General features: G+C 43.2%; 2 protein-coding genes across 2 annotated transcripts in view; both read left to right on the top strand.

Annotated features, from left to right (window-relative positions):
• Positions 1-23,113: 23,113 nt before the first annotated feature.
• On the top strand, positions 23,114-49,333 carry LOC134068997 (organic cation/carnitine transporter 2-like). Its single transcript, XM_062524841.1, has 10 exons — positions 23,114-23,473; positions 32,024-32,127; positions 32,312-32,466; positions 41,322-41,493; positions 41,603-41,744; positions 41,832-41,929; positions 42,278-42,492; positions 48,191-48,373; positions 48,719-48,854; positions 49,081-49,333. Exons 1-10 carry the CDS (start codon positions 23,114-23,116, stop codon positions 49,157-49,159), a joined length of 1,644 nt encoding a protein of 547 aa, XP_062380825.1. The 3' UTR covers positions 49,160-49,333.
• A 13,262-nt stretch (positions 49,334-62,595) lies between these two features.
• LOC134068711 (solute carrier family 22 member 4-like) overlaps positions 62,596-72,089 on the top strand; it is an 11,680-nt gene continuing 2,186 nt past the window's right edge. Inside the window, exons 1-8 of the mRNA XM_062524439.1 lie at positions 62,596-63,107; positions 63,817-63,920; positions 64,742-64,896; positions 65,764-65,935; positions 66,292-66,427; positions 66,719-66,813; positions 67,185-67,399; positions 68,640-68,822. Coding sequence (XP_062380423.1) covers positions 62,739-63,107; positions 63,817-63,920; positions 64,742-64,896; positions 65,764-65,935; positions 66,292-66,427; positions 66,719-66,813; positions 67,185-67,399; positions 68,640-68,822 — 1,429 coding nt within the window. The 5' untranslated portion in view covers positions 62,596-62,738. The remainder of the gene's footprint in view (positions 63,108-63,816; positions 63,921-64,741; positions 64,897-65,763; positions 65,936-66,291; positions 66,428-66,718; positions 66,814-67,184; positions 67,400-68,639; positions 68,823-72,089) is intronic.

Here is a 72,089-nt window from a genome sequence, read left to right as displayed (position 1 = left end):
AAGTGTGGTATCATACCAACTGAAGTCAAGTGGCTTTCCATGCTTCTACACAACAGAGCACAGTACAACATTCAAGCCCAAGTCAACTTTTACACCAATATGTAATCCAATCTTTCCAATCTTTGACCACCTTTTTTTTAACAAAGTTACGACGGAAGTTTATAAACTGTTTACATGGGTAGTTGACATTTGGCCAAGAAAAAGTGTTTTTTTTTTATTTTTTAAACATCACTTTTTAAGAAAAATACAAATATTTATTTGGAAACTGTAATTTCAGAAAATAATAGTGGTCACTCATTTTGTCAGTGACCTCACATATTTTTGCATTGTGAATGTGTCCTATGGTGTGACATTTAAAAAGTAGCCTACTAAGAAATGATATTGAATAACATTAAAAAAATACATGAAACAGAATTGTCATTTTTTTCTGCCAACCTTACAAAACTGTTTGAAATTGTACCTATCTAAGAGGAGATATTATCGGAGCTCCCCATATGCCAAACCTGGCTTTTTAAACAATGTATTTTAAAATTAAGGATGTTTTTATGTAGTTTTACGTTTGTCACACCATAGGACAAAATGTCACACAGAAGGACAAAGATAGTTATTGCAGGAAGTGAGTCAGCATATACAGCATGTAGTGTTTATTGTAACAGTGATAAAGGAGGACATTTGTTGGACAAGTGTTGCTTTTTTCAGGCTGTTTGATGATATCCCATTGTCAGTCAATAGTAATAGTATTTAACTGTGTTAAACTAATTTGTCGACTATGAAACCATAGTGAAGTTTCACTTTGTCTATGAGTTCAATTAATAGGTGAGTGCAGATGCATGTAGACTATACTATATGCTAGTCACAAAGGTTTTAGTAGAGCAAGGTTTAGTGGAATCCCTGTTCCATAATCTTGCGTGCACGCAGATTCCCTCAAATGTGCTGCTGTTTGAAGTTGCATTGCTTGCTGTTAAAGGGAATGAAAGATATTATTCTCATTGGTTTAAAGGATGTTACGCCCAAAACACACCCATGACTGATTAAGAGACATAAGAACAACCCTTTTGTGTCCAGCATCTAATCACAAAATCACACCATTAAATTAGTGAATGTGGACAGCCATGCCTTTAATGTCTATAAACGTTGTGCTTCTGACCATCTGTTTTTGATCGCCAAAAGAGGGACCATAATCCACAACAGGGAAATTCCATTTTAAAACATTGCATAACATTCATGTAGTCCATCTAAAACATCCCTACTGAAAAAAATAGCAAGAAACCAATTTATGTTGGTAGCTGGTTGTAGCTGGTTGTAGCTGGTTTTCTGCCAGCTATTGCTGGTCTTGCTGGTATAACTGGTTAGGCCACCAGGTGGACATGCTGGCGTGACCAGCCTGTCGTGTGGGATACAGCTGGTGTGAGATGGTCATGCTGGTGATCAGCCTGCCAAGCTTGACATTGTAGGTGTAAGATGGCCATGCTGGTTTGTAGGCAATGTAGACCAGCGGCGCCAGCTAAAATGACCAGCGTGAGATGGTGCGACAAGCTTAACCAGAATTACCATTGTAAGCTGCAGGTATGTTTTTGCAAGAGTTTTGCTGGTCTAGCTGGTTAACCATCATAGGTCAAACAAGCTGGTTAATAAGCTGGTCAACCAGCAAACCACCTTAAGCTGGTCAAGGTGTTTTTTCAGTTTCAGTTTTTAATCATACTTAACAAAATCATCTACAATGAAATGGTGGCAACCTGTTATGCTGATTGTTTCCCTTTGTTTTGTTACAGCACCCACACATTGATACAGCCAAGAGACGAGTCAACAACTTGCCTCATTGACTTTAATACATACACCCATCTGTGGTGATCTTGGCTGAACCCTGTCTGTGTCCTCCTCCTTCCAACCCAACTCTCCTACCATCTGACCGTGGTTTGCCTGTTCCCTGCCTCTCTCCAAAGTGTCCGAGTCGCCTATCCTATTGCGAGTAACCCTAACTCGTTCACACATCAAAAAAGAAAACTGATTATAACTTGTCAAAAGAAGAAATAAAAGGATTAAACTGGCTTTCGGAGTGTCCCGGAGGAGCTTCAAGCTCTACTCAAAGATAGAGACTTCCCAAGAAACAGTCGACTTATCTCCCTATCCCCTGAGCTGGACCCTGCATTGAATGTGATCCAGGTAGGCAGAAGACTGCGCCGGGCTGAGTTGGAGCCTGATGTCCTGCATCCGATTGTCCTTGATGGTGACCATCCCCTGTCCAGACTCCTTATCAAGAGTTACAACGAACAGCTTCTGCACCCTGGACCGGAGCGGGTTCATGGAGAGATACGGCGGAAGTACTGGGTACTGAGGGGACGGAGTGCCATAAAGTGACACCAGAACACCTACCAGGAGTGCCGCAAATGGAGGGCAAGGCTGGACATTCCAAAAATGTCAGAATTACCAGCCTTGGCCTGCTCAAGCCTCCCCTCTGGTCGACAGGGGTTGATTGTTTTGGACCATTCCAGGTCAAGGTGGGCCGCCAGTGTGAAAAGCGCTGGGGGATACTCTTCAACTGCCTCACCACCCGATGTGTCCATTTGGATCTTCTTGAGAATATGGATACAAAGCATTCCTTATGGCCCTCCGTCGTTTCATATCACGTAGAGGGAAGCCATTCGAGATCTTGGCTGACAGGGGAACCAACTTCAGGGGGGGTGAGGCATTACTCCGCAAAGCGTTCCAAGCGATGGAGAGGGAGATCAAATCAGTCAAGACTTCTCTCAGGGTTGTCTTTGGCAGTCAGCCTCTTCCAGAGACTGTTCTCCGCACAGTTCTTATAGAGGTGGAAGGCATCTTGAATGCTAAGCCTCTGGGGTACATATCAGTCGACCCTTCGGATCCTGATCCGATCACCCCTAACATGCTCCTTATGGGCCGTTGTGACTCCTCACTTCCTCAAGCCACCTTCGCATCGACCAGCTTTGTCGGGACCCGAGGGTGGCGTCACAGTCAGCTTCTTGCCGACCACTTCTGGTCAAGATTCATTCGAGATTACTTACCAACCTTGCAGCCACGGGGGAAATGGAGGAGGGATACCAGCGACATGACCGTCGGACAGCCCGTCCTAATAATCGATCGTCAGTTCCCTCGTGCTCTATGGCCAGTTGGGCGAGTCACCCAAGTCATCTCGGGAGTAGACGGAAGAGTCCGGACAGTGGAGGTGAGAGTCGGGGAGAAGAGTTACGTCAGATCTGTTGCAAGACACATCCCCCTACCAGAGTTGAAGGATGTAGACGGCGAGAAGGAGGAAGGCAGAAACTCGTAATTCTTTTTTTTACGGTATGGAATTACCCCGCGTACACACTGTCTCCGTCCGTCAACGGATCACGGAGGTTGGATCTGCCGTATGTGTATTTGCATACACGTGATCTGATTGGCTGACGGATCCGTCGCTGCCTGAAAAGTTGAACATTTCTCAACTTTCTTGACGGAGGCAACGGAGCTGAAGCGACAGACGGACCCACAATGCATTTCGAGTCCGCCCCATGCAAAGTGAATGAGATCCGTTGACGGACGGAGACAGTGTGAATGCGGGGTGAGTGATGAATTCCTGGGGCGGCTGTACAAAAGCCTCCCTCATTTGCACCATTCCCATGATTGGCTACCTGATTTCCTGCAGCTGGGATTGGCTCACCTGTTGCAGGAGCACACCTGTTGCCGCTAATCGGTCAGAGGATAAGTTACCTGGGGGGTATTTCACAAAACCAAGATAGGGGATTTAGACAGGCTTACTGGGTTATCCTGGATGAACATAGCCTTGACTTGGTTTCACAGAAGAGATCACATATAAGTTACCATGGGAATTTATACTTGGAAGCTAGCCTGCTCCCGACCAGGCTAACAGCCAAGCTAAGTTAATTCTAATGGTAATTACATTATCTGATTGGTTCTGCTAGCTGTCAGTCAAATTAGACCTCCATGCGATTTTTTCAAAGAGCTGTATTCCATTTATAAATATATTATTTGCTACTTGTATTTACTCGCAAAACACAGCAGAATGGCTGCCTATACCATATGGGTGTCATTTAAATTATGGTGGCCTTATAATTAATAACATACTTGTTGTTTGCTTCTTTTTTGACGGACGTTTGATGAATAGCCTACTGTAGTAGTTGGTTGGAAGTGGAGGGGACATTTTTCGAAGGTGTTTTCAACTAATTCGGCTTTTAAGACAAACTAGAATGCATTTCCCGGTGGGAAAGTGCGAAGTGTGCTTGCTCCGACGCGCCGCGACCGCTCGCCCTCAGGTCAAAACGCTAAAGTTTGGCCAAGACGCAAAGCTGCTTCGAGTTTGGCGGCGTTACCCTCGATTGCCAAATTCTTACACTGACGTGACGGGTTGCCTAGGTTCATCAGTGGTATGTCCCAGAGCACCTCCAATGTAAAAATGTGGATGTCATCCCAAAGATGTAAAGAGATATGAGACAAAATGCATTTTTGCTAATTGCGACGCCCCCTAGTGGCCAAATTACACCAAATTTACTAAGGCTACTTTGGATTGTGTCCAAAATCGTCCCACCAAATATGGTCTTGACACCTCAAAGCGTTTCCGAGATTTGACCTCACTTCCTGTTTGGAGGCTTCGCCATCGAATTTGATTGGCTGCCATGGGCGAATGCTTTGATGTATGGAAATGAAATGTACACCTCTAAGGTCTGTAGACCTTGTGTTGAATTATGTATGAGTTGTTCACGTGTAGCCAGCATGAAACACGTAACCAGTGAAAGAAGGAAGGAGCCTAAGGAACTAGGCATGTATAATACGAGTAATGTTAGGAGTAATGTTAGGAGTATTGCGGGAACATCTGCTGTTTACTCACTGTTGAGTAAGTTGCAATGTGTTATAGCAGCGTTTCTCAAACTGTGGGGCGCGCCCCACTAGTGGGGCGCTGAGACATGCCAGGTGGGGCGCGAGCTGACGTGAAAAACCGGATACTTCTTTTTAATCTGTAGCCTGTGCCCTCCTTTATTGATAATTACGAGAATGCACCTCCATCTCACAAAACAAACACAAACAAGGTAATCTAGACTCTTGTAGGCTTATCATTGACCAAATGAAAATGTTAGTCTGTCCTGGAATCATAGTCCGAAAAAAATGATTGAAGTCGTAATTTTAATTGCAGCGGAAACGAAAAAAAAAACATTCATTTTATAGACGAGCGCAGTGAAATTGAAGGATATCTTGGCTATCTGTCCGACGACATAATTGCTGTTCTGCGATCTCGAAGAACAACTGCTTGACAAACGCAAACACTCATGTTTTGCCTTGCAAGTGGACAAGGCCACTGACAGTTACAAAGGTGGTTTAGGTATCATGTCCGCTTTGTTAACTTGACAGCGGCCGAAGATATTCTGCGAGTATGCCAAAAGTAGGGCCACTTCAGATGAACTATTCAACATTGATCTCAACAATTAGTCTACCTGGCAGAACAGGACATCAAATGGGAAAACTGTGAGGGACTTTGCTCGGTTGGGGCCCAGATAATAGCAGGTAAAAGAAATGCAATCTTCGTGATAAAGACGGTAGTGCCCGATGCGCAACAGACGGATTGTTTCATTCAGGGAAGCGCTCGCGTCAAGGCTTGACCTGAATAAGATAGTAAGAGTGTGGAAAACTCCCTGCTGGACGAGGGCATACGTCACGCAGTTGATTCACCTATTCGCGCACATGCGCAATTACGTCCTTTTTCTAGGAGCTTAGTTCACTGCCGACACGAGTCCAGCAGCTGTAGAGTTGTTAATATTTCCCGTTCTGTTTTACTTTCATATTGTGTTGCTGTGTGCGTTACCGACCATGTAAGTACACCAACGGGACAATTGACATATAGTAAGACCTTAATTTGTTGTAATTTGTGAACTACAGTCCGAATAATAATCCATCCGTTGCTGTTGCTAACCTAATTAGACACGTTTCGTGGTTTCATTCGCGCCACTAGTCTATCACGTGATTACTAGATACTAATGCTAGTGACATGTTTCATTTGTGGTCTTAGAGCGCCATCTAGTGGGCAATGTTGGTATAACATGGTGTAACTGCTGATTTCCTTTGTATTGAATTCTATTGTTACTCATTGTTACTCAGTATTGTGCTATGCTTGTTGCACAGTAATTACTTAAACTTCAGAGCTATTATTGTTACATGCTCTTGGCCTGTACTGCATGCATACATATTTATATATTCATGTATATTTATGTTATATTATTTATGTATGTATGTACAGTACAATTCATATTGATATTCTGTATTTCCTTTATTTACAGAAAACCACACACACTCATACTCAAACACAAACATATACATCTACACTCCAGTACATTCACACACATGTTATTGAAACAACAATCCTCTGTTGGACCTGAAACCAATAAATCTGTCAAACTAAACCAAGTTGCAGCGACTCTCTTGCCGGAGTGCATAGCCAGTTTGGGTGGCGCCAGCGTAGTAACGTACACAGACTTCACAAGTGGTCCTTCGAGCCGGATTCGCCCCCCACTGCGCTATGGCAACTTCCAAGGATTATGACAGAGAGCTAGATGTCCGAGCTCGTCCCAGCAGACTCAGGCAGTTCCCAGGGTACCTTGCGGACTTCGAGCTTGGCTATCCAGCCAAACAGCCTCATCCATTCAAGGGACCCCTCCAGCAGGTTACTGCGAGCCTTTTGAGTGGTGACCAAGCCCAGGCCGACCTCGCCACACCTGACCACAGTCCACGTAGGATTAGCGAAGATGAACGATGGCAGCGCCTTGAAGCCCGCTATAAGGACATGAGTAAACAGCTGGAGGAACTGCAGATTACGATGGACAGTGCTAAACACATGCCTTACCCTCAAAGCTGCCCATCTTATCCTCCACATTACCCTCAGTACCCTCAACAGTACTCCAGCTTGCCTCGGCTAGAGTTAGGCAGCCCTGTTGGTAGTCCAGTTCACAGCCCCCTGCGGAACACGACCTCAGGCGTCCAAGAGCCCCTTCAGCAGTCAGAACCCCTGCTGGGTCTCCTGTCACAGCAGCCTGACCATGTTCCAGCACAGGTGGGAGAACAGCACGGACAAGGCCAATCCACTTATACTCTGCCAGCCTTTACGGCCAGGCCACGGGTAGCTGTTGATCATGCTGCACCTGCTCCCCACACCTCTCTGCATTCGTTTCATCCTGTCCAGGATCCTACTCTGCATCCACGGTCTGTGCCACAGCCTGCTCTACATCAGGCTCCGCTTGCCCAGCCCGACATGCTTCGGCCTCATCTCCAGGCTCCTAGTCCTCCCCCTCAGCATCATCAGTATCCTCTTCCTCCGCCGCTACAGTACCAACCCTACTCTGTCTATCCTCCTTATCCAGCTGGGTTGTATTATCCACCGTATGTGCCACCTCCGCCAGGGCAACCACTGCCGATGCAGCCAGCTGCGCCTTATGCGCCAGTCATGCCACCAGCAGGTCCTACAGTCCCAGGCATCCTGGAAATGGCCATCGCCTCTTCATATGGCATTCCAAAGCCTAAACTGACCCCATTCAGTACTGGTAAGGAGAGCGACTTCATAATGCTGAAGAAAGGATTAGACAGTGTTCTTGGACCACACAAGCATTTATCAGAAGATTATAAGTACCAGGTGCTACTTGATCTCCTCAAACTGCCAAATGCCTATCAGGTGGCGAAGAGGTATGTGAACGATCCAACCCCATACACTAGCGCCATGCAAGCCCTAGAACAGCGATATGGCCAGCCACGCCAGCTTGTTCAGGGAGAGCTGAAGGCCATTCTCAACTCTCCTCCTATCAAGCCAAGTGATGCACAAGCCTTTGAGGATTTCTCATCAGCTGTTAATACCTTGGTGGGCCTGCTGGGCACTATGGATGGTCCCTCCAGAGCCGAGCTAAGATGTGGCTCTCACGTAGACACTCTGCTGAGCAAGCTGCCTGCCAACTACAGGGACCGCTTCGCTGAGTACTGCATATCTCAGGGGATCATCCGAAGTGGCACTGATCGTACATACACACTTCCCGACTTTGCTGTGTGGTTGGAGAGAAAGGCACAAGCTATACAGGTAGCGAGGAGAGCTACTGAATCAGCCAGGACGGAATCTGCTCAGGTGGAGCGCAAGGACAAAGCAACAAGGCCGCAGAAGTCTAAGTCTGCCAGTGTCTACATCACCAACAGACCGGAGACTTCTGAGCCTCTTTCAAGCCCTGACACCTCCACAGCCAATCCCAAGCCAGGCCAGTTCTCTACAAAGAAGCGAGAGCGCTTTAAGCCATACTGTCCCTACTGCTCCAATCAGGAACACTACCTCAGTGCCTGTGCTGAATTTGCCAAGCTCAACACAGCTGAGAAGGCTAACTGGATAAAGGAGAAGGACAAATGCTGGAGATGTGGCCGTGGACACAAACCAGAGACATGTACCCTAAAAAAGCCATGCTCCACCTGTAACGAGCAACACCTCATTGTCCTACATGAGGTTGCACTCAAAGCCAATCAGAGCGTCCTCACAGTTAGCACCTCCTCCAGCATGGTGTACGTAGGCCAAGCTAGCCAGTCCAGTCGTGTACTGCTGAAAGTCGTTCCCGTTCAGCTACACAATGGAGGCAAGACCCTGGATACACACGCCGTACTGGATGACGGCTCTGAACGAACCATTATCCTGCCAGCTGCTGCCAAACATCTTGGTCTCTACAGGGAGGAGGAAGTACTGCCTCTGAGGACCATCAGACAGGATGTTGTGAAGCTGAAAGGTGCCTCTGTATCGTTTGAGGTGTCGTCTCAGGCCAACCCACTGGTGAAATATCACATCCACCATGCCTTCACTGCAGATGAGCTGAGTCTTGCTGACCAGTCATGTCCAGTGGAGTCCCTCAAGAAGAGGTACGACCATCTGAGTGGAGTACCCATTCATGGATTCAATAGAGTACAACCCATGCTCCTCATTGGTTCCGACCATCCTCATTTGATCACTCCAGTGTGCCCTGTGCAGATGGGACCACCAGGTGGCCCAGTGGCCATATCCACACTGTTAGGCTGGGCCATTCAGGGACCTACCAACTTCCTCCAGAACCCCACAAGAGCGGCCTCTTGCCTGCACACAGCATTCCTGTCTCCTGCTAACGACCTGTATCAGCACGTCGAAAGGCTGTGGCAAATCGACACCCTGCCATACAGATCTGAAAAGGGGGCTACGCGTTCCAAGCAGGACCAGGTAGCCATCAACACCCTGGAGAAGCAAACCATTCGGGTCACAGTAGACGGAGTAGATCGCTACGCTACACCTCTTCTACGCAAAGCTGCAGCACCCAGGCTACATGCTCCTCCAGCTGCAGTGATGCCTCTCCTAAGAGCTACCGAGCGGCGCTTGGCCAGCAGGCCAGATCTAGCCAGGGTCTACAATGAGGAGATACACAAGTTGTTGAAGGCTGGGTACGTTGTGAAGATCAGTAGTGAAGAGTCAAACCAATCTGACGAATCGTGGTATATTCCTCACCACATCGTTCACCACAACGGAAAGGCCAGAGTGGTATTTAATTGCTCATTTAAATACCAGCAACTTGCCCTCAATGACATCCTGCTTCCTGGGCCTAACCTCGGTTCTTTATTACTGGGTGTGCTCCTCAGGTTCAGGGAGTCTCCAGTCGCCATAAGCGGGGACATCCGTGGGATGTTCCATCAGATCAGGCTCCTCCCTGAGGATCAACCACTTCTCCGCTTCCTCTGGCGGGACATGGAGAGAGAGCGTAGCCCTGATATCTACGAATGGCGTGTGCTACCCTTTGGCACTGCCTGCAGTCCATGCTGTGCTATATACGCACTGCAACGGCATGCCAAGGATAACAGCTCTGACAACCAAGAGGTACTGGACTCCGTCATCAACGCCTTTTACGTAGATAACTGCCTGCAGTCTCTTCGTTCCCCATCACAGGCAAAACAGCTTATTGACAGGATGAGAGTCCTGCTCGCTGCTGGTGGATTTGATATGAGACAGTGGGCGAGCAACCAACCAGAGGTTATCGCTCATCTCCCCCCAGAGGCAAGGTCAGAGGGCTGCGAGCTGTGGCTGACCGCAGACAGAGCTGATCCCCAGGAGTCAACTCTAGGCCTCCGTTGGCACTGCCCATCTGACACCCTCGGCTACAAGCATCGCCAATCAGTAGCCATGGAGTCCACACTGAGGAATGTATACAGAGTGCTGGCATCTCAATACGACCCACTCGGATACATTATCCCCTACACCACGCGGGCTAAGGTCTTGATCCAGGCTCTTTGGAGGAACGAGCAAGGCTGGGATGAGCCTATCACAGGCGAACTCCTCTCCGTATGGCAAGCATGGGAGAACGAGCTATCTCACCTCCATCACATTAACATGCCACGGTGTTACATGCCAGCTGGTGTCAATCCCGATCACTCTCCTGTGGACCTGCATGTCTTCTGTGACGCCTCGGAGAAGGCGTACGGATCTGTAGCCTATCTGCATGTTGAAGACAATGAAGGACACGGTCATGTGTCATTCGTTATGTCCAGATCTCGCGTTGCTCCACGGAGACAGCTCTCCATGCCTCGCTTGGAGCTCAGTGCTGCACTGACTGGAGCTCAATTGGTCAAACTGCTACAGACCGAGCTCACCATATCTATAAGGCAGACAACAATGTGGTCAGATTCTACGACCGTACTCAGTTGGATCCAGTCTGATTCGTCTCAGTATAAGGTGTTTGTTGGGACGCGTATAGGCGAAATACAGGAGCTCACGGATACTGCTAGCTGGAGGTACGTCCCTTCTGAGCAGAACCCGGCAGATGACATCACGCGAGGGAAGTCACTACAGCAGCTGACTCAACCTACTCGCTGGAAGAACGGACCTGATTTCCTGTCTGACAATCCTCCTCAATGGCCAGCTACTCACATAGTAACCTCAGAAGACGCAGATGAGCGCAGGAAATCTACATTCTGTGGTCAGCTCACCTTCCCCGATGCATCTGCTCCTGATCCAACACAGTACAACACCTGGTCTGACCTATTACAGGCTACTCACCAGTCCCTTCATGGGGCGGCAGCGCTCCCTATGTCTGCTTCCGACCGACTAGACACAGAGGTAGTCCTTCTCAGGCGAGCACAGAGCGAGAGCTTCCCAGAAGAACTCAACGCCCTGCAGCATTCTCACCCTGTTCGGCCTACCAGCCGTCTCAGTCCACTCTCGCCAGAGTACGACCAGACTCTGGGCCTTATCCGAGTTGGGGGTCGTCTCCGAAAAGCTGAAGATCTGCCTGAGGATACTGTTCATCCTATTGTTCTTGCACCTGATCACACCATAACACAGCTGTTGGCGAAAGACTATGACGATCGTCTGCTTCATCCAGGTCCTGAGCGAGTCTTCGCAGAGATCAGAAGGACCTATTGGATCCTCAGAGGCCGCCAAGCCATCAAGAAACACCAGCGGCAGTGTGTGGAGTGTCGCAAGTGGCGCAGCAAACCGGTGATCCCTAAAATGGCAGACCTCCCAGCTGCTCGACTCCGACTCAACAAGCCCCCTTTCTGGTCGACTGGCGTGGACTGTTTCGGCCCTTATATGGTCAAGATAGGACGGCGTCAGGAGAAACGATGGGGCATTGTGTTTAAGTGTCTCACTACCAGGTGTGTTCATCTTGACCTACTGCCTAGTATGGACACGGATTCATTTCTCTTGTCTCTCCGTCGCTTCATCTCGCGAAGAGGGAAACCCTTCGAGATCTTATGCGACAGAGGCACCAACTTCCGCGGTGGGGACAAGGAGCTTCAGGAGGCGTTTGAGGCACTTGAACCATCGCTACAGGAACAGCTAGCAACACAGTGCATCACCTTCAGATTTAACCCCCCTCTGGCTCCACACTTTGGTGGAACGTGGGAGAGGGAAATTAAATCTGTCAAGGCATCTCTCCAAACCATCCTGAAAGACCAGTCCCTCCCCGAGGAGGTCCTACTGACCGTCCTCATTGAAATTGAGGGAATTCTCAATTCCAAGCCGTTAGGCTATGCGTCATCGGATCTTGCAGATCCTGATCCCGTGACGCCTAACCTTCTGCTCATGGGGCGGCGGGATGCTTCGCTGCCTCAAGCTGTGTACGGCTCCAGTGACCTGCTAGGACGCCGTCGCTGGAGACACAGTCAGGTACTTGCTGACCATTTCTGGGGTCAGTTCACCCGCAAGTACCTCCCTGGTCTCCAACCACGCCAGAAGTGGCGGAACCCAACATCAGACTTAGCCGTGGACGCCGTCGTCCTGGTGGTTGACCCACAGCTCCCGAGAGCGCTGTGGCCTGTCGGACGCATCACCCGGATCATCCACAGCGACGATGGCAAGGTCCGCACTGCAGAGATCGACATCAAGGGCAAATCCTACACACGACCCGTGGCCAAACTGATAGAGCTCCCGAGGATGCCCGACGACGGAGATATCAGCGCTCCCTAGCCCAGCAGCGACCTTCCTGTGACTGCGCATTCGTCCTACGAATCCGGGGGCGGCTGTGGAAAACTCCCTGCTGGACGAGGGCATACGTCACGCAGTTGATTCACCTATTCGCGCACATGCGCAATTACGTCCTTTTTCTAGGAGCTTAGTTCACTGCCGACACGAGTCCAGCAGCTGTAGAGTTGTTAATATTTCCCGTTCTGTTTTACTTTCATATTGTGTTGCTGTGTGCGTTACCGACCATGTAAGTACACCAACGGGACAATTGACATATAGTAAGACCTTAATTTGTTGTAATTTGTGAACTACAGTCCGAATAATAATCCATCCGTTGCTGTTGCTAACCTAATTAGACACGTTTCGTGGTTTCATTCGCGCCACTAGTCTATCACGTGATTACTAGATACTAATGCTAGTGACATGTTTCATTTGTGGTCTTAGAGCGCCATCTAGTGGGCAATGTTGGTATAACATGGTGTAACTGCTGATTTCCTTTGTATTGAATTCTATTGTTACTCATTGTTACTCAGTATTGTGCTATGCTTGTTGCACAGTAATTACTTAAACTTCAGAGCTATTATTGTTACATGCTCTTGGCCTGTACTGCATGCATACATATTTATATATTCATGTATATTTATGTTATATTATTTATGTATGTATGTACAGTACAATTCATATTGATATTCTGTATTTCCTTTATTTACAGAAAACCACACACACTCATACTCAAACACAAACATATACATCTACACTCCAGTACATTCACACACATGTTATTGAAACAACAATCCTCTGTTGGACCTGAAACCAATAAATCTGTCAAACTAAACCAAGTTGCAGCGACTCTCTTGCCGGAGTGCATAGCCAGTTTGGGTGGCGCCAGCGTAGTAACGTACACAGACTTCACAAAGAGTGTTGAACTTAATTTATAACAAAATGGTAGCATATAGTTGGTCCTTTTGCTGTATTTTTGGAAATCAGCTTTTTTTGAAGCAAGGATTGACACCTTGTCAATGACAAAAAACTGATGTTATTGGTCATTGATTTAGATTTTTATTTTTTCTCTATTTTTGAACTGATATTTATCTGTAGTAGCCTAACTGTTATTTGTTACTGATGTATATTTAGCAAGTGACGTTATAAATGTGACAATTTTGAGCTTGACCTATACTTTCTTAGAGCGATGATGGACAGGTGGGGCTCGAGAAAGCCCCCTTGATCAAAGTGGGGAATGAAAGAAACGTTTGAGAACCACTGTGTTATAGCCTCAAATTGATGGTAGAATAAATAGGACGACTCACCTGTTCAAATGGTGTAATAGGATCAAATTTGGTGTTGATATGTCAAAGCAACCAGGCTGTTACTGGTTAACGTGTCTGAATATGAAATAGGGATGGCGAAAACTACAAATTTTCTTGACCGACCACCGAGGCTCATTAGCCGGTTGAAACCGGTTAACCGGTTCGTTTAAAATAAATTATGCTATTTGAAATAACAGCCACGCAATTTCCCAACTCTCATCTCTCTGTCCCCCGCTCATAGGCTACACACAGCCCCGGCGCCGCCCTTTCACTCACATCACTTTTTTAAATCCCCTACAGCGCCAGTTTAGTTTGAGGAAGTGCTAACAATAATAACGAAAGATGATCATTACCTTATCTGTTACCATTGATGACCCTTCCTGAAATGTAGATGTAATGTCTTTCCAAATCTAAGCCCATCTTATGCGGAAAGTTGCCTAGACTGCAACACGATAAAACCAATGGATAAAACAGCGCACTTCCAGATTGCAAAAGACGCACCGGCCACCGCTGTGACCTCGTGCCAAATGTTTTTATTGGTTTATTACGTAGCCTAGCCTACAAGCAGGCGAGTTATGAAAAATTGAGTGTGAGGGATAATTTGTTAACTTCACGAAAAAAAGATCTTCTTGGAATGAGATGGCTAGCTGTAGTAACGTTTAGTCCACTGTCTTTAGGCTAATTTAAAGATGCCTCTCTTTTTTTTTTGTTAACCGACTAGCGACAACTTTGGTCGGTTAACGTGGATACGGTCAACCATCGGTCAAACAGTCACCGGTTAACATCCCTAATATGAAATCGATTTTGGATTGGTTGCATGTGATAAAAGCTATGCCATTTCCTGTCCATATTCAGATTCAGAAATACTGTACACCGGCAACAAGGCACACACACACACACACACACACACACACACACACAGACACACACACACATATACATATATATATATGTATATACTGTATGAGCAATTCCATGCAAAACTGTCAAGTCCATAACCCCACATAGCGTCAAACTATGATGTGGATGATGATTTCTTAAAAGTTTACCATTTCGCTCTTCTTGTTTGTACAACATATTCAATGACATTGTTAACTTAATCATTTGCATTATATAAATGTAACCTATTTTTCCACCCTTATGTCTCAACATATAGGCTACTATACACATAGTCACATTCATAAACATAAACAGGATCCTAGGTTCTCAATTTGCTGGACTCACTGTCTACCATAAAGTTAAAGAATAGTAATAACAGAAGAAAAGGTAAGAAGATGTTGATAGTGTGATTAACTGTGTGGTGCCTCCACTGAAGAATGTCTTTACCACTGCCCTGGTGGAAATATGCAAATCCTCAGAAATGTCAAGTGACTACTGTTACTTCTAACTGCTTTGATATAGCGTATCCTAAATGAAATACTATGCAATGCAAGCATCACAAAACATTTATTTTATCCTTTGTTTTTAACTCTTAGAATTCAGTTCAGTAGGCTATGACATAATAAAATGAAAGTACAAAAACAGTTTTTAAAACCCCTTTTTAAAAGTTCAACCTATCACTTTCAATGAAATCTCAATTAAGGATTACGTAGTTTTAGATAGTAACTGTGTGGTAATAATTCACCTATACCACCCATAGCCTAAATTAATTAAATGTTTACTATGAACAATAGTTAAATAAAACACACAGTAATACTTTCTATAACACTTTGTGTTGGATGTAATTCATTGAACCTATTGTTAACTGCTATACAATAAGTGGGCCAAACTTCACAGTTTAAGTCTCCACACATAAGCTTGCCTACTGAGTCTAAAAACATAGCTCCCACTTTCCTTAGCTGGAGGGGAATTCTGAGATTTCTCCCTAAAGCAGAAACTATTATTTTTACCTAATTATTATTACTATTATTATTGGGAAGGTTATAGGTTTGCACTGATTCAGGTAGGGTAGTGGCACTATACTGGATGGTATATCGGTTAGAATATAGGACGGAGAAGAGATGGGGTTTAACTTTGTATTGTTCCAGCAGAGACATTCAGGATTCCATACTGTACATACAGAGAAATATAGGTAGATGGCTATTTATATAGATAATATATCTGCAGCATACAGATATGCATTGAATACTAAGCTCATTAAACTGAATTGTAAGCCAGGACACACATAGGCTACAGCAACGGCAACGCTAACCCCTTCAAGAAAGAAAAGAAACCTTTTTGTTCGTGACTACAGTTATTATGTGGTCAATAACGCCATGTAGCGGCGTAAACGGTACTGTGTAATAGCGTTAACTCGCACAGCACAGGTACAAACTTCCTCCAGTCGGAGATTGTTAATGAGGGCTATCTTTTACTGTCTATGGGGCTAAAGGACTGTATGGATTGATTGATTGTGTTGCTTGGGTGGCGTCAGTTAGAACCAAAGATCATACAGCGCTAGAATCTTTGGTTAGAATACTGGTTGTGAAGCAGTAGTTTCTCCTTAGTTTCTTTATTGAGTTTTCTTCCACCATACAACAGCATGAATAAACTTATAATGTATAGTGGTCTGTAAAGAACCAAATACACTGTCATTAATATGGTCACTAAATAAACTGTATCGCTATCTCTCATTCTATAAGCTCAACTTCTCACACAAGTAACACAGGCTTCCTTCATTTCAAACCCTTAATGCTAATGCTCCGTTTAGCATGCTAAGTCCTTGCATATCAACGTGAAAGATACATCCCACTCCCAATACACATGACCGAAGGTTACGGTCACTTACTTTTGTTGTCATACACGCACACAACTTCAACTTAAGGTAATTGGCAGTAAACTCACTCAAAACTAACGTCATGAACTTCACCAACACTGTGGTGTACTACTAGATAACGTCTCTAATGAACTAGCATGAGGCTGCACGAGAGGGCGTCACTAGGCAACAACACCTCAACAGAAGAAGAGTACAGAGATGCAAGACTAGTTCTAGTCTACGTCCTTACAGTAGAAACGCTAAACAGTAGATTCTTAAGCTAAACACATGAAGTATTATAATTTCAGAGAACACTTACAGTATATTACTTCATGGAAATCATGTCAAGAGCAAGTTTAAGTGTATTAGCAAACCTCTTGCATACCAGTGTGAATTAACGATGTATGTATCAAACTTACTTTTTGTCAATGATCGCATCTCTGAATGTAAAGGGCTGGATTACTCAGGATAACTGCAGGAATTGTCTAAGGGTAAATTAATTATCTATGTTTTTTGTGCACAGCCGTCTGCTCATCATCACAACAGAAAACGAAACTTAAAATCCTCAGACAGGGCGACCGCTCTACTTCCGGTATTTCGCCGAATTTGGGAGTGAAGTTCACCCAGAATGCTCAGGTCAATACAAATCATCCAAAACACACCGTCAGTATGAAACATCGTGTGATTGTCGAGTATATATACCAAATGAACACTCGCAATGTTTAACAGCGTGTAAGTCCGTACTTGCCCCTCGGGGCCATGGCATTGCTTAGATCTACCAGTCTCAGGATGAGACATCCCTATGCGGACCTTCCTAGAATCACACCTTCATTGTACCGTTGCGGACAATCCATGTCATCCAATGACTAATTGAATAGTGGAAGGGCATTATCATCCCATAATGAAGGCCTGAAAATACAGGGTGTGACTCCATAGTGCTGTGAGAATTACAGCAGTATGTTTTACAAGAATGGCCTCGATTTGATTTTTTTTTTAAAATATCAACATTGTATCTTAAATCACTCTGAAATGTCATTTCTGCATGACCTAAGCAATTTAAGATGAGCTATTCTGCTTAATAGTATACATTCGCCAACACACACGTTTTTGCTAATTATAGAGCCATCGACAGACCGAATAACACCAAATTTATTGAGGGTGCTTTGGATGGGGTCTCAAGTCATCCCACCAAATATGGCTTTCATACGTCACAGTATTTCCAAGATAGGCACACTTCCTGTTTGGCGGCTTCGCTCGCTGAATTTAATTGGTTGTCACAGGCGAACGCTTGGACGTATGAAGGCGAAATCAAGGCGGTTGATCCGCCTTGGTCTGTAGATCACGCGTGCCAAGTTTCATGACGATCGGAGGAACTATGCGGCCAGAGTTGCTTTACTTTGACTTTGGACAAAATTCAAAATGGTGGAAAATCCATCATGGCGGAAAATGACGTCACATAGTGCGTTGGAATCAGCTGAGTCAGAGGATTCCAATGGTATAAGTTTTATAAAAATCGGCCATACGGATCAAAAGTTACGGGCATGAACGTGTTTTCAATCTTTGACCAGTTGGTGGCGCTAGAGCGTGAGAGTGGCGAGCATGAAACCTGGTGGTGTCAATCAGGGTAGTCTCCTCTATCAGCATACCAAATTTCATGATTTTATGTCTTACGGTTTGGGCTACAGGTGGAAAAATGTGTGGGCATCAGCGCTCAAAAATCGCTTTTCCATTCATTCCTATGGGAAAAAATCGACCGGAAAAACTGGAATAACGGGAGAACGACATGCCGTATCAAAAAGCTGTATACAAGCCACCATCCTCGCATCAGGACCCACGCGTGAGAAGTGGAACGGCGTCTCTAGCTCTAAATCCCTAGGACAAGATAGGGAGACAAAAGTTGGACTTGAGATAAATAAGTATATGAAACGCACGGATAACAATAGTGTGCTTTTGCAAGCACACTAATTAAGATAATATAGGACATACTTTGTGCATCTTTGCGGTGGCAAAGAGCTTTCTTAATGACGTTGCGTGCTGAGACAAGGAAGCTCTCACACGTGGGTGTACGCAAATTTGCATTCAGTTGATCTGCCACACCTACTCCCGCTATGTAACAGAAATACTCATGATTCCCATCCAAAAAAGTACAACTTTACCTCGTTGTTAGTTTATATCAAAAGCGGTTGTTCACTTTGTGTGCAAGACGCTATTTTTCGCGTCTTTTGTATTCCCACCGTGAGTTATTTGGGGGAGAAACGAAAACGCGCACACATACCGAATAACTTACACCTGTCTTGACCTAGCCCCCTCAACTCATCTGCGCTCAGCATTAGTGAAACGTATTTAGCATGTTTACTTTGACCAGGCTTGGTCAACCGCGTGTGTCGTCACTTATCTTGGATCTACTTACTCTGGTTTTGTGAAATAGGCCCCTGGTTGAGCAGTGCTCTTGAACTAGCATCTCCTGTCTCCTGAGCTCCTGCTGACCGCTTGATTGTCCTGTGTGCGTCTTCCAAACGTGAGTTTCACCTTCCCTCTTGCTACTACTTTGAATGGTTGACCTGATTGTGGTTGCGGCGGTGCCACGTTTGCCACACTGATAAGTGTCCCAGTCCCTCGTTCACACATCAAAAAAGAAAACTAGCCTAATAATAACTTGTCAAAAGAAGAAATAGAAGGATTAAACTGGCTTTCAAAAAATGATGGTCAAAGGAGGAGCAGTTGTCATGTAGGGCAGAGACCAATCATGGAAGCTAGTGGCAACTGGACAATTGTGAGTACTACCTCTGTCATCTAACCCAATAGAACTAATAAAAACTGAATTTAAAGAAATGCTATCACATGCTAAGACTGAAGAATGGGTCTCACAAAAGGAATAAGACTTTTTGCTACCTAAATATCCGAGAATTCCGTTTTTATATGCTTCCCAAAATTCACAAGAATTTGACTAATCCACTAGGAAGACCTATTAGTGGCAATGAATCCGTAACAGAACCTACTTTTAAATTAGTTGACTTCTTCATTAAGCCATATACTTGATCTACCTTCTTTCATTCAAGATAGCACGTCCGTTCTGAATAAGATTATGAATGCAGACTGCATGGTGCTTGATTAACCCACCTGTGGAAAGGGACCTGATGAAACCCATGAATAGAACATATTGCATAATCAATTAGAGGGGGAGATATTCTGAAAACTTTTTACAGAGAGAATCGTTTTGGACCTATACAACATATACCCAGGACTGAATCTTGAACTTGATTTCTCTCCTTTTCTCTTGGTCATTTCAACATCCTAGTTTACAGTATGTGTACTCTATATCTGTAGGAAATGTGATAGAGATGAGTCTTTCTGCTGTCTAGTTCTAAATGATAAGATAAAATATGACATGAAAATGTATTTTGATAAATAGTGTTTCGTGAAATGTTACGTATTGATACCAATTATATTTCTTGTTTTCTTTTCTTTCCACTTTTAACATGTGTTGTCATGATTTATCAAGCAGGTTATCCCTGTTAGGCATGTGTGACCTACATAGCCTACTTGATTGATCTGCTTAGAAAGAGTGGCAAACACACAGCCATTTTAGAACTGCTGATGAAGGCCAGCTTGGCCAAAACGCGTAAGCATGTTTAAGTAGCCAAATAAACGTTTTTATATGCATCATTTTTGAGTGCCTCGGATCTCTTCTTTTTCTAAATTCGGAATGCCTGCACCGAAGAGCACCAAAAAGGATTTAGGCCTACACCCTGCAGCACTCCAAACAGACCTGCTTTTCTGACTAATAGAGATTGAGAACGTGACGTAAAACGCAACGCATTTTGGGAATAGGTGGCCCAAAACTTAAGTTGTTTTACAGACGTGCAGGAATAACGAAGTGCAGTTGTTGAAATGCATTTACCTGCTGTGTTATAAAATTCAATAGAGTAACATGAAGCTTATCTTTTATCATTTTCCAGCGTGGAAAAATAATAGTACACGCCATGTTTCAGAGGTGACAAAAAGGCGAGGAATGGCATAGATAGCAGCAGTAAGGAAGCGCAAGATTATGTTCTGTTTTTCACACAATTTTTTCACGCTTAGTTTTCATTATTATCATGCCAGATCAGACCAGAACACTACATGGCATCAGGTGAGCCAAACCTACCCATAATTCTTTGTGTTTTGATGACATTGGTCACATGTCTTAACGATCTCTATTGTTGAACCACATTCCTCAAATGAGGACACACAGGCATCTTAAAAGATGTACAGTATGTGGGTGTAGCAGAGTTGGTTATGCTTCTCTGAATTGCCCCACTTTCCCTGCATATTCTGCGCAGGTTTGCAGTTTCCCACGCCTCTGGGTAGAGCAGGTAGCAGGGGTGTGTGGCATGGGTGTGGCAGAAGTTGGTTCCCGCGCTGGAGACCCCTTAAAGGTTCCATGTAGCCCCGTCCTCCTGAGATATGTGTCTTATTGAAATGTGCTTTGTCTTCTGTTTCATGATTTTTTTGTCATGCATGACAAATAGTGTGATAACTAGCATAATGTCTTGTGCATTATACATGAGACACGAGATGACATGCAATTTAATGTGTTCTGACTGTGCACACTTTAGATGTGTTAGCGGGCTGCAGGTGTGTAGGCTGGTTAGCGTGGTGCTAGCTGAGACATGTGGTCAGAGCCATAGAAAGAGAGAGTTGCGACACTCTTTGATGTTGCCGCCACGATCAAAAGTTCCAAAAAAACCTGTGCTGAATGGCTGAATTGCAGGAGGGTGGGATGTACTTCTGATGCTGGAAGGTGTAATCAATTAACTCATTGACTACTGACCAAGAGATTGGCTGTAAACAGTTCCAAAAGCCCCATAACGAGGAAATAGCCTGGAAAAAGTGCTGCCATTTTTTCCTATGGAAGTCTATGGGAGTGTCGCCACTCTGTTTTATCTACCGCTCTGCATGTGGTATGTTAATGAGTGGTTTGGTTTACCTGATCTGTTTGGCAGGAGCTGTGATGCGCCTGGCTCGCTCCATGCCTGATTCTTTTCTATCTTTTTCTAATATCTCAGGTATGCCATGTATTGTGTAATTGTAGAAAATATATTTTTATGTAACCTGTGCGACTAATCGTTTGTCGTGCGTGTGTGCCTCTATTGCAACTGTCCTGAGGCAGAGGAGCTGTGATGCGCCTGGCTTGCTCCATGCCTGATTCTTTTCTATCTTTTTCTAATATCTCAGCAATAAAGCAACATAAATTGCCGTCGGTTGTGGCGTCCGTCATTCCAAAACACAATGCAGAGTGATCGAGGGAGGGGAGAGACGACCTCTGTTACATGGGTTACTTGAATAGACTAAACTAAACATTAGACTGTGTGGACCTTTACCCTATGTATTACCTTAAAGGGACACTTCACCGATTAGCATTAAGCTTTGTATCTTTAGAAAACCAGTCATGGTTTTGAATGGTAATGCATCATTCCCTCAGTTTGCCTTGAGATGGGAGAAATACAGATTTCAATGTTGGACTTCCTGCTTTCAATGATGTAAAAATCATAATTTTACATCATTGAAAGCAGGAAGTCCTATTCATGGGTTTCATTGAAATCCGTATTTCTCCCATCTCAAGGCAAACTGAGGGAATGGTGCACGCCCATTCAAAAACATGACTGGTTTTCTAAAGATACAAAGCTTAATGCTAATCGGTGAAGTGTCCCTTAAGCGTATGTACGGTCTCCATATCCAAAGATGTTCTCAGCACCTCCATGTGGTAGGGCCTGCTTCTAATATAAGTATATATCCTTTTTTGATCCTGTGAGGGAAATTCGTTCTCTGCATTTAACCCAATTTAACCGAATTGGTGAACACACACAGCATACAGTGAACACACAATGAGGTGAATCAAACACTAACCCAGAGCAGTGAGCTGCCTGCCTGCCCAACCAGCTGCGCTCGGGGAGCAGTGAGGGGTTGTTGTCTTGCTCAAGGGCACTTCAGACGTGGACTGGTTGGACTGGTCGGGGATCGAACTGACAACCTCCGGTTACAAGCTCGAAGCCCTAACCAGTAGTTATGATACTGCGTTCATGCAGCTCGGAACCTCGGAGGACCTGCCTTTAAAAAGTCCCGACCTCCGAAAAAATTGTGTTCATGAGATCAGTTCGGATAATAAATACAGGAAATGCATAGGAAATACGTTATTACAACTGCTTAGTATGGTTGAGCAAGAAGGAAATTGTCTTGGGCGAGTGTTTCTGTCTGTGTTGTTAATTTAGTGACAAATTACCTTGCCTATTCGTAATGACAGTGAAATTCACCTCTTGTGTTGTTGCAAGGGAGGCCGTCGTGGTTGGAGAATATGATAGTGACGTCAAGTCGGACACCTCGGGGCACAAAACTTCCGCACGAGTCTCCGAGGAAAAAATCCCACCCGACCTAGCGTTCATGTCATTTTTTCGCTATCGGAGGTCAGAAATTTCCGAGGTTCCGAGCTGCATGAACGCAGTATGAGAACACCTGATAGCTGTAAAGCTCCACCCTACATACTTCCTGTATATCAGGTCCTAAGAAAAGCTAAGGCAAGTATTAACAGGTTCCAGTCAATCCAAGCATTGACTCGCACTAGCACAGCATCCTTGCACAGACACAATGAGTGATTTTGATGAGGACACAGCATTTTTAGGAGAATGGGGGCCTTATCAAAAACTGATATTCATTCTCCTGAGCCTCAGCGTTATTCCCAATGGATATGTGGGATTGGCGATGGTTTTCATGGCAGATATTCCTCCTCACCACTGCAGGCTTCCATCCCTGAACAGCAGCTATGGAGGACCCGGCTACAATCTGTCTGTCCCGACCGAGGAGGTGAAAGGACAGGTCATACTGAGTCGCTGCAGACGCTACACTGAACAGGGGGCTTTGAATGCCTGGTCTAACCAAAGCACAGAGTACTGTCTGGATGGCTGGGTGTTCAGCAAGGAGAGATATGTGTCCACCATTGTGTCTGAGGTGAGGCAACATACTACCAGCCCATTAACGTATAGCAATTCCTACTACTATTAGGTATCTTAGCCATACGTGTATTCTTTTTTCATTTCAATTGTGTGTTTTGTGAGGGAGGAACATACCTGTTGCTCTCACCTGCTTCCCAGGCAATATATTGCCAAATCTATTGCCTACAATCATCAATTGATATAGCTAAGGTTGTTTGTATGATGTTAGTCAGACAAGTATTAGTAAGCTTGTTACAGCACATGTGAAGCTCTGTGATGCCTCATTAAGCATACATGGGCATACAAAACAAGTGTGTACTGTATATCTGACCTGTACAGATGTAGTGAAATTTTACAGCAATGTTAAACAATTTCTTAAGATTTAATTTAGTTGGTAACTCAGTTTTGTAACTGAGTCTCAAATCCTCATTTTAATATGGTCACATGAAAGAGACAATGGGCCAGGTGTACTAAGACAGCGCTAATACCGAGTTTTTGTATGCGCAGAATGCGAACACTGTGCTTTACTATATTGCGTGGAATTTACTAAGCTGTCACTTCATTACGTCCTGCGTCCAACACCACCCGTCCCCGCCCCATGTACAACGCCAATTGCGCCAATTGCAACTTTAAAAAGTTTTAGCGATCATACATGATGATACAAAGAGATGTCAACGAGCAGCGACAGACATAGTAGGCCTAGTAGTTCTACTAATCCACTTAAAAAAAATACTTGAACTATTTACTACACGTAGACTAGGGCTATGACACTTAGTCTAACAGATTGAGAAGGGCTATGTCGTGAAAGAGACAATACGATATTAGAGAGGCAAACGAAAGTTAAGGTTGCTTTTGACAGTACAATGAAGAAAAGTGATGCTCTGAATACTAATTCAGCTGTCTCTAAGTTTTTCTAAGAGACGCAGTCAACCGCAATTTGGATTACACCAGCTTTTAGCAGGCGGAAGTTTTTCAACGCAAAATAGACGTGCGCTGTTTTCATATGTTATGTATTGGGGGTTGCTCAGACCTGCATTAGAACAGACAGCCCACATTCACACATACACAAACATCCTCCATCCACAAGGGGCGCCAGCTACTTCCGGTCTTGTATGATTGACTATAAGACCTGTGGAATGGCAGTCAATGGGAAGGCTTGGAGAACTGAGGAACTCAGCTGCTGAGCCAACGTGGTGACCCTCTCAGTTGTTTCGCCGTGCGACACCTGAACCGAACACACTTGGACTGAGTTTGTGTGGGTTCGCGGTGATATCGTTTCGTTAGTTAGTTAGTTAGTTTGTTTGTTTGTTCGGTTTCGTCCTGCATCACTGTGGGGTTTTCCCGCATGGTGGCTATATCAAGAGCGAGCTGGACGCCTTGGAAAGGCAAGCGCGAGGTGGCCCGAGGACAAGGTAAGCTGGCCGCCCCTGTGGCTTTGCATTCACACCTAGCTCAAAAACTTAAACTAACACGTTCTCTGCATACACCCAGATTAGGGGGGTTTCAAGGTCTGAGCAACGTGGTACTTTCCCTAGACGTATGACGAGGTTCGCTAGACCAGGCTTCCCTAATAAGTGAGGGCTCGTCCTTTTTTTTCTCTTCCCGGGGAGAAACTGTTGTGTTTGTTTAGCGTTTGGTTGTGCTTAACGTGTGGTTGTGTGTGCAGCTATTGGTTTCATTGATTGCCATAAGGCGTTGTGTTGTGGTCGTGTTTCATGTGTGATATTTTGGGGGAAATCGGTTTAATTTCTACTGTGCACGGGGAGGTAACGGATCATTGGGTGGTGTTTAAAGTACCCCAAAATATTATTCTCTTCATGGTTCGTTAGCGCGTTGCTAACACCTGTTGGTTAGCTAGTGGGATTGTCCCCACTGCGAAAGTCTCGGTTTTCTATTAATTGCGACGTGTTTTCATTGCGAATAGCATTCGCCTGTGGTGCATCGGGCCTGGGCAGCCATGTCCAATCCAACAACGCAGTTTGAGCCAGACATTTTTTTTCAACGTGACCGAAATCGCAATGACTGGATTCGGCTTACTAAGCCACAACTGATAGAGGTAGCTCAATACCAGGAATTGGAAATGGACGGTAATCTAAAGAAAATGGAGATGGTTGACTTTATATTATCAGCACTTGGCATTGATAGCTTAGCTTCACAAGATAAAAAGACACAACTGGAAATAGCTAAAATAAATAGTCGAACCCAGGTGGAGCTAGCTAAGTTAGACAATCAGACAAAGCTAGATATAGCTAAAATCGAACTAGAGCGTTCAAAGACTACATCAGTAGATAATCAGCGGCAAAGGCAACATGAGGGTAGGTTTAATCTGTCAGATTGTTTGAAACTCATGCCTAAATTTAATTCTGATGAAGTGGATGTATTTTTTGATGCATTTGAGAAGATAGCAAGAGAGCCGCAGTGGGCAGAAGACAGATGGCCTATTTTAGTTCAGAGCTCATTTACTGGTAAAGCGCAAGAAGCCTATGCTACTCTGGATGCCATAACTAGTTCTGATTATGATGAAGTTAAACGAGCAGTACTCCTTGCAAATGAAGTGGTTCCAGAATTTCATAGGCAGAAATTTAGATCGTTAAGACGCAAACCAGGACAGACATATTTGGACCTCATCAGACAACAAGAGGCAGCATTTGAGCGGTGGTTAAAAGGTAATGAAGTGTTCACATACAGCGAGTTAAAATCACTCCTCCTTCTTGAACAATTTAAAAATAGTATTCCACCACACATTGAAATACATTTAAGTGATAAAGAGGTCAAAGATGTTCGAAGGGCAGGAATTCTAGCTGACTCGTATGAATTGATACACAAAGAGCCAATGTGGAAAGACAGACAGGAGGGACGTAAGCCGGTTGTAGAGCAAACACCATTTGGGGGTGAGCGTGTTCCAACAAAGCCCCATAAAGCAGCAACAACTTCGCACACAAATTTTACAGCATTTAAGGAGATTATCTGTCACTATTGTAAGAATCCTGGGCACATGAAAGCCAGGTGCCCTGTGTTGGAAAGGAAGGTCGGGTTTCAGTCAAAGTCAGTTGGGTCAGTTAGGTCTGATTTGTGCTATCAAGTGACCCCAGAACAGGAAGCAATGGAAGAGGGTGCTTACAAACCTGACATGTGTTTTCAGTCAACTCCGAAGGAGGACTTTGGCATCAGGGAAACAGGGGTAATGGCTGCTGACTTGTACAAAGGGTTCATGTCTGTAGACACGGTGGCAGTGTCCCCCGGAGCACCAGAAGTGCCTGTAAACATCTTGAGAGACACAGGAGCTAGTCAGTCGGTGTTGCTCACTGGTGTTATCGACTTGTCAGAGTCCTCCTCGTTACAATCTTCAGTGCTACTGAAAGGTGTAGGGGGAGGGTTCCAGTCCATTCCTCTACATAGGCTGCACTTACAAAGTAACTTGGTTTGCGGAGAAGTTATGTTAGGCATTGTGCCAGCTCTCCCAGTAGAAGGGGTGCAGCTTTTGCTTGGTAATGATCTGGCATCTGATAGGGTATTTTCCAATCCTGTGGTTAGCCAATCACTATGTGAGGCTCCAGAGACCAGGGCTTTAGAAGCCAAGTATCCTGCGGTGTTTAGTGCATGTGTTACAACCCGAGCACAGTCCCGGCTAAAAGTGCCAGCAACGATGAGCTCTCCCAATAAGCCTAGCCTCAACTTGGGAGATACTCAGTTAGGTAAACTGTTGAGTGGCTGCTCTGATCTAGCTCTTGGTAGGGATGAGCTGATCAAAGAGCAAGAGAAGGATCCTGTTCTTGCTTCCCTTAAGGAAACCGCATCAGATTACGAAGAACGCGATGACATGGCAGAAGGATTTTATATGGACAAGGGAGTGTTAATGCGAAAATGGAGACCCCCCAGCCGCCCAGCTACGGATGACTGGTGTGTGGTATCCCAGATTGTAGTGTCAGAGAGTTTTCGGGAAGAGGTGTTAAGGTTGGCTCATGAGACGCCCATGGCAGGTCACTTGGGTATTAGAAAGACGCAAGACAAAATTCTAAGGCATTTTTACTGGCCAAAACTGCATAAGGATGTGGTTGACTTTTGTCTTTCATGTCATAGCTGTCAAATGGTGGGAAAACCCAATCAAAGCATTCCTCTAGCCCCATTACAGCCACTTCCTGTAATCCGCGAGCCCTTTTCTCGTGTTCTGATAGATTGTGTAGGCCCACTGACAAAAAACAAAAAAGGGAATGAGTATTTGTTGACCATTATGGACATTTCCACCTGTTTTTCTGAGGCAGTGCCACTAAGGAATATTAAAGCTAAAACTATTATGGAGGTCTTGCTCCAATTTTTTTGTCGGGTCGGGCTACCACTAGAGGTGCAGTCCGACCGTGGATCCAATTTTACTTCAGGGCTCTTCCAAGAAGTCATGTACGAACTTGGCATAAAACAGGTGGTTTCATCTGCGTATCACCCACAGTCTCAAGGGGCAATTGAGAGGTACCACCAAACTCTTAAAACTATGATCAGGACATATTGTGCTCAATGGCCAGGAGACTGGGATGTGGCAATGCCATTCCTCCTCTTTGCAATTCGTGACTCCATTAATGATTCTTCGGGCTTTAGTCCCTTTGAGCTGGTTTATGGCCATGAGGTTAGAGGGCCACTTAAAATTATGAAAGAGAGGTTCTTAGCCCCGAAAGAGGATGGTAATCTGTTGCAGTATGTGGCAAGTTTTAAGGACCGGCTGCAATCTGCGTGTGAGGTAGCACAGGCTAATTTGACCAAAGCCAAGGAGCGAATGAAGGACCAGTTTGACCGTAAGGCAGTGCCCCGATCTTTTGCTGTTGGTGACCAAGTGTTGGTTCTTCTACCTGTGAGGGGGGAGGGACTGGGCACAAAATTTTGTGGCCCTTACACCATCACCAAGAAAGTTGGGGAATCCAATTATGTGGTTCAAACACCAGACCGCCGTAGGAATACACAGTTGTGCCATGTCAATTTGATTAAACGCTACTATGACCGTTCCTCTAAGACTGTGTGTTGTGTGGGGAAACGGCCTCAGCGTGGGGAAGAGGGGGAAGAGGGGGAAGAGCAGGAGAAAGGAGGCAACATTGATCGGGAACCGGTCAGTGCCTACCTGCACAACTCGGCAGCTCTAAGAGACCTCCCTAGTATATTGTGCCATTTTGTCTCCTTCTCAGCAGGCTGAGATGGAAGCTTTGATAGGAAGCCACCTTGCCCTTTTCTGTGATACTCCAGGTCGCACCTCCTTAGTTGTTCATGATGTCGATACAGGAGATGTGCCCCCAATCAAACAACACCCATATAGAGTCCATCCTCATAAGGCTGCCTTAATGAGAGAGGAGCTAGCCTACATGATGGGTATTGGAGCAATAGAACCTGCTCAAAGTGAATGGAGTTCCCCTGTAGTCATGATTCCGAAAGCTGATCGATCCACCCGGTTTTGCATAGACTTTAGAAAAGTGAATCTTGTAACTAAAACGGATGCCTTTCCCATACCGCGGTTGGAAGACTGTATTGATAAGATAGGGAAAGCTGAATTTGTAACGAAACTAGATCTACTGAAGGGCTACTGGCAGGTGCCCCTGTCTGAGCACGCGCAGGAGGTGTCTGCCTTTGTGACACCTCATGGGTTATACCGCTGCCTTGTCCTCCCATTTGGTATGAAAAATGCGCCAGCCTGTTTTCAACGGCTAATGAATCAAGTTACCGAAGGCCTTGATAATGTAGTCACCTACATACAGTAGATGATGTGGTTACTTATAGCTTCTCATGGGCGGACCATCTGATACATCTGGGTCGGTTGTTTGAGCGATTGGAGGGGGCCGGGTTGGTGGTAAATCTTCCAAAATGCGAGCTGGGGAAGGGTCAGGTTACATATCTGGGGCATCGGGTCGGTTACGGGGCAGTGTTGCCAAAGGCTGTCAAGATACAGGCAATTGTAAATTTCCCTGTTCCTCAGACACGACGTCAGCTGATGAGGATCTTGGGAATGTGTGGATTCTATCGGAAATTTGTTCCCAATTTTGCTGCGGTCACCACTCCTTTGACAAATCTGTTGGGCAAGGGGGTCAAGTATACTTGGACGGACCAATGTCAAATGGCCCTTGACCAGGTAAAGGCTATACTGGCATGTGAGCCTGTCCTCACTGCTCCTGATTTTGATACACCCTTTAAGTTGGCGGTAGACGCATGCGATGTGGGAGTTGGGGCTGTATTGCTTCAATCAGATGGGTCTGGGGTAGATCGGCCAGTGGCGTACTTTTCCAAAAAGCTTAATGTCCATCAGAAAGCTTATTCCACTATTGAAAAGGAAGCGTCACGGTGTGGACACATTTGCACTACATATGTGTCGGAAGGTGTCGCACGTCTTCCCCTCGTTTGTCGTGAGTGGGCGTTTCGTTTGAATTGTCAGTTAGCAGTTCATAAGCAGTTCGTTTTAACTTTTCTAAAGTGTTTCTCACAAATATACACCATTTTAGGCGTGTATTTAACAGCATACGAAAATATTAATAGCCTACACAAACTATGCAAGCCATTTTGAAATATTGTTTTATTTAAACTACTCAATGCAATCTCAAATCCTCACCAGAAACACCAACAGTCAATGTATTTCTCCAAATCCAAGTTTCGTTTATTTTATGGACAACTAGCTGGTCGTGGAAGAGTTCGTTTAAACATGAATTTGACTTGTATACGGAACCAAGTTTCACGGGCACTGTTGTACTACAACGACGAACCTACTACCTCGTGCTTTCATTGGACAGACGGCTCGCGTTCAACGGACTCATTTGCATAGAGCTGGGGATCGGCCAGCTTTTCTGTCGCGCGACAGGTTTTCAAATGCAGTGCTGCCTTCCCGGAATGCTTTGCGGGTCCGTTAAAGTCGCTTGACGTCACCCATAGGGAAATAGCGGGTTGCGACCCGACAAAGTGAAGTGTCGGACAAATCTGGCCGTACCGTTAGGCTTGGTCCTAGCAGTGAAACATTTTGAGGTCTATTTGTCGGGAGGTGGAGATGTGGTTGTGTACACTGACCACAACCCTCTGACCTTTTTGGAAAGATTTCAGGGCTCAAATCAGCGGGTTTTTCGCTGGAGTCTAGCTCTACAGCCCTATAACCTGGTTGTGAAACATGTGGCAGGAGTAGACAATGTGATTGCCGATACCTTGTCCAGGGGAGTGAGTGAGTGACGGTGTCCTAAGCTTGCTGGAAAATATAACTATCTGATATCTATGTCGGCCGAGAGAAGTGAATTGTGTTGGGGTCTTTTGTTTTTTTTAAAAAAAAATATAAGAAAATAATTTAAAAAAAAATAGTTATGTATTGGGGGTTGCTCAGACCTGCATTAGAACAGACAACCCACATTCACACATACACAAACATCCTCCATCCACAAGGGGCGCCAGCTACTTCCGGTCTTGTATGATTGACTATAAGACCTGTGGAATGGCAGTCAATGGGAAGGCTTGGAGAACTGAGGAACTCAGCTGCTGAGCCAACGTGGTGACCCTCTCAGTTGTTTCGCCGTGCGACACCTGAACCGAACACACTTGGACTGAGTTTGTGTGGGTTCGCGGTGATATCGTTTCGTTAGTTAGTTAGTTAGTTTGTTTGTTTGTTCGGTTTCGTCCTGCATCACTGTGGGGTTTTCCCGCACGGTGGCTATATCAAGAGCGAGCTGGACGCCTTGGAAAGGCAAGCGCGAGGTGGCCCGAGGACAAGGTAAGCTGGCCGCCCCTGTGGCTTTGCATTCACACCTAGCTCAAAAACTTAAACTAACACGTTCTCTGCATACACCCAGATTAGGGGGGTTTCAAGGTCTGAGCAACGTGGTACTTTCCCTAGACGTATGACGAGGTTCGCTAGACCAGGCTTCCCTAATACATACATATGGCGGAATATATGTAATCAATCGCTATTAGCACGTCTCTTCCCCTGTACTTGCGCGTTACACCCATTTTTAACTGATCCGCCCAGGAATTAATATGCATGACACGGAAAAGCGCAAATAGCCATTCTCAGCTCCCACGGCAGGCAGTCTGCGCGTTTCTCTCATTGCGGCCTGTTAATACATATCCTCCCCATGTTTTTACGCGCATGCTACGCCTGAAATGGGCGCAAAACGTTAGTACATCTGGCCCAGTATCTGAAAATCATCCCAGGCATCCTTGGTTGGCTTGTCCCTGATTGGCTTTTGCTTTTGAGCCACGACAATGATTACTGTCTGACTATTTGCTGGATGGCCATGGAGCTGTTAAAAGTTGAACAAAAACATTTAATATCGAAAGGATTAGACAACAACAATCTAGAGAGAGAAAGAAAGAGAGACTGCATAAGTGTGACATCTCAACAGCTCTCAGTAGTGTGTATTAATTTCCCCAAATGCAACAGCAGCATCTCTGCCCAAATTAGGAGCAAACTTTAGAGACAGTTTTCAATCAGTGCCACCGCAGTCTTGCTGATTCACTTTGAACGTTGTTTAATGGCCAGAGTCTGCGTTGTTGAATAGACAGAGAGAGCCTCCATAGTTCTTCTTTAATGTGATACTTACTATTCTCATCACACTTTCCACAGTGGGATCTGGTGTGTGATGATGAATGGAAAACTCCTTTTACAGTTACCGTCTTCTTCTTTGGGGTGTTGGCAGGGTCGTTACTGTCAGGAATTATATCAGACAGGTAACAAGGGTTAGACAATAATAATAATAATAATAATAATAATAATGTTATTACTACTACAGTACTACTGCTACTGCTGCTACCACTGACTTCTCACATTTATCATATTTAAAATGTTTTATCTGTCTGTGGTAAGTGATGTACATTGGCCAACTGGCCTACTGCTCATACCCTTCTCTTCTAGGTATGGGAGGAAATTCATCTTCTTTGCCACAATGGCAGTGCAAACTGTCTTTAGCTTAATCCAGGCAGCTTCCAACAGCTGGGAGATGTTCTGTGTGTTGTACTTCATTGTTGGCCTGGGACAAGTAGCAAACTATTGTGCAGCTTTCATTCTTGGTGAGTTTGACTGTTTTAATTTGGTTTTAACTAGTATTACTACAATACTAGCCTATGCCTCTCGTAGGCTATAGAGATGCTTCGGAATCATACAGAACAACAATATTTATTATATTTAATATTTCATAGATCGATAGATATACTTTATTGATCCCCAAGGGGAAATTCAAGACTAGTGCAGAGCCCGTAGATGTGGCATTTTTTGTTCTATAACATGAAATTTGGCACTGCACACACTCGTGTCATTAGGATGACACCCACCAAATTTGAGAGCAGTCGGATGAGTGGTTCGAGAGTTATGCATGGAACAGGCAGACAGTGACACACAGACAGACGTTCCTTGCATTAATACAGTGGGTACGGGTTGAGAATGCACCTTCTCCCGCGGGACTCCCGAAGAGATCCCGCAGGCCGTCAAGCCGATTTTTTTCGAGGCTAAGGCAATGTACCCAAACAACCACCAGGTGGCAGAAAGTTTCATCCCGCATTTCAAAATGATGAAGACCGCATATCCGTCAATAGTCGACTCCTTAATCTCATTTAATCATTACAATGAAGGTGATGACTGGCGAAATTATTCAAACGACGTTTCAATGAACCATTGTTGAAATGAAGGAAAATGGTTATAGAAAATCGCCTACAGCCTAACGCCGACACAGCTGATTCTTTGATTGATTAAGCTGTTTTGATGTAGGGGATGGGTAAACTGGCGCGCTACAAACATGTTACCAATCAAATGTAATATTAGTAGGACTAGCCTACTTAGATACTTTAGTCATAGGCAACGTTGCCATGTTAATTTGGGCTAGAAGTGCTTGTGGTGGCGCTCCTGTCCGCTGCTTCTCCCGAATTGTGTGGCAAATTTGTCAGCAATCAGCTTAAATGTCAAATCATATTTATTTCTCTTTGTCGCCATGGTATTGGGGGAAACGCGGAGAAACGAGACGGTGAGTCCTCGTATTTTTTCTTCGTGTTTCGTTATAAGAAATATATAGGTAATAGTTAGTCTTCTTCCGTATTGAACAGATAGGCTACGGGACGCTCTTTGTTCCGTATTTTAAGGAACTACTCAATGCACACACACTACAATGAAAAACACACAAAGAAATCGCTAAACATATAGCCTACAACCAAATGACACTTTAATGCAGCGTTTCTCAAACTATGGGCCGCGAAACGTGGAGACTGCTGCTGGTCCGCGAGACATGGAGTGAAATTAGGTCCGGTGATCTGATAATTTGCTGCGCAATTGACCAAGCAACCGCGGACCGACAGAAAAAGATGGCAAACGTTGCTGCTATCGGGAGGAAATGCTTGCTAATTTTATGTGTTTCAACATAGAGCCATACAATTAGGTGTGTCTGTTATTATGATAATTTTCGAGCATAACTGCTTGTCCATAGCTCAGTGACAGGTGTTAATAGCCTTGCCATAAGCACTGCTGTGGAATGCAGGTGCTTCTTTTATTATGCGGTTAGAGCATAAGCGCTTACTCATATAGACCAGGGGTCTTCAACCTTTTTCAGCCCAAGGACCCCTTGGCTGTGAGAGAGACTGAGCACGGACCCCCACACCTGGCACACCTCAAATCATGTCTATCATTTGAACCGTCAGTCATTAGTGCCTACATGCATGCACGTACGCGCACGCACACACACAAACGCACACATTCTAAACATAAGTTATTATTAACAGGGGGGTAACTGCTTTATACAACTCGTTTCTGATAATTCTTTACATAGTGTTGCATAAACTCGCCCTATAATAGAATGAATGTCACAAGGGTCAACTAAGGTGGATATGTAAGGGATAATCAACGACGCACCGTGCGTTTCTAGGAAAATAATGCACGTTTTATGTGTTAATAAGGTCCCGACGCCGCAGGCATTATTGAAGTGCATTATTTTCCTATAAACGCACGGCGCGGAGTTGATTATCCCGTTTATACCACTGCTACTGTCATTTTCGTTTATATTGCCGCTGTCTTAGATACAACGTTGCTGTGTTTACCGTTACATTCACATTGGCGAATTAATAGGCTATTCAAGTGTGAGAAGCTCCGCTTTAACCCTCTCTGGTGGTATAAATTCAGCTAAATTCAGGCAAAGCTTCATTTGCTCAACCTGATACAGACAGAGAGCCTCTGCATCTTGTGTAAATATAACTGGTCTTACACAAGGAAACACAAACACACAAGATTATCGTTATTGTTTCATTTTGATGGTATGACATCGCGGAGAACGTTGGATTAATGAATTCACGCAGAACGCCTTGACCCCCGGTTGAAGACCCATGATATAGACTATAACTCAGGGACAGGTGCAAAACCACCAACTGGGATGGATCGAAGGGCAAGCAAGCACTGCCACACAACGTGAAGGCCTTTGTGTTGTCAACACTAAACAGAAAGTTTCCTACGATGGGGAGAAGTGGCCGCAAGGACTGCATCGATAAGATCAACGAATGCCTTCGCAAGCCCCGAAACCCCGGTGATACATTTTCTTTCCTTTAATTCAATAAAAAAATGTTTATCTGAAGAACTTTTCCGAGGTTGTCTTGTCTACCAAATCCTAAACTTAAATAGCGCAAACATTTTATCTTATGAAAAAACTCTTAGGGGGAACAGTTAGGCAGCCCTTCCTCCATATCGTAGTAGGCCTATAGGCAATTTATTAGAGGGGTCAAAAAAACTCATAAAGTAGGCTAGCCTGCTACTTTTTCCAGACTAAATGTGTCACTTTAGTGATTGGCTCTTTCAAATGCAAATGAGGTGGATGGGCTTTTGAATGGGCCTGCTGCAGGTGAGAGGACAAATCCTAAGAATTTGTTGTTTTTACAAAGTGCCATTATCATTGGCATATTCTCTTAAAACAATACATAAGTTTAGAGCGAACGTTTCAACTATGGTTGCCATGGTAGACAAAAACACTCAAATAAAACAATAGCCTAAAAAATAACTGTAGTGCGTAATGGACACGGCTCTATATCCTAAATAATTTTCGAGGTTCGCCATTTGGTAAAAAGCCAGGTCTATATATATATATAGAGAGAGAGAGAGATTCATGCATTCTGCATTAGCGTGACCCTATACCTTGGATGTTTTTTTTTTCTCATTGGAATACAGCAGGACAGGATGCCTTTTATTAGGGTTGGGACTTTCGATGAATTTTCATGTTCGACTAATCATAACGTTATTGAACAATTAATCGATTATTTGCTAAATCATGACGTCACGTGGCATTCAGAGCCGTGTAAAAATGTGCCCCCACCCATCACTCCCACATGTCCAACAAGCACACAATTGATATTAATGATGATATTTTAAAAAATACCTTTATCAAGAAATAAGTTGTTTACAACAAGTTGTAAACTTTATTTTACAGAGCATTATGCCATCCGACGTAGGTCCTATTTGAACATGTAGGCTAGCGACATAGATATATATATCTATGGGCTAGCGATTGCAACGCCCACTGGTCATCTCCGGTGCTGGTTTCGTTTATGGTCGTATGAACATTTTGTTACCTTGCCGGTCGGCTCGTTATCTTATCACTTTTAACTTCACTTGCCGGCAGCTCGCGAGGTAATCGTTCAAACACGGGCTATATCCTACTAGTATATTGGTGATGAAACGAAGGAGGCTTGATGTCTCGGAATACCAGTTTAATAGGCTTCTTTTCGTTTAACATGGAGATGCTTCACAAAACATTTCTCCCGCATTCATTAACATAACACACTTCTCTAACTCCCGCACTTCACGTTCTAACCACAACACTTCCTGCTTACGTTTTACTAGGTACCCCATTCCCATGAGCCCCTAAATAAAGCAGAGGTCCAGCACTTCTCGCTTCATCTCTGCTTGGTTTTGTCATGCGCGCAAAATACCGGAAAATGTTGCTGTTCTCATATTGCGCGAGACTAGAACGAATATTCATTAGGCATTACTTTTAGTCGAATAAATTCTTAACAAACATTATTCGATATTCGATTATTCATTAACAACCCTACCTTTTATCTATCAAACGCAAAAGCTGAGATTGTTGGAAGGACTAGGCTACTCAACAAACTTGTTTTTTCGTTTCTGGGAGATCTCGTTATCGTTTTGGATTGTCGGATTTTATACTTATTGTATATATAGGATGAACAAAGTCCATGGATTTGCTATATTAAATCCAGTAGCCTAATAATTAGGCTATGTGCCACGTCCGATTTCGCAAGTGGTGTAGTAGGCCTAGGCTACATTTAAAAATCGACAGCCGTATGTGAGATCCATTTCATGAAGAACAATTGTCTTGTGCGATCATGCCCCCTCCCCCACACTCGTCTAACCAGTTCACTACATTATAGCCTACCTATATGTGGCACTGAGGACGACTGCCTCTCCCTCTTCTCTCTCGACAGACACCTGAGCCCGACTCGTCAATGTAAAAATGTGCGTGAGTGTGCGCTGAACCACGAATTCACATAGGCTATTAACTTTTCTTTTCAGCAGACATCGCAAACATAAAAAAAATCGCAAAACATAACATCTTTCATTTTTTAATAAAACGACAACTTTTCTCCTAATGAGTTCCGGAGGGGTTCTTCGAGTGGGTTTCGAACCCCGGTCACTGGCGTACCTTGCACATGCTCCAACCAGTTGCGCCACAGCTCGATTGTTAACATCGAAATGCTTTATTCGCGTCATGGACTTCAAACGCTGATCAAAAGTTCTGACATGTTAAACTGACGTTAGTTATTAATTCACCACATGATAAAATGCTGTCATATAGCTTGACGCCCAGCAGCCTATGGTAGTCTATGCCTATCTCTGAATCAACATGAACATGCATACGATACATACGTTGCTAGAAACTTATATTGCGGAGCTAGGCCTCCTAGTCGATGGTTACAATGAATCACCCTCACTGCCCTATCGCATATCTGACCATCCATTGTTACAATGTTACAAAATGCGCGATCTTCTCCATGCATGTAGCCTACGGTTATAAGTAAAGTGACAAGTATAGGCATGTATTAAAGAGATTTCTGTTAAATACATTTTATTTTCAGTCGTCAAAAGTGGTGGGGACAAAATCTGTGATAACAAGTGCTGGGTACATGTAGGCTACCCAGCGTCGCCGGTTAAAATGAACATGCCTCCGTTTTAAAATAGCCTATACACGGAAATGCGGTCTTGTAGGCTAACCGTAATGAATTCATGAATTAATCTAAGGTTGCCTTTCGAGTAATTCACGTTGAATTGAAGGCTATTTCCTTCTGATAGGCCTACAATGGTTTATTGAAACGTCGTTTGATTAATTTCGCCAGTCATCACTTTCATTTTAATGATTAGCCTAAATGAGACGGATATGCGGAGCATTTCTCTCCCCCCCCATTGACCAAAACGTTGCTCTGGCATCTCTGCTGGACTGACTGAGTTATAGGCTACGTCGAGTGAGAGAGCTGTGAGGTAGGCTGTAAACATTCGAAAACTCTGCAACTGCAATCTAACATGCCGAGCGTCATGTCTCTTTTCTCCGCTTGTCACCAGCGCGGTGTCCTCGGGTTTTTCCATGAGCCGAACCTTCATATTATTAGGGCGGTCTATGTTGCCCCCTTGCGGTTGCAGTTTTCCCGATGCTTCGGGAGTCCCGATGTGCGGGAAAGAAAGGAGCATTCTCAACCCGTACCATCTGTAGATAGATGCCTGTCAACTCTATTTACATGACGTATTTCAGCCCCATCTCAAAACAAGTTGCTATTTTGTAAAGGTTGCCATCTTGCCAAAATCACCTTGTAACATGGTTGCTAAAATGAAAATGTATTTATTGTTCGTATCATTTCACCTTGTAACATGGTTGCTAAAATGAAAATGTATTTATTGTTCGTATCATTTCATATGCCATGTATGCTAACTTGATGTCTGACTGTTGAAAGCGTTTTGGGCCGGAGTGACTTGCCCTTAGTTTAAATGGATGCGCAGGGAGAGGGCTTGCCCCGTTTGTTGAAGCCGGCTGGCAAATGAAGTTACGTGCGTTAGAGGCCTTGCATGCTGAATCTACTGTTACCCTTTCCCCTGTGGATTACCTTTTTCTATTAATTGGATTACAGCAAGTAGTCTACAGTAGGCCTATACCTTTTTTGTAATGTGCGCATATGGTGAGATTCCTTTTCACATACGCGTCGGAGAGGCATCTCAACAGACTGTAAGCTAAACATATTTAATCTTTTCCAGGAGATCCCACTTGGACTGTTTGATTCAGATGCTTGATATTGGTAACCTGACTCTCGCCAGATCCTGTAGTTCGCTGTCTGCTTCACACAAGGATCTGGGACTTCTTGATAGGAGATGTATTTATGAAGGCGGGTCCTTGCAAAACATCCTTGCATGTGATTTGATAAACCACTTGCCTGTTATCTTGTATGACGTGCTAGGCTTCTTCAAGCTCTTGCCAAACCCGGTCGGAAGAAGAGTAAAAGCATCCTTGCCACCAATAAATGTCTTCAAAACCATTCTCTGTTAATCTTTTAAATAATGAATACTCGATAGATTCGACAAAACGGTTGAAATAGCAGAATCAATGTCAGCACAAGACTCCTAGCTGCGTGCCGCCATTGTTGTTTGAATCAAACACTCGCTTCGGCGCTCCTGATTGATTCATCATTTTTTGCTCCCTGGAAGGAGTTTGGATTGCCCTCGAGTCCAGACCCTTGTGTGGAGCTCAGCGAAACGCCTCTGGTGGAGCATGGCGGAACTGCAAGGGTCTGGCGAGAGTCAGGCTATGATATTGGGGCTTTTGCGAACTGAACTTTAGGGGGTGTTTGTGTGATTTGCGAAGCTGTGCATTGTTAAACAAGTGTCGGGCCTTCACCGCATCGGTTGCACGTTAGGCGGCCGCAATTTCATTCATTCTTTATTAGGCTACACAATACAGTGTGACACAACTTATTTGTCTACATTTATCTATAACTACAATGTTATGCCAGGGCAGGCCCTCAGGCAGTATAGATGAAGTTAACTGATGCCTTTATTCGATTGCTTGTTAGATCAGAGCATGACCTTCTGCATCCTGGCAGTCGGCTACTTGAAAGAAGAGGCAAACTTTGTCGATCCATCCCTAACAAACGTAAACTTTTTGGACTCGCCCACTCTGTCAAAGAGACGTGAATCGTGTTTTGGCCTACAAACCTTTTAAAATATCGAAAACGGATCATTGATCAGGGAAAGAAATATCATGGATCAGGAAAAAATAATTTTCCTCTGCCCTCCCCCCAGGCCAAAAAAATTCACCTAGGCCCTAAGCCTTAATAATTTTTCTTAGGCCCTCCCCCCCAGTATATATCGTACAGTCCCTTATTTGGGTGGCCTTGAGGGGGTCAAAACGAATGCAAAACATGGATCCATTTTACACTGTACAAGACAGAAAGACCAGGCAATACTTAGACCCCAGCAGACAAGTTCTTTTATTCTCATGTGCCGAGTTATCTGCTCCCTTGAAACGATTTTTGGGATCTTTGAAAGTCATCATTTTAGGGAAGCCACTTGGTCATCAAGTCAATCCCCAAACAGTGTGGCCTCAGAACTTTCCAGGACAGGCTCCAGGCTGTCTAACTACCAATTGTTAACCTCCAACTACCTCATAGCCTCACTATTCTATTTCTCCAGTGACCATCTCTCTGCTTTCTCCTGTGGCTAGCTCTTGGTCTTCTCTGTGGCTAGCTCTTGGTCTTCTCCTGACCATCTCTCTGTGTTCTCCTGTGGCTAGCTCTGGGTCTTCTCCTGACCATCTCTCTTGTCTTCTCCTATTGCTAGTTCTGGGTCTTCTCCTGTGGCTAGCTCTCTGTGTCCACTCCGTAGGTCCCCTGTAGTCCCTGCTCCAGCTCCAGTCCATCACCACTTTCAGTCCTGGCTCCAGTCCTAGCTTGTGTAGTGAAAAGTCCCAGCTCTTGCAATTAAACATGCAAGCTCTAACTTGACTAAACTAAACATAATTTGGAGTAGCTACAAAGAGAGTGCACAGGAGAGAGAGAGAGAGAGAGAGAGTTGAATACGGGAGAGAATTGTTCTTCTTTGCCCGCCTCTTCTCCTAGAGCGTTTGAGCTATCGACGCGGTTCAAACACTAAAAAATCAGGCCCGATCCGATGTAGGTTGCTTGTTAAAGGTGACATAGAATGGATGAATTGTGTTCTCTGATGTTAAAATAGTATATATTCAACTTTGATTTAAAAAAAATAAGCTCAATTACAATTTTACAAGACTAATAAAACCCATATATTTAGGCTGGGTATTGAAATGGTCTGTTTGACTAAATGGCGCCCTCTTTGGCAACCCCAATTGAACTTCAATGGCATTGCGATGTCTGACATCATAAGCAGGCTCTTTTCTAATTCACCCATTTTTTAGTGTCTATTTCTAAGTTCAAGATTTTCATATGAAGGAGGGCACAACCATGTTTCATGTTCATGATAGCTCTTTGTTTATGCACAACCTCTCATAATTCATGAAAACCAAGAAAAAAAATATTTCCATTCTATGTCACCTTTAATGTCGGATGGCTGCCGGTTGTCGTTTTTCCGATATTCACGTTTTTAGACACTTGTAGTTCCGCCATGCTCCACCAGAGGTGTTTCTCCATTGAAATGAATGGGGGACTGTTCAGGCGTTTACATCACTGAGCAAGCCCACTCTTGCAGCTCCTCCACGGAGATGCACATTTCTAGTTTCTTTCTGAAATGAATTTTCCTCAGCAAAAAATTACAACTCAGCTGGTTTCAGTTCACTGGCCTCACAGTATTTTCTTATTTTTTGCAAGATACCATTAGGCAGATTACTGCTGTACTTGATAATTTTCCTTATTATTGTGTCCATCAGGATGTGAGCTAATGAATAAGTCATGCCGTGTCGCCTTCGCTACTCTGGGTGTCAGCCTATCGTACGCCTTTGGTTATCTGTGCCTCCCTGTCGTTGCCTACTTCATTCGGGACTGGAGACTGCTTACGGTGGCCTTGTCTGCTCCAGGATTCCTGTACATACCCTTATGGTGGTGAGTGAGGAGGTCCCTGGCTCTTTCTGTATATTGTCTGTGGTAGCAGGCACTGCAAACATCCTGGTTGTTAAGTTATAGTTTGACTCTGTCTGTCTCCGTCCCTCAGGTTTGTCCCAGAGTCTCCCCGTTGGCTACTGTCTCAGGGTCGAGTAGAGGAGGCTGAGGCCATCATCAGAGTTGCTGCCAAGAAGAACGGCATCACTCCTCCTGACGTCATCTTCAAGAGAGAGGACACCGCACAGCTGATGGTGACCAAATGTTCTCTAATTTAATTGACAAGTATTACAGAATGACTTTATGACTAATAACTATTTGCGGGAATTGTTTTTCCTCAGGAAAGGCATGATGGAGATGATCAGAAAAATTATACATGGTTGGATCTCATAAGAACAACAAATATAAGAAATATCACAATCCTGAATGTAATCATTTGGTAAGTAAAATTTGCTGCTTGCTTGAATGTGGCCAATTCTTGTAGGCCCTATTTTGCTGTTACTGTATGTAGGCTGCAGTATGTTGAACAGATTATCTTTTACGTACCAAATGATTATACTGGTAAGATTTGTAATCTTTTTCTTTAGGTTGTATTATTTTGGCTCAGAAAGGGACAACAGCACAACGAGAGAGTTAGATAATTGTATATCACCATGCAGCCTGTGCAGTTAACAACAAGTTTTTTTTCTTTTGGACAAATGACTTGAGTAGCAAATACTCAAGACCCATCATTCAGTTCTGTGTCTGTATCTCATTCAGTTCTGTTCATGTGTCTGTTCTTAAAAAGGTCAATAGTATCTCTGACTTACTTCGGACTGTCGTTAAACACCCCTAATATGGATGGAGATCCTTACCTGAACTGTTTCATTGCTGCTGGCACAGAGTTTGCTGGGTACACTCTGATGTATTTCGCTGGGCGTTATGTTTCACGACGCTTGACTCTGTCATCCAGCACATCATTCTGTGGGGTCATGCTGCTCCTCATAAAGATTGTTCCAGCAGGTTAGGTGTGTGTGTGTGTGTGTGTGTGTGTGTGTGTTTTTCCAATAATGTAATAACGTATTGCATTAACGGGAGGTTATTACATTATCAGGTTAGCCTTCATTTCGCAGGTCCTGATAATAATGTAATAATTCCCCAATATCTATCTATCTATCCATCTATTAATGCAAGGAACGTCTGTCTGTCTGTCTGTGTGTTCCACGCATAACTTTCAAACCACTCATCCAACTGACCTAAAATTTGACACATGTATTGCTAATGACATGCGTGAGTGCAGTGCAAAGTTTGGTCATGTTCGGACAATAAATGACAAGTAGAACATGTAATTCCATGGAAGGAATTACCATTGCATGTAAATGCAAAAAGGTTGCTGACTGTGTAAAACATTGCATTAAGCCTACAGTTAAAAAGACAACTAGGCTACACAGAAGAATAGATAAATAACAATAACCCAACTACAATTCCACTGATATTACTTGGAAAGTCACATTTAAAAAGTGATTTCTGAAAATGCATCAATTTGTGGATATAGGCTATTATGGAAAAAGTGCTCGTCATTTAGGCCTATTAGAATTTAAAAGACTGAAATGAAGTTGCCAACTTCAAACGAGTTACAAGAGCTGACGCTTTAGTAGCCTACAGTGAAACGACTGGTAGGATAGCTTATAGCCTTCATATCTACACTAATGCAGGTTAAAAGTAGGCCATATAGACTTAGACACCATTGGAATACGGAATACAATCTCAAACAACGACAATCAACGATGATGCAGCAACAGGTAGGATATCTAGCAAATGTAACGTTAGCTTACAGTAGGATATTTTATATAGGCTATATTACAGGATGAGCTAGTATGTTCTTCGAAGTGTCTCCAGGTGTGTGATTGTCCCAATAGGAATGTAAAATAAGCCGTTAACAAAGGTTTTTAATTTGTGAATGATACCGAAAGCTTTAAATGATTGCCTGGCTGGCAAGTCCCTATAGCTGAAACGACTAGCTTGCTAACAAACAAACGTGAAATGATAGCAATGCAGTTTGTGCTAGAGACGACTGTGAGAAGAAGGCTTGAACCTAAATGTATATCAGGTTGGACTTCACTTAAAACGCTGGGTGAAGATTGGTGTCCAGGGTTGCCAACTTTGGGTGTTTGGCTGGAGTGAGATTTTGTGAAGTTGGGGGCGGGGGGTGTTTGGGGGGGGGGGGGGGGTTATTTTGAGGGCCACCCAAAAAAATGGGTGCAAAAGGTATCAGCACAATCTTTAAGTGCAGGCCCCTTGCCAGACACACATAGCCTCACAACATATACTAACATATAGTTGTTACACAGGTGAATATAATATACCAGTATGGGTTTCTCAATGTCATTTAGTGGTGTTGTAGACCGATACAACTCACATCCAATACAATATAGCTATTTACAGAATCATATGTTCTGTAGGCTATCTATCCATCTATCCATCCATATTTTTAGGTCTGTCTATCTCATGCATCAGTTAGGAGCCATAGCCAGTGAAAAATAAATTATAAGAATTTTAATGTGTCACAATTGTTTTGATATTGACAATCAGTCAAGAATTTTAATATTTCTTGATTTGATTTGGGATGATAATAATTGTTTTCTAGTTAAAAAAAAAAAAAAAAACGAAACAAGTGGAAGAGCAGTCTAGTTCATTATTTTGGGGCGCCACATAGCCTGCAGTGATTCTCAAACTTTTTCTTTCATTCCCCACTTTGATCAAGGGGGCTTTCTCGAGCCCCACCTGTCCATCATCATCACTCTAAGAAAGTAGTAGCCTAGGTCAAGCTCAAAATTGTCCAATTTATTGACATAACGTCACTTGCTAAATATACCTCAGTGACAAATAACAGTTAGGATACAGATAGGCCTAAATATCAGTTCAGAAATAGAGAAAATAAAAATCTAAATCAATGACCAATATCGTCAGTTTTTGTCATTGACAAGGTGTTAATCCTTGCTTCAAAATTTCCAAAAATACAGAAAAAGGGCCAACTATAGGCTACCATTGTGTTATAGGCTAAATGAAGCACAACCTCGTTCAAGATCTTAGTCAGGTGAGGCCCTGACGCGAGTGCTTCCCTATGAATGAAACAGTCCGTCCGTTGCGCATCCTCTATCACGGTCTGCAGCCCATTTCTTCTGCGATTGTGCGCCATCCGAGTCCCTCACAGTTTTCCCATTTGATGTCATATTCTGCCAGGTAGACTAGGGTAATTGTTGAGAATGTTGAATAGCAGAATAGAATATCTTGGCTCGCTGTCAAGTTAACAAAGCGGACATAACTTAACCACCTTTGTTACTGCAGTGGCCTACTGCCTGAAGTTGGAGAACAAGTAGAAATGTAGGCCTATTGCAATTTAAAAACTGGAATAGGCTACTCGGGAATGGCTTATTATACAAATTAATTGCATTAATGTAGCCTAATAATAATAGGCTGCCATCAGAAAGATCGCGCTCTGTCAAGTGTCATTCATATCAGTGTGAACTTCGTGAGCAATCCGATAGAAACGAATGGTGTGCATTTTGCACTTCGCCCGCCGCAAATAATTTCTCTGCGCTGAGAACGTTGAAGACAGATATTAGACCTATACCTGCTATTGATCTAAAGAGCCTATACATGCCTTAAGTTCGTCTTCTGTCTACAATATGCTCTGCTGTGGTCTAGTCACCAACTGATTATGAACGGTTTGAAGAAAAAGAAGAATGGATTTTGGCGTGACATTATTGTGTCTGCGTGAGAGCGTGAGGTTGATGCTGAAATCGTGAGTGTCACGGCGGGAGCGTGAGAGTTGGCAACCCTGGGTGTCATGTAGGCTGCTCTGTCGAGATGGCTAAAAGCCCTTGTGTAAGCCCTGTTGGCCTTTCAGCCTACCCAACGTTAAACCTAGCCTGGAGCAAGTTTGGTTGTCGTTAGCTCAATACAGCGTTAAATTTATGTTGACGTTAGGTTAGATTGTCTTTAGCTGTCGATAACGTTACCGAGAGCAAACCGGTTACTGTAACGATATAACAAATCAAGTAAGGAGTAGCCTAACAGGAGACAAGACGATAACGTCCTGGTTTACACCAGTGGTGGCATGGTAGAATGTTTTCATAGCTGTTACAGCTTAATGAGTAGACATAACATTCAGGTTTAGCCTGGTAGCGGTGGCATATGGCTTTGGATCAAAGATCCTTATTACTGACAGCTGAGCACTGACGTAACAATTAATCTTTGCCGCCAAAGGGTCTCAATGTAAACTCTATGGGAATTTTAAACTCTTTTTATCGTAAATATCTCAGAAAGTGTGATTCACAAATGTCAAAAATACAATCGTCAAATCTCCGTTACAAGACCTTTGTAGGAGGGTTTGAATGACGTCAAACGGTTCAGTGGTTTTAGTGTTATAAATCGTTGATTTTGGTCGGAAGAATAATAATCCCGATAAGAAGAACAGGGATAACAGTACATTGCATTGACATGCAATGTAATGATATCGTTAAATTAAACAAAATACAACTCTACCGCAATCCCACAATTCTACCGCTCTCCGCACTAGCCACTCCCCCTCACTCTCACTTACTCCAGCACAAAGCCATCGATATCTCAGATATTGATGGCTTTGCTCCAGCATAGAAACAAGAAAGCCCATTTCGCTGACATTATCACGTGTTGCCATCCATGGAAATTACGATGTCTCACGTAAACAACGGGCCGTTTCAAGTTCCGTTTCGAGTTCGACATGCACCCATGTTGGTACGCAGGCTGTTAAAGTCATGTAATGTTGCATAGGCTACTCATCAACGGTTGCCTAGCGCTTCATAGCACTGGCATGGCCATGGCAGAGACAAGCCATGCATGCAGTTAGCTTTAGGCTATCATTTCCCAACAACAGCAAAAACGCTCGGGTATGTAATGTGTCTAATAGCCATTAGCTGCAACTCAAATGCCTTTCCCCTTCACTTTTTTTACTTTGTGTGGCAGGACCAAGCCACTTGTTATTTAACTTCCCCAAGTCCCAAAATTCTACTGGGTCCCCCCCAAACAGATCACTCAATTAAATGAATGGGAAGAGATGCAAGGTTCCTTAAATACATTAGATTTATTACATTCGGACATAAACCATTTTTGTTAGGACACAGAATCAGTATGGCGATAGCAACAGAGCCTCCAGAGGCAAAAGTGCAGCAGTGCAAGGCACCCTCAAGTTTAGTCTTCTACAGCACGGCAAACGGTAGAAAGTCAATGACCCGGTAGACACACACACACCCACACACAATATAGAATGTAAAACAAAACCACCAAATAAGAGGGCACAGCAAAACTACTATACTAGACAAGAGACAGGTGGTGAAACAGCAGCAGGTGAAAATGAAACTCAAAAACATTCAGAAGGTTTATATAGGCCTAGTTATAGCTTGCATGAATATTTCTTAATTATGAAAATATGTTATATTGCCTATGCTTACAGCCTCCACTTTGCCTCGATCAGCTGACAAATGCAACGAATTCCCTTGGCTGAGAATGTATAGGCTATCTTTCATAGAGAATATTATATATGGAGAAAGATTCTGGCGGTCTTTAAAAATCCTCGCCTTGCGAAGAGAGGCGCTTACAATTTGCGCTCCAATAATGGATCTTCCAGCCTACGTCGACATTGTGGGGTGGTACTTCGCCTGTAAAGGGTGTGGTTAACCGCAAACCTCTGGTTAAACAAGAACATAACCTGCTCGGAGCAGGTTTGAGATGCAGCGTAAAATGCCATGGCAGCATACCTCGGTTAAACCTATCCTAACCCGTAGTACAGGTTAACCGGGAAGTTACGCCACACGTGATCAACTTACTCTCGAAGTTACCCAGCTAAGCCAGTAACCCCGCTTCGTAGTACAGGCCCCTGATTAACATGTTACCATTAATAACATAACTGCTAGCTAAACATTTAACACCCATTATATGCCTATCAACATCCATTTAAAGCGATCTACCAATCAATATCAATTAAATTATCTGTATATCAATATTCATTAAATTGTCCTTTTATTAACAGCTTTTAAGTATCCATTTTGATATAGTATCCATGTCTATCTTCACACAATCAACTTTCATTAAACTATGAAACCACCATGTCTACCCTAGCAACACCTTAGTAACCATATCTACATTATCAATCTATACATTTTTGCATTTTCATGCACTGGTAATTCCTTGGAATTACTTTTGTAGTTATTATTATTGTTTATACCACTGCTTGGTCAAATTTCCTATTGTGATGCGCTATTTGGAACGTGCATTATTTTTCTATATACCGCACGGCTATGAAGAAGTTCCCTACTTTTGGGCTTATTACACTTGAATATTAATTCGCCAATTTCAATGTAACGGTAAAAACAACAACGTTGTATCTAAGACAGCGGCAATATAAACGAAAGCGATAGTAGCAGTGGTATAAGCGGGATAATCAACTCCGCGCCTTGTGCGTTTATAGGAAAATAATGCACTTATCGAAGTGTAAAGTCCCCTCCGCCTGCGGCGTCGGGTCCTTATTACCACTTCGAACGTGCATTATTTTCCTATAAACGCACGGCGCGTCGTTGATTATCCCTTACTTCATAATTTCTTTACTGGGTTGATAAAAAATAAAATACCATCCAAATTGTTTTGTGGCAATAAAATGATCTATTTCTGCTGCTTCCAACAGAACTAGGCACTTTGAGTGTCACCTTGGCCATGTTAGGAAAAATCTCCATTTCGGGGGCCTTTGCTTTTGTCTATCTCTATGGTACTGAGCTGCTGCCCACCGTGGTGCGGAACATGGGCCTGGGAGTGACCACTATGGCCTCTCGAGTGGGCAGCACTTTATCTGCACAGGTAGCCTACATGGGTGGGTATTCACTGTCAATCCCAGCATCAGTTTATCATTTGTTTGTTAGATTGTTTGAACTGGAAAGAAATGCAACAGAAATTAAAGCTAGATTATATAGCAAGGTATAGCATAAATATGTGATGAATGCACAATAAATATACAGCAAGGTATAGCATGAATATGTGATTAATGCACAATAACTATACAGCAAGGTATAGCATGCATGAATATGTGATTAATGCACATTAACTGAGTTTCATTTAAGAAGTGTAACTGTGGAACATTGTGTTGTGAAATGTAATTTGGGCGCATAGTTTGTGACGAGATGTTTAACCATTTTTGTTTCTGTTACTGACTTTAAAGGGACATATGATAAGGTGTTACCCTATATTATTATGGGATGCATTTCCATAATCTGTGGGATTTTAAGTCTGCTATTACCAGAAACAAAAGATGAGCCACTTCCGGAACACATCAGCCAAGTTAAACCTCTCCAGTGGTAAGTATAGCGCTCTATAACCATTGATGATGGATAAAGTCGATAATGACAATGGCCGGGTGCCCCAGATTCGTTAAGAAGCTCTTAAGTGCGAAGAACTTCTTAGGAGCGCTCTAAGAATGCTCCTAAGAAGTTCTTATCACTTAAGAGCTTCTTATTACAAGAATACAATTGTGTTACATTTGAGATATTTACTGATTTTCCTCCTTGTACCTGGGCTTTAAAGGTTTTGTAAGGTGAAGAATTCAGAGGAGAGGAACAGAAAGGAAGAAAATGGCTGTTCAAGCAGCGAAGTGGAGTTGTAACTTGACAAGTCAGCTAACTTAAAGCAACATTAAGGAGTTGTTCATACCTTAACATAATGTTTCCAAAATCATTTCAGCGGTTCATCAACTCGTAACAGGGTGAACGGCACTTCTGCATTCACTTCGCGGCCCTCTCGGCTATATTCGCACAATGTAACTTTACCAGATCGGGTAGTGTACCGTTCGATGAAATGAGATCTAAGAAACTGAAATTTGACTTACTGTGATGTCGCAATACATCATACTTTCATAAAATCATGCAACATGCTCTACCTTGTCTGTGGACATCGTTATTTATTTTATTTTATTTTTATTTTATTTTATTTTTTGGGGCAGCCGTGGTGTACTTTTGGGGCAGCCGTGGTGTACTGGTTAGCGCATCGGGCTTGTAACCGGAGGGTTGCCGGTTCGATCCCCGACCAGTCCACCACGGCTGAAGTGCCCTTGAGCAAGGCACCTAACCCCTCACTGCTCCCCGAGCGCCGCTGGTTGGGCAGGCAGCTCACTGCTCTGGGTTGTGTGATTCACCTCACTGTGTGTTCACTGTGTGCTGTGTGTTCACTAATTCGGTTAAATTGGGTTAAATGCAGAGAACTGAATTTCCCTCACGGGATCAAAAAAGTATATATTCTATTCTATTCTATTTTTATTTGGTGGATAAACAAATAGCGTGCGTGCAACAGAGGAAAAGTGCTTTAGTGTTGCTTCAACTCTAATTGTTTTGTTAGTAATTAAGGCATCTATTTGCAGAAACGGAAAGGCTTCCAGTAAGTCACAAAATTAGCTTACAAACGCTAGTTTACAAATGACTACATGGAATGGGACCTAATCATCGATCAGATTCAGCACACACCTAGATCTCTCAGGAGAAATAGTTGTTGGTAAAACCTGCTGTTAGAACTAAACATGGTGAAGCAGCAACTTCCAGATGAAATCAAATGCCTCAACTGAAGCCAAATGCTTACAGTATATCCCGTTAAAGTCTATGGGACTACATACACACCAAGTTTCATTGTTTCAGTGTCCCAAGAATGATTGACCAAAAATTCTGAAGGTGACAGAAGAAAACTCCTATATGAGTGTATGTGGTGGTCATAATGAGTCTACTTTGTCTTTTATATTTTTCAGTTATTCTATTTGATGTACTGTATTTTTAAAATAATTGTTACAGTAGCTATTGCCCTTTTATGCTTTTATTTACATTTTTTTATGTAAAGCATATGAGTTGCCCCTTTGTATGAAATGCACTATATAAATAAATTTGCCTTGCTTTGTCTTATATATCTCATGGGAGTGGACAGGCTTCTCCATGGAATAGACCATCTTGTGTCATCATCATGCTACAGATTGGACAAACCAAAACACTGGCCTCAGAGTGGCCTTTTCGCCCTTCATTGCCACTCAATGGCTGCCGTATTTCTCCCGCACTTGGAAACTGAGTAGTATTCAGTTGGTCGCAATTCAGCAAACTCACCACTAAAGGCTGCTGCAGCTTTACTGTACTACACTGTACAGTACTGTACTGCACTGTACTGACTATGGGCAGTTAAAATAGGTGTATTGATGTGCAACAAGGCTGTAATAATATGCTCAAAATGCCCTCTTTTCATGGTTTGAACTTCCATTGTCTATTTATGGCCTGCAGGACCTTGCATTGACCTGAGCTCAGGCAATTCAGAAAGGGGAAGGTACTATTATCGGTGAAAGGTTCCAGTGGGGGCTGGCATGGAAGCCAAGAGGTAGACTGGGTAAACCCAGCCTGATCTGCCGGTGATTGGATGTTGCCCGACAGCTAGGCTGTCCACGTTTGCTGGAACCAGTAACAATCTGGCTTATCCATCAGATCCACCCGAAGTCTGATTGGTTGAAGGACTATGTAAATGCGTACAGTCATTTGAACACTGATCATGCTTCTTGCGCAGTAGAAAAACAGTGCAGACTCCCCAGACTAATGTTCAATCTCAAAATATTGAGCTTAGTCTGGTGATAGCCAGGCTAGCAAAGAGGGTGAGTGAGTGAGTGTGTGTGTGAGAGAGAATGTATAGCACATGTATAGTCTATCTGTAGCCTGACGTCAATATACCCAATTCTTGTCAGAATCTGAGTCTGATACTGCTCCATTGGGACGTGGTTATGGAGCGTGTTTCAACGATACAGGGGGAAATGCCTCTGCACTCAATAGACTATGTGCACAAAATGCTCTCTGTGCGCTTGTTTGTTTCCGGTGGAGCCAGGTGTGTTTGAACCTGCCACTATAGAATAGCCTGGATACCAGATTCTCTAACTTTGCAGAGAGTCTGGCCTAGATCCATTGGCAAACGTTTATCTCCTGGTTGGTGGACACTTGTCTGAAGTTTGAATTCATTGGAGTTTCTTCAAAACAATCACTAACGTTTGGTAATGACGTATGTTAACCAGGAGGGACACAACGATAGGCTTGCAACTTAAACATAATCACTATCAGGAACGCCCTCTGTTCACTGGTTGATTCGGCTTCCAGGAAGCCGAAGTAAATGAGGGTGAATCAAGCTATTCCAAATGGAGTGCTGTAGGGTAAATAAATTGAGCGGAAGTAGCCTACGTAGACAGGCAGAGCCAGGCTAGCTAGATGCTTTCAATGTCTGTAATCATCCAGAGCCTAGGGTGGGGGTGCGTGCAGCATGGGGTCAGAAAAATGGCACAGATAATGAATCGGCATGTTGAGCTGTCAAGGTATGTGCTGCCATTACAGGGGTCAAAATTTACTTTTTGAAATGTGAATATCTACCAGCCAGAGACAGATGAACTGGTGAAATCCACCAGCCATTCAATAGGAAATATGTATTTTCTGTGTGAAATCTACCAGCCAACTTTAACATTTACCAGCATTTGACTAGTGGCTGGTGCTAATTTTGAGCCCTATATATATACATGTAAATTCAAAAATACATGTAAATATTTGAAATTGGCCCACAATTATTCATTTTCTTCTGTACGGGTGTTACCCAAGGGCCACCACCCATGCCTCAATAAATTAGTCTTAGCCAATGGTGATGCTTGAGCTGATAACAGATGGTGATTGTCTGCCTGAGCTGATAACAGAATGGGTAGATAACGTTAGCAAATGGCCAGAGAATCTTCGGTCTGACATACAGTATATATGGCTATCTGGTTGATAAGCCCAGCACATACTGTTTTATGTAAAAAAGTAGTACAAGTAAGCATGTTTCTTGACGTTTCAGTCCAATCACACACAGTTCTCATACAGAAAAATTTATGATGTTGGTCCCCCCTTTGCACCTGTAACAGCTTAAACTCTTCTGGGTTTTCTAAAAGGTTTAGGAGAGTGTTGGGATTTTTTTGATCATTCTTCCAGAAGGGTATATTTGTCAGGTCACATACTGATGTTGGATGAGAATACTGGCTCTCAGTCTCCGAGAGTCTCTCTCAGTCTCAGTCTCATCCCAAAGGTGTTTGTGGGCTGGTGCACAGTCATGTTGGAACAGGAAGTGGCCATCCCCAAACTGTTCCTACAAAGTTAAGCATGGAAATCTCTTGGTTAATGCTGAAGAATTCAGAATTCCTTTCACTGAAAAGAAGTCTAAGGGGCCAAGCACAGTTTGAGGATGGCCCCATCCTGTTCCAACATGACTGTGCACCACTGTGAAATGTAATGCACTGACAACAGAAACCAGTCCTATTGCTATCTATGCCAATCCTTGCCTAGCCATTTCCCGAGAGAAAGTGGTCGATGCTAGCATACCTTTCTACATTCCCCGCGGTGTAATGTAGAAAGGTATGCTCCAAGGACAGTAATTAAAATACACCCAACATTTTAATTTTCAATTTGTTGTCATTGTGGTTCATTGGCGTGCAAGTTATGTTTTTTTTCCCCCTGTAAGGATTGGCATAGATAGCAATAGTGTCACCTAGTGGCCAACAGTTAAATAAGGGCCCAGGTACCAACGGCAGAAACCCAACTTTACTATAAGAAAATATACTTTATTAAGAGAAGTTAAAAAAAGGGAGAGTTCAGTTAAAGTCTCTGGTCCAACGGGTAAAGTGCTGGCCTCGTCGAACGTCTTCTCTACGCGGCGGTGCGTCTAACTTTACAACCGTCGTCAACTCAACAGGAGTCAGCGTTGGGGAGAATCCGGTGTAGTCGTGGCTGGTCAGAGCAAGGAGGGGGGCGTTGGGGAGAGGCTGGTGTAGTCGAGGCTGGTCGGAGCCAGGAGGAGGCGTTGGAGAGAAACCGGTGAGGCAGCCACGGTCTTCGGGGACAGATCCAAACACGGGAACCACAGGAGGGCGAGGCTGGGGATTAGAAGAGAATAGTATAGTGATCCACCGTACGACAAATGACAAGCACGTCCACGCTTCTGAGGTAGGAAGTAGTTACGGCCCTTTGGTCTGCAATAGCGAGCGTTGACAATACAGCTGCAGTCACTGGTGTTCAGGCGAGGAGGCTTCTGGATGCAGAAGGGAGCATAAAAGCAACACTTAGGCAGAGCAAGAGAACTAATGGCAACCCGATCACTCACGGCAAAGCAATGCAACAATTACGGCCCTTTACAGAGGAATAGAGTGCGTTGAAACCAGATGGCAGCAGGGCAGACGGTACTCTCTATCCAGCAATGCGCCCCGTTCTCTTCACAGAGACTGGCTTTTATACCCTTTAGCCAGGGCATGGCCAGTCATTAGTCAATTAGCCACTCATTGCCACAATAAGCCTCAAGGCAGAGGCAATGAACAATTGACAGGAAGTACTGTCCAAATATGGGCAGAGAGGTGGAGCATACAACTAGTTCAATTTGTTCACAGTTCAGTCACAATGCAGGGGAGGAGGCAGAGTCCAAATATGGGCACATGGTAAGAAAGAGGAAGTTAGTTGCCAAGTTGCCTCTAAAGGCTGGCTTACATTGCACGATTTTGGTCTGTTTTAACAGTCGGCGACTAAATTTCCAAAATCGGGCGGAAATCTTGGGAGTTGTACTGAAATCGCAGCGCGCTCACGTCATCTAAATCGTTTAGTGTACGGTGCCAATTTTAGCGGTTTTAAGTCCGTCGGAGGCAGTCTTTTTCTAGTTTTGCCGTTACGACAATATCAAACATGTTTGATATTATCGGAAGTCTTTTCAGTCGTGGCTCATGCAAATAGTGACGTGAACATTAAAAACCAATAGTAACCTTGCGCGAACATGAAACAGGAAGGGGCAAAATAGGCGACAGCTGTAGCCTTTATGATTATTTGTTATTTAATTTCTTATAATTTATTAGTCGGCTGTTCTACGTGACAGAACAACTCTATATCTGTTAGTGATGTCACACATCAAACAATGCTGCAGAAACGCGAAAAAAATACTTTGATATGAGTAGACTTTCATGTGATTTCCTGTGAATGATGACGTGTAGCCTATTGCACGATGGAAATAATTTGAGGGAATCTAGCAGCAGTCTTGTAAATAGTGACCCACAGTCTTTGCAAAATCCTAATCTGAGACTGGCCTGTGACTAAAAACTCAATGAATTGTCTTTAGATGTGAGAGGGTCTGAGACTGTAGTTTTTCAAAAATCTTTTCCAAATCTTTGCAAAGTCTGCCAATGTAAGGTAGGCTTAAGCAGATGTCCAAAAGTCATTAAGGCAAGAGATAGTCACAGTAACAAAACTCACTACAATTTATGCACACAGTGAAACAGCCACTACAAATCAGGGTGTAAAATATATGTTTACACACACACACACACACACACACTAAACACCACAATGATACACTGCACACAATAAGGCCCTAATGTCTTAATGCTGCTTTGGCACACAAACTTCTCTACTCAAGTAAGGCTGGGATTATACTTGCCGTTAGACCAAGCGTAAGCGTATGCGTCCGTGTGCGACCTGCTGTGTCCTGTGTACAGACTCGCTGCAGCATTACGCACCTTACTGGAGGTCTTCACCAGGGGGAGACTAGTAGCCTAATATCAGATGTGGATGTGGCCATGTGCCATTGTTTACTCTCATGATTGCCCCCAGCTTTGATGTCGATAATGCATCTTGCAGTCACTTTGTTTTGGCAATGATCGCCCCCTACTTTCTTGTCAGTATTGCATCTCGCGGACGCGTCGTGTTCGCTTGCGACGACGTGCACGACCGACGCACCAAACGACCGCAAAATACGCGAGGCAGCCATGATGCGTACACGAACGCGTTGTCTACAGCAAGTCTAAACGTGCCTTAACAAAGGACCGAGTCACCTGTGACAATAGGACTGGTTTCTGTTGTCAGTGCATTGTACATTTTATAGCTTATAAGGACATATAATTATATTTAATAGACAATTAACTTATCCACACTGTGAAATGTAATGCACTGACAACAGAAACCAGTCCTATTGCTATCTATGCCAATCCTTAACAGTAAAAAATTACATACTGCATGCCGATGAACCATCAAATCAATCAACTTATTATGGTAAAATGTTGGGTGAATTACTGTCCTTTCTACATTCCACAGTGGGGAGAAGTTCACTTTGTCTAAGTATAATTCTATTTCCTTATTAGCTGTATATTGACAGGGCAAAACCCAGAACGATATAATTCAGGTCACTACCACTTGAGAAATATAATAATGTGTGATATAAAAATGTCCCAGGCAGAAATGGATTCTATGCAAAAAGTAGCCTACTAGATTGAGAAAAGTTTGGTAGTGACTTTAATCAGATCATTCTGGGTTTTGCCCTGTCTATGTGTAGGCCTACACAGCGACTCCGGTCGATGTTTCAAGTCCATAACTTTGGCTTTGGCTATGTCTTTGTTTGTACTCAAACATTCTTGAAAAAAGCATTTTTTGTAAATCATGCGTGAAATCTTTTGTTCTGATTCAGAACCTTTAAGGAGGAGGCGCAATATTAACATAGGCTACCTGAGACTTAAAATTCTGACCAGATGAAACCATAGCAAGCCAAGCAAACTCAGTAGCCAAAGTTACAATAGTACAGTATAAAATTATTATTATTATTATTTATCATCATCATTTTTCTTGCTTATCAGTAGTTCTTGTTCAATATTGAATTGTCTCGGGATGGGGGTGTGATGTAAGTTAAATGATGATTAAATGTGATAAACTTTAATTATTGACACTGAGTGAACTGAATTCAGCTGCTTTAGTTAAACTGCAAAGTACATAATAATAAAACCTTTGCCACCTCTTCTCTATTTACAGTTGGAAAACCCATCTAAAGAAACTGCAGTGGACACATTCTCACAATTTCCTCTCTTCAGTCTCCATCACTGCAAACACTTATGTTTATGATATTTATGATTGGTTTGTTTTCCAATATATTTATTATAATATTACATATTTATAATAACAAAATACAATAATAACTTTCATTTGCTTTATTCTCATTAATTTGACTACACTTGATATTAACAACACTCCTGCGACTTGAATGTTTTGTTCTGCATAGGGACTTTCTGAGGTCAAAAGAGGTCAAAAAGATAAGACGGAGTGTGTGACCATGGCTGCTTTCCCAGTTCCCTCCCTTAACAGAAGAATAGAAGTATCGTTTAGTCAGAACTTTATCAGAGAAATTTTGACAATAAAGCACGTTCATCATGAGCTCGGAGCAGGAAATACACTTAAAGCTTTCTTGCATTTACTGTATGCACATGAAACGCTTGCACTAACCAGGGCTGGGTTTAGGCGAATTGTGTCTTGCCCAACCAAAACAAAAAAGTTAAAGGTTTTTTTTCAGTTGTGTATCTGCGCAGTGTGCAGTCTCAAACCAAGCTTGGATGTAGATACAGTATATTGGTATTTGTAGCTAGCTGGTACATGATTGTGCAGTAGGCTCATGTTGTCCTATGTGTGTTAGGTAAATTCCCTCCTGATGCCTCAAATTAACACTAAAGTAACACTTTGTATTTTAAAAAAAGGTTTCCAAAATCATTTCAGTGGTACAATGCAATACATCATACTTTCCTAAAATCATACAACATATGGTTTATACAAATAGCGTTCGTGTGACAGAGTGCTTTAGTGTTTCTATGGGTCCACACCTCTGAGGACCTCTCTTAGACCATCAACACCTCTACCCTGATCAAGAACGCTCACCAGCGTCTCTTCTTCCGGAGGACACTAAAGAAGGTCCACCTGTCTCCTCAGATCCTGGATGAATATGTAAGGGATAATGTATAGAACGCCGGTCATTATCGGAAAATAATTCCCGACTGCGCGTCGGGGTTCTGTCCGTCCTGTCGGGAATTATTTTCCGATAATGACCGGCGTTCTATACATTATCCCTTACATGAATGTGTGTGTGTGTGTGTGTGATTGCAACAGTCACTGGAATTCAGTCAGCTGATATTTAAGAATATGTTGCAATTGCTGATTTAGCAGAGTGAGAATTCTCAGATCTTGACACCACCCTTTCCATTGTTCAGCAATAGAATAACTCTGAACAATGGAAAGGGTGGTGTCAAGAGCTGAGAATTCTCACTCTGCTAAATCAGCAATTGCAACATATTCCAGTGACTGTTGCAATTACAGCAGGCTTGCCAAGAAGAAGTCATGAGATGGATCTCATCTTCACATCATAAAATCTAATTGAGAATGATGAGTCCTGTAAAATGTCACCTGTAAACAATAAAATAGTAAATTATCATTTTGTTTGCCTGTCAGGCGACTGTCTAAATTCATTCCAATTTTACAATGATCATGGAGGATAGCCTGGTCAACACCAGACCGCTTCTCAAATTTCAATTGCTAACAGGCTGATAGTAGCCTTGGTTACTCTTCCTTTATTAACTGTAGGTCTGAGATGGGGTAGTGAGAGTACCTAATATAGACCTGGGGGAAATGCCTGGAGCTAGTTTTGCTATTCGTTTATTATTTGTTATTGATAAGTTGAAGTATTATTTTTGAAGTCCTTAATTTTTTGATTTAGAGCTATTATTTGGAGTTTTTCTTTTTTTTCTCCGTGATGTTTCCCAGTAGGCTATCTGTGAGGAATAAAACCTTTTGCCATTTTTCAAAACCATCCTGTCTCCATTCCATCTCCGCGAAGCCATCCAGACAACAATGCTGCATAGGCTTACTGCATATTCTGCACCACAGGCTCTAGCAAACCTATAGCCGAAAGCCTGTCCCTTACAGGGGCCGGGGGCCCGTTGCACAAAAGCAGAATTAAGACATCCGGGATAAGTTACTGAGCCGCGATCACTGAATCCTAAACAAGAGCATACCGGCTGAATTGGTTGCACAAAGACCAATCCAGGATGAGCAGACACGGATTCATCAAGCCAGGTGTAAGTTATCCGGTGTATGTGCGCGTTCTTGTTTCTCCCCCAATAACTCGCGGTTGGAATAAAAAAGACGCGAAAAATAGCGTCTTGCACACAAAGTAAACAACCGCTTTTGATATAGACTAACAACGAGGTAAAGTTTTACTTTTTTGGATGGGGGATCATGATTATTTCTGTTACATAGCGGGAGTAGGTGTGGCAGATCAATTGAATGCAAATTTACGTATGCACCCACGTGTGTGAGAGCTTCCTTGTCTCGGCACGCAACGTCATTAGGAAGCGCTTTGCCACCGCAAAGATGCACAGAGTAATTTGTCTTAAAAGCCGAATTAGTTCAAAACACCTTCGAATAATGTCCCCTCCACTTCCAATCAACTACTACAGCAGCCTATTCATCAAACATCTGTCAAAAAAGAAGCAAACAACGAGTAGGCTATGTTATTAATTATAAGGCCACCATAATTTAAATTACATCCATATGGTATTAGGCAGACATTCTGCTGTGTTTTGCGAGTAAATGCATGTTGCAAATAATATATAAATGGAATCTACAGCTCTTTAAAAAAAAATCACGTGGAGGTCTCATTTGAATGACAGCTAGCTGAACCAATCAGATAATGTAATTACCATTAGAATCAACTTATCTTGGCTGTGAGCCTGGTCAGGAGCAGGCTAGCTCCACAGAATAAATCGCCATGGTAACTTATACCATAACATATCCTGCTGTCCCCTATCCCGCTTTTGTGCAACTGGATCACGGATAAATTGAGCCAGGATAACCAAGATATCCCGGGTTAATCCCTTATCCTAGTTTTGTGCAATAGGCCCCTGGCCACCAACCTGAACCCTATTGATAATGGATGGAACAGGGTCTTAATCGCCCTAAGACAACAGAGGTGCATTCAAATTCGTAAACATAACGTTGGCAAACGTTTGCGGTTGAGTTTTCGGTGAACATTTACAAACAATCGCAAACAGTCTGAGGCGGTGATTCTCTGTGAACATGGTGTGGAACTGGGCCAAGGCAACAATGCATTTACTATTAGAATGGAATATTAAAGAGAAACTATGCAGGTTTGACGATTTCTAAGCTATTTTCTCGTTTTACACTTGCATGTTTCTCGAGCTTCCTCTACAGCTTTAGCGTGTACATTTTAGTCTGTGCACAGTTTTAAATCCCTGTTAAAAACCCATCTCTTTGCACTTGCTTTTAATTAGGGTTCCCCTTCTTTTAACCCGTTTAATCCCAAATTTTTCCCAGACATGAAAATATCAAAATCATGTGTCTTGAGTAACCCTTTGAAGTAATCAATTACTATTTTTTACAATTTTAATAAAAAAGTGGGTGAAAAGGAGTGTTTTATTTTCGGTCACAATTGTGACCGCTAGGCAACTACAGAGTCAGATTTTGGGGATTTTCTCTTTTTTTGACACATTTCTTTGTCCAATCATCTCATTTCCAATAAATTCCAAACAGAGATGATATGGGGACATTGTCCCAGGTCTGTTATTTACATTTAAATGTGTATCACAATACAATACTCAACATTGCCTCTGCAATTCTCTGCTATATTCTAAGTGTGCCGATTTTTACATAGAGAAGCCATTATATCACACTATTATACATAGCTATTGTAATAGCTGATTTTCTATGCTGTTCTTGATCTTAATTTTACTTTCAGTCATTACCTGCACATATCAGATCTAACTGACTGTCCAGATTTCATAATCATACCTCAAAAACAGTAAATCATTGTCCTCATTGACTACTATTTTACATATGTCACATATACAAACTAGGTGGTGGGGGGTATAATCAACTCGCCAGTCAGCCTGTTAGAGGCATAATGCCTAAATGTATGCTGAGACCTGCAATAGACATGAACAACCTTACCATGTTTACATAGAAAAGCCATTATATCATCTATATCAACTATATACCACCATGCAACAACCACCACATGTTGCAAAAAGAGATGTCGTTTGTCTGTTTATTATTGTAAATCAAGTTTTTAAGCCAAGTATACTTGCGTACACAAGAAATTTGGTTTCTGCATTTATCCCATCCGTGAATTAGTGAACACACATGAAGTGACATCCTAAGTTACCTGGTCCCTTTGCTCCAAAGGCCTCATATTCATAAGGCTCTATGTCCCCAGTGTCCTATATCCTGGGACCTATGCTCATTCGGGTATCTACTATGTGCTTTATAATGCTGGAGGACCCTGGAAACATACAATGCTTGACCTGGAGAACACAGGACCCCTGTCCCTGATCCCAAATAACCCTGAGGAGCATAGGAGCCTGCTCTGACCTCAGTTATTGGCCTAATCTAGTGTCAGAACGGTGTGATATCCATTATTTTGCTCAATTTAATTCATTTTACTACTGGATTAAGTAAGGTTCTAAATACATAATAGGACACAGTCTGTAACGTGGACATACAATAGTGTCAGGACAGATTGATGAGACAATTATTTTTGATCACATGAAGCTGTGCTTCTGGTTTGTCTGCCTGGCCCCTGTGACATAGGCCCTTTACTGTGCATAAGTGTGTGTGTTGGGGGGTGGGTTGGGGGGCTGTTGGGAAAGGGGTGGGGAATATATTTTCTGGTAAGGTTGTTCATGTCTATTGCAAGTCTTTGCATACATTCAGCCAATTTGCCTTCAACAGGCTGACTGGCGAGTTGATTACAACCCCCACCACCTGTGACATATGCAATATAGGAATAGGAATATAGTCAATGGGGACAATGATTTACTGTTTTTGAGGTATGATTGTAAAATCTGGACAGTCAGTTAGATCTTATATGTGTAGGACATTACTGAAAGTAAAATTAAGAAAAAGAACAACATAGAAAATTAGCTATTACAATAGCTATGTATAATAGTGTGATACAATGGTTTCTCTATGTAAAAATCGGCACACTTAGAATATAGCAGAGAATTGCAGAGGCAATGTTGAGTATTGTATTGTGATACACATTCAAATGTAAATAACAGACCTGGGACAATGTCCCCATATCATCTCTGTTTGGAATTTATTGGAAATTAGATGATTGGACAAAGAAATGTGTCAAAAAAAGAGAAAATCCCCAAAATCTGACTCTGTAGTTGCCTAGCGGTCACAATTGTGACCGTCTTCATGTTCACTCATGCTATAAGAACGCTGAACAAAGTTCACATATTTCATTTGCATCCCTCCATACTAGACACCTTAAAGATTATGTGTACCCAAACTCTTTGCCCTATTTTTACATAAACATACTTTTCTAAGCTTTAGTTTGGGAGCTTTTGGGTGGAAATTTTCTGTTCAGGGTGCAACCAAAACATAAGCAGCTCTGACCATGTGACAAATTACACTACACATTTGGCACTTCACATATTTAACTGAGGCCCTTTCAGGTTTCCATTTTTGGGGAAAATGTATTGATACTTCATACAATGACATCTGTAAAGGCACAGAAGCAAAAAAAAAAAATCGGTCACAATTGTGACCGTTGGGATTAAATGGCACCTGTTTACAGTGTCCCATGGTTACCTTTTGATATCTCTCCTTTTGTTTTATTTCATTTTATTTTTTTAACTAAATGTGTGTCTCTTTTTACTTACTCTCTGCATTTTTGCGCTTTACTGTGAAGCACTTTGGTGCGGCTCAGCCGTCTGTAAATCGTGCTATACAAATAAACTTGACATTGACATTGACACACACACACACAAAGACACACACACACTCATACACAGTAGACAAGCAGGCATAAGCACGCACGCGTGCGCGCACACACACACACACACACACACACACACACACAAAAACACACACACACACACACACACATAAAAATGAACATGCAAGCATGTACAAACACACACACACACACACACACATATATATAAAACAAACACACAAATGCAGGCAAGCAGACACACACACACAGACTCTATCTCTCTCTCTCTCTCTCTCTCTCTCTCTCTCTCTCTCTATCTCTCACACACACAGTACTCCGCCCTGGTTATCTCTTGATAGTCTGGTAATTGCTGGCTCTTCTCCTCCTGGCCACTCAGTACTTTTCCCTCTTGCCCCGCCCCCTTCTCCTGCTGAACCCACCCCCGCTACCAACACACAGTGCAAAGTGGAGAGGAGATTTATTTTGCGGCTGATATGTGCTGCTGACATGACCGGAGACTGTCACTTGCGCACCGAGAGTTTGGCCTCCTGTCCTCGTTATAGCCTCCTCTCGTCCATGACCTTCGACCTCGTTGGACCCCTTCCAACCCGCTGCACTGCTATCGTGCCGGCATGGACTATGACGAAGTCACCTCCTTCCTTGGAGAATGGGGGCCATTCCAGAAAGCCATGTTCCTGCTGCTCAGCCTCAGCACGGTGCCCAACGGCTATGCCGGCATGGCGATGGTCTTCCTGGCGGACACACCAGAGCACCGCTGCCAGTTGCCATACCTCAACGCCAGCTGGCAACAGCACAGTCTGACTTTGAATCAGTCACTGCCCCTGGAGGAGCGGGGGGCAGGGGGGCAATGGGCTCTCAGCAGGTGCCAGCGCTACAGGCGGGCAAACGGCACGGGGACAGGGTTCAGCAATAGCACGGAGGGCTGTCTGGACGGCTGGGACTTTGACAGAGAGCAGTATGAGTCCACCATCGCCACTGAGGTGAGGGGGGGGGGGGTCTGTTTGTTTTGAAATGTACTCTCCCTGTCCTGGGATCACATCATCTGGTTTATTGGCAAATGAACTTAGTGCTAAGATTGATTGTAAACTTGCACTTTGCAACAACTTTGCTTAATTCCTCATAGACTGCCAGGAGTATTGTCAGATGATTTGTTAAAGCTATAGGCAACAATTAGTTGATTTAACTGCAAAGTGCTGTGTGTGATATATAGTGTAGCCACTAGTTCACACATCACACATAGCTTAGAGCTTTTCCACTTTTTCTAAGGTTTTTCATATTTAAATGTTTTAACAGAAATATGCAAATTTTCACAAAATATCTCTGGTTCGGCATGGCACATGGAAACCCGGTTGAACATGACTATCACAATCATGTCATGTGTTCTCCCTGTGAGGAGTGGAGCTTTAACACTTGTGTTTTGATGTGTCATGTTAGTTCATGTTTGGTCACAAACAGTAGTCTTCAGTCATAGCTGAAAGGGCTAGTCTTCTTCAGTGCGTCTAAGTTTTTAATTTGATGATCGTTCAGACTCAAATTTGTATATGCTTCTGTCCATGACACTGAGAGAGAGAGAGAGAGAGAGAGAGAGAGAGAGATGTCTATGTTTGCTATGATGCTTTGTGGGCGTGTGGTGTTTTTGTCAAATGCCAAACATGAGGTTACTTTACAGCCTCTGTTCCTGGTTTACAGTGGAGCCTTGTGTGTGGGGATTCCTGGAAGGTTCCATTCAGCCTGTCTGTGTTTTTCATGGGTGTTCTGAGCGGCTCCTTTGTGTCTGGTCAGATCTCCGACAGGTACTGGAACTTACTGAGGCAGCGGTTTTCTCTCAAATGTTTTTTTTTTTTTTTTTTTTCAAATCTGGTTAAATTTAGGAATCAACAACAGACTCTTTGTTGCCAGGTCACAGATAACGGGCTATTCCAACATGTAGTTATTTTTAGTCCATGTTATTCTGGTAATTTGTAGCCTTCTAAGCCGGGGTAATAGTCTTAGTGTATAAGCCTGATAAAGGGCCAAAGGTGGTAGTAAACATAGAGAAGGAATATTTGGTATCACTGGAACCGCAATTTTAATGTTGATTAAGAATTTCATCAGCCCGTGGAACACCCAGACCTTCACCATTATATATTAATGATATTCTTAGTCCACATAAAAGGATAATTCCAATGACGCTATAAATGCATTTCCAGCCCTAATTCGTACTGACTTAGCTATACAGAAGCTGGGATGCTGCTCACTTTTGAATTGTTCATGAACTGAGGTAAAAGATTATAGTTCTTCTTTACACTCGAAAAGCTTATTTTTCCCAATCTGTTCACCCCACATGAGCAAAGTAAAGCCTGATTATTGCATACAGTAGATGTCTCTTGGACTGGTTTACTTCGACTCCTGAAAAATAGGGGTGAAAATGAACACGTTGCATGTATATTTTTGTCCAGGACAGAAATAAAAGCAACATGCTTTCCTAGTTATCAACACTGACAAGAGGTGAGATGATATACCACTAGGTACATCATGAAGTCAACTATAAGTTTTGATCAATATGCATCATTGTAACATTTGGAAAAACTACAAATTCTTGCCATGGTGTGAATTCTTCTTCCCGTGTCTGCAGATTTGGACGAAAGGTGACCCTGTTCGTTACCATGGCGGTGCAGACAGTCTTCAGTCTCGTGCAGGTGTTCTCTGTCAGCTGGGTGATGTTCTGCTTCTTCTTCTACCTCGTTGGCCTGGGCCAGATCTCCAACTACGTCGCTGCCTTCGTCTTAGGTGCAGATTCAAAACATATCACTTTTCTGTTTCGTTTTTTTTTTTACAGTATATTTTTTGGCCATGACAGTGATAGTAGGGAGTGACAGGAAATGAGTGCAGGGGTGAAATCCAGAAAGGACCACAGGGCAGGAATCGAACCCGGGTCACCAGCGTACGGTGCAGGTGCCCCAGCCAGTTGTGCCACAGCTGGGGCCAACACTTTTCTGTTTCTGTTGTGCCTGTACGGCTCTCGGTTATGTCTGGAGAGACAATGTGAATGACAAAAGCAAATGTTGTGGCATGCAGGCATGCCAAGCATGGGCATTCGGTTCCTTAATATTGACTGTTCCCTGTATTTGACCTAGGGTTAGGTTGTGAGTGAAAATAGCACACAGGCAAAAATGCCATGCCAGTGGACAGTTAGGTTTCAAACAAAGACCGGTTTTTGGTTCACTACAACAGACATGTGTGACTTTTACTTTTAACCCTCATATGCCAAAAAGAACCTTTTGTGTGTTGCAATTCACATTTCCACATTATCCTCAATGGTGGTTTTCAGTAGAAGTATCATAATAACACATGATTTCAACCAAGAGGGATGTGATTTAGAGACTACTAGGTACTAGACTACTACCGTAATTTCCCGACTATTAGCCACGGCTTATACTTGTATACATTGATTTTGCAAAATTTCTTCAGATATGAGGTTAATGCGGGGGGCAGTAAATATGGTGTTAATATGGTTTTGTGTCCTTTAACTTGCATAAAACACTGTCTTGCGGCTTATACACAATGCGGCTTAAATGCGGGAAATTGCTGTGTAGACTGTTGTTTGCTTTGGTCAATGCTACCCCATACATCTCTGCTACTCTAATATACCCGTAGGCTCAGAGTTGCTGGGGAAGTCATCACGGGTGACCTTCTCTACTCTGGGGGTGTGTGTGTTTTATGCACTGGGGTACGCTGTGCTCCCTCTCTGTGCATACTTCATCAGAAGCTGGAGGGTGCTGCTGGCTGTTCTCTCATTACCTGGGCTCCTGTACATCCCCCTCTGGTGGTAAGACAGTGTCATTGCAAGCATGGACATGAATATGAATTGAGTCAATGGCTGGATTGAGAAGAGAGCAAGGTTAAAGGGGGAAACTCAAATGTTTGTTACTGCAAAACCTGTACTAAAACCTGGGTGTAGAAATACATATCACATATTTTATTCTATTCACGTGTTATTCTATATTATAATCTGCAAGACAGAGGGTATTATTGATTATTGATTCAAATGATTCACACATTGATACACAAAAAAGTGTAGTCTCAGAGAATAGTAGTATAGTCTCAAACAGAGAATTCGGGTGGCATGATAGACTATAACTCAAACACACACACACACTCTTCCCATGCCTTGCTTTGTGATAGGCTGATTCCTGAATCCCCGCGTTGGTTGCTGGCTCAAGGCCGCGTTGAAGAGGCAGAGGCCATTGTCCGAGCTGCAGCTAGGAAGAATGGAGTGACTGCACCAGCAGTCATATTCAAACAATATGAGCAGCAAGGGGTGAGAAATCTCTGTTCCCTTTGCATCACATCTACAGGCGTTCATTTAGTATACTGTATGCTGTTATCCAAAACGTGCAGTACACATAAGGCACACATTTTATCAGTGGTTACACTGTCAGACATTTACGTACTTATTTCTTTGTCAGAGTCAAAAAAAATCAAATAAAAAGTAGCTGCCCTCCCAAAAATGGACAGAAAAGGTTCTAGGTAATTGCGTGTCACGTGTATTTTGTGCATTATACTGTATGTACCTATGGGAAAATAATTTGTAAATGCTTAATCCCCACAGATTAATGACCATTCGGTTGATGCAAGATACACATACATGGACCTTGTCAGAACCTCCAAGATGAGGAATATAACGTTCCTGCATGCTGCTGTTTGGTAATATGCCTGAGGAAAAATAGCTAAAATGTTGCATAGTTGAATGACCTTGTACTATACCTAAAATAAAAATGGCTGAAATATCATGTAATGTTCATTATGTAAAATGGCCAAAATGTTTCAATGCTCAGTTGAAAGAAAGTTTGTTTGTTGTTGGTCAAATATGCCAGATTTAGGCTCACCAAAAATGCAAGGGGGGGGGGGGGGGTTTCGATACCACCATTATTACATTTTCCATTTTGTTATTTGTAAATAGGGAAGTGTTCTTTTCTTCTATTCATTAATCAATTATTTAATTAAATTTAGACTGTCATCATCATCATCATCATCATCTTCAATTTAACTTTTTTCACCTTTCTAATTACATTCAGGTTCATCATCACCATCAGCTACTTTGGCCTGTCCTTAAGTACCCCGAACATGAATGGAGACCCCTACCTTAACTGCTTCCTCTCTGCGCTGGTGGAGATTGTAGCCTACGTCGCAGCGTGGCTCCTGCTTAAGGTGGTACCCCGAAGAGTCGTCATCACGGTCCCAATGCTCTCGGGAGGGCTGGTGCTGTGTCTTATCCACTTTGTACCTCAGGGTAAGTCGGTGGTTCACAGTGAGTTACAGTGGAAGAGTTACGGACAGTTTGCTGCCAGCTTTCGTTCTGAGCAAAAACTTTGTTTTTCTGTTCTTTCAGTGTTCCAAGACCACTCCTCTAAATGGTAACTGGTTAGAATGTCATAGAAGAATAGTTAATAACATTCCTTTAAGATGGACATTGCCTTTTCAAATTAATTTATCGCCGGTGGCGCAATACTATAAGCAATTGGCCTATATAATATTAGATCTTCAAAAATGTCTGATAGCCTAACTTCAGGCACAGAAAATGTCCTCGCTTTTAGCCCTGTAATAGCCTAATAGTACTACCAACTGTATGACACTAGGCCTAGATATGGTCTTAGAGTCTCTGGTAGCCTATGTTATTTCACACAATGTTTCGGTAATTTAGGCTACATACTTGGAAATGCAGTTATAGTGTTGGATATGAAAATCCTTTTTATCAACTCATAGGAGGCCTATTATATAGGGGAGACACTGATTCATAAAATCTGACAAAATTAATCCTATAAGGTAGCCTAGAAATCTAGACCCCCCTAGCAGCAGCAAATGTAATTTGGGTGGTGGGGTGTCTGGCTGGTCAGGCTACCTACAGTATAAGGGGTCAGGGGAACAATGCGTGGGCAGGTGACTTTCCAAGCCCATGGACTTTTGAATTATATTAAAAGAAAGGTTAATCGGAACGATACATACCGTTACGAACTGGCTACCTAACAAGTGAAATTGTTTGTGTTGCTGTTTTCAGTTAGGCTACCGTAAATTCATCCGAAAATCTTGTTTGTTTCCGAACAATCTACTCCATGGTGTAAGTTTTATCGCTGGGGCACCTAGTCAAAAAAGTTAAGGCTCTCCCAGGAGATTATGTCCACAGACTAGGAGCCAGTATTTGCAAGTAGCTCATTGTTGCCCTCCCACAGATTGCACAATGTTTATCAGAGGGACTCTCTGTTTTAGCTTGTATTACTTAATCAGCCATTTACAAATCTGCTTCAAAAATTCTGCAGACTTTCCTACTGCATAATAATAGTTGCGCATCAGTCTAATGCATGACACCTTCCCTGATCCTCTGACATGGCTAGAGAAAACCACAGAGAGACCAATTACCAATCTGTACCACATAATTTACAGTCAAATGTGTCCATTAATTGCAATCGATAAACATTCACTTTGGTGTTTTTGCTTATGATATTCATTTGTCCTGTCACCTCTCCTCTCCGTAGACTACAGTGTGTTAAGCGTGGTTCTGGCCATGGCTGCTAAGTTCGGCATCACAGCTTCCTTGTCAGTGCTGTACATTGCGGCTGCGGAGACGTTCCCCACCGTGGTGCGAGGAATGGGCATAGGCATCTGCTCCATGGCCTCCAAGACTGGGAGCACCATTGCTCCCTTCTTCCCTTTCTTGGGTGAGTAGTTCAGGTCATCTCATCTCATCTCATCTCATCTCATCAAATCTCAGTCATGGCACAAGCTCTGGGCGGGGTTTCCCAGATTCGTTAAGAAGCTCTTAAGTGCTAAAAACTTCTTAGGAGCACTCTAAGAACTTAAAGCACTTAAGAGCTTCTTAATGAATGTTGGGTAAATTGGGCCAACCACAGCTAATTCCAGTTAGACTCAGTGACAGGGGTTAGTGTTTGATATTACATTGACATTTATACAGTAAAAGGAGGACTTTGAGGAGTGATGGTTTTAGAAACAGAAAAAGACAGACAATGGTAGCCTATAACATCTCTCTGCTATCCTCGATGCTTGATCCTCAAGGGGCGTTCCCATTGATCTATAACAAACACTGGGTAAACTATCCCATTGTTGCTGCCCCATCATTCTTTATCTCTAGATCTGTGAGGACGAGGATCAAGGAAGGAAGGGAGGGTGTATAAAAGACCAAATGAGAGGCACCCAGAGTCATGTCTGGACGAGGAAGAGTAAAATCAAGGGGCCCAGAGAGAAGAGCAGGCCCAGTGAGAGATGCAGTGAGAGGTGCAGGAGCAGTGAGAGGAGCAGGTGCAGTGATTGTACATTTTGTACTAGTCCCCCTTCCCCTTTTTTATCTGGGCTTTTTGCTATTGTTTTTGTTCAGAATGCTCTTGTGTTTCATGGATATTTTGTCCACTGTAAGCAATACAGCAAAACTTTTTCTATTCTGTCAACAGTTGTTTACATTTCTATGTAAATCCAGTAGCAATTGTGTTTTGTAGGTGTGAGTCTGTGTTAAGAGTTTAGAAAAAGTATTTGAAGTATGGGTAAGCGCTGAAAAAAAACTGTAAAGTCCTTATCAGCAAGTCCCCCCCACACGGCAGTCAGCTTGGTATCCCTTTGGGCAGTTATCTGCCAGCTATTTTTAGAATGGGGAGACGTACAGGAAGGAGCAGGATATGAGTAGACAACAGTCGTCACTGTTATGAACTACGCAACGCATGCATTTCTATGGAAGATTCTTTGAGTGTTGTGTCTCCTCATTATGAAGTCTCTGATCTCTATTCTCTCAGTGTGTGGTCAGTGTGGTCTGTTTCTTTAGGATTCATGGGTGCATTAGGGGAATTTATTACTGTAAGGTAACACTGGGTACTGGGTACTCATTTTCAACATACTGGGTGTATCCAATTTGTCTAAATCTGACCAGAAGGGGTCATGGACCTACCCATGACAACAACGTTACATAGTGCAATACCAGATTTCCTTCTTCCTATTGTCGTCTCCCAAAGGTCAGTGTGGCATCAAAATGAGTGTTTAGCCGTAATTGTGTTTTTACATTGTGTTTCTACATTGTGTTTCTTCAGGTGTTATTCAGCTTGTAAGAGACTAGTGACAAAATACCATGGAATGTTAATATAATTAAAAATTCTAATTAGATTATTATTATATTATTATATATTTTTTTTTTTTTTTTTTTTTTTTTTTAAGTAAAAACATGACAAAGTTAAATGATTGTAACTTTTGAGGTGAGAAACGTTGAACAACAAGTGAATTGCCAGCAAATCTAACATTTAAAGGCGCTGGTCTTACTGTGTGTTCACACCGCCGGCGACTTGAGCTTCCAAAATCGCTCAGGACGCCCTGTAAAGGACGCTGTGGGAAGCTGGGATCAGCTTGGATTCTTTGGCCGCTCTGACGTAGTAGCATTCTATGTTCGTTGCTGGTCGTTTGGTCGCTGAACCGCGTCATAGCTCATTACCATAAAGTTAAACCATTTTCAACTTTCTCTAGTCGCTCAAGACGCCCAAAACGCGACGCCGACGGATTGGTCGCTGCTGGCAGCTGAGAGAAGCCGGCTTCCATTGAAAATGAATGACTTCCGGAATCTTTGGAAGCTCAAGTCGCCGGCGGTGTGAACGCACAGTTACAGGTCACCCCTCGGGGCTCAGGGCACAGATACTGTAGCTGAGCTAACTACAGGGTCAAAAGAGATGGACACGAACACCTCCTACTGGCAGAATGCCTACATGAGGTGTGAGAAGGAAGATTTTAAAACACACAGCACATAGTTGCTGGTGAAGATGGTGTGTGTGTGTGTGTGTAATGGAAAAATTGTCCTTGAGGAAAAAACAGCCTTGATAGCATTTTAGAGCAAAAGGTCTGCTCTGTTTCCATCTTTGAGTCTCTCATGCTGAGTCAGAATCACGCTAATCTGGGTTTGCACAAACCCATGTGTTAAATCTGTTCTCTCGGTCCAGGGTGAAATGCAATATTTCCGTCTAAGGGGTCTGTCACAGTTCCCTCTCAGGGATACAACCCAAGACAAACTCAGACGGTAACCTTACCTGTGAAAAAGACATAAACCAGGTGCATATATTTAACCTGTAGCCAGAAGCACTGAATTGGCCCCATGCCTAGTGCCTGGGAGGTTTTTTACGGGTTTTTTTTTTTTCGTTTTTACGGCCTGTTTCAAACAGCTCACGCTCGTATTTCAGTTTTACAGACGAAATATACATCTGACAGACTTACTAGATATTGTGTCAAAATCAGGAGGTACTGAGTTAAGTTTAATCTCTGTCTACATCACAGCGTACCATCTGTCTAAATGAGACTTATCTGAATGCACCTCTAGCATTTTAACCCAACATTGTTACCTAAAGTGACACAAGAGATGAAAAGTGAGCCTTGTGTTGGTTCCCACATCAAATTATTGCCCCTGGCTAGTGTCCAAAGTTGAGGCACGCGATGAACGCTACCCTCTCGAGTTACCGTCTGACCTCTCGACTTGCACACATCAGAGAGTGCTGTGGTGGTGACTGAGGACACCTGAGACACCTCTGAAGTGGGTGAAGGAGTTCCTCTGTGTGTGTGTGTTTGTGTGTGTGTGGGTGGGTTAAAGAGTTCCTCTGTGTGTGTGTGTGTGTGTGTGTGTGTGTGTGTGTGTGTGTGTGTGTGTGTGTGTGTGTGTGTGTGTGTGTGTGTGTGTGGTGTGTGTGTGTGTGTGTGTGTGTGTGTGTGTGTGTGTGGGTTAAGGAGTTCCTCTGTGTTCCCATGCTTAAGGCTGCAGATTTGAGCCCATTGCAAGATTGTGGCCCAGAAAGGTCCTAAAGGCGATCATGTTAACTCATTAATGTTATTAGAACAGCTTTACAGTTGTGGCCAAATCTGTTGGTGCCCCTATAGCTCATTGAAAAAAATGCCTCATTTCTTCTTCAGAAGTGATGAAGTTAAATGCAATTGTATCATTGCATGTGTAC

The sequence above is a fragment of the Sardina pilchardus genome, chromosome 21, assembly GCF_963854185.1.
Source record: "Sardina pilchardus chromosome 21, fSarPil1.1, whole genome shotgun sequence".
Classification (NCBI taxonomy): Eukaryota; Metazoa; Chordata; class Actinopteri; order Clupeiformes; family Clupeidae; genus Sardina; species Sardina pilchardus.
The sequence above is the reverse complement of the archived record's forward strand: the minus strand, read 5'-3'. Positions and strand labels throughout refer to the sequence as shown.

Coding starts and splice junctions, on each gene's coding strand:
- LOC134068997 (XM_062524841.1), top strand. CDS start 23,114: ATGAGTGATTTTGATGAGGACACAGCATTTTTAGGAGAATGGGGGCCT. Junction 41,494..41,602: donor CTGTACATACCCTTATGGTG/GTGAGTGAGGAG, acceptor TCCGTCCCTCAG/GTTTGTCCCAGAGTCTCCCC. Junction 48,855..49,080: donor CAAGTTAAACCTCTCCAGTG/GTAAGTATAGCG, acceptor TGGGCTTTAAAG/GTTTTGTAAGGTGAAGAATT.